Raw genomic sequence first — 54,404 nt, 5'->3', positions numbered from 1 at the left:
GCTAAAGGTGAGAGGCACACAGACCCCTCTGGAAGCCAGCATGAAGCCAGGCCGCTCCCAGTTTCCCCAGCAGCGCCAGCTAGCCCCTCAGGGGTTTGATCCCTGGGAAAGATTCCATGGCACCAAGTGCAACCTCTTTCTCACTCCACTGACCAGGAAGTGGGATTCTGGGAAGGGAGAGGACTTGCCTGACGTCACCCGCATGAGAAGCAGGTCAGGCTGAAGTCCAAAACCCAGAAATACTCTCTTCCTCTCTCTAGTTTCCTGGCATCAGATCTAAGGCCTTGAGAGGAACAGGGACTCAAAGGATGGTGGGCTCAACTGAAACCCAGGCTTCCTGGTGGCTGGCCACGGACTCTCCCCACTCCCCCAACACGCCACTGAAAGAGTTCTAAACAAAGAAACACTTCGTAAGGTCCTATATGAGGGTGTCTGTGGTAGATTAAAGATCTACAAAATCATGGCCAGCTCCCCTCACCCTGGACCTGTGCTGGGCTTCTGACTTTCTTGACAAATTGAATAATGTGGAAGTCCTGTCCACTCATGGCTGGTTCCCCTAGCATCACACCAGATCCAGGAGCGAAGCCACCTCGTGCCCTCCAGGTCAGCCCATCCGCCAGGCAAATCTCACTCGGGTGACTGCCAGTGATACCACATGGAGCAGAGTCACCTCGCTGAGTCCTGCCCGAATTCCTGGCCCACAAAACCATGACATAGAATAAAATGGCAGTGGTTTCAATCTACTGAGTTGGGTGGCACTTGTTACACAGTAATAGACACCTGTGCACTGATGTTCCATCTTCAATGCACCAGAAACTATTGCAGCTGGCTATCGAGTCCTTGCTAAAGTGAGTCCACACCCCTCTTTTTAAGATGGTCCTGCAGTGTTTCCATTTTGCCAGAGAGGAAGTGGAGGCAGGAGGTAACCACCTTGGCCCTGACCACACAACCAGCGAACGGCGGGGCTGGGATTCACAAACCCTGCTTTTTTCCAGAACCTACAAGTACTGCCTCCTTCATGGATCGAGCTTCCCTGGGACACTTTCCATGTAGGAGACAACATGCCTGGACAGGTGGCGTTGGTGGCACTGGGCGCTGGGAACGCGATGCTGAGTGAGGGTCCCGGTGGCCTGGAGAGCTGCCTCCAGGATGATGGATGAGCACAAACCCCGTGCCCAGCTTTCCCCATCTGCCCAAGCCCCCTCCTCAGGCCCCTGGCGCCACAGCTGTCACCGTCACCGCCTCCGATCCAATTACAGACCCCAGAGCCCCCCGGCTGCCCCCTCCTCCTGCCACTGCGCGCGATGGCAGAGACCCTTCCTGCCTGGGAACAGCGCTGAAGTCAGAAGACGAATCTGTCAAAGGCCGTGCCAGCTGCAGTCACCCCGGTGCCCCCGCCCTCTGAGCTCATTCCCAGAGGTCTTAGGAGGCCGTGCTCGAGAGGGACAGGAACGAGGGCCCTGCAGCGGGGCCGGGTGGATTCCTGCACTTGGCTTTGTTTAGACGTGTATGGCCGCACCAGGCCTGGGCTCCGCACCTGCTGCTAAAGGAAGTCACCTCCTCCCTCCCACCCCGCAGGCACACGTGTGCACGTGCACATGCACACACACAGAGGAGGTCACCTCCTCCCTCCCACCCAGCAGGCACACATGTGTACATGTACATGCACAGTAGAAGTCACCTCCTCCTTCCACCTAGCAGGCACACGTGTGCACACGCACATGCACACACACAGAGGAGGTCACCTCCTCTCTCCCAACCCAGCAGGCACACGTGTGCATGTGCACAAGTCACTTCTACCTCCCACACGCTTATGGCTCAGGAGACCCAGGCACGGATTAACTCTGGGCTTCACCAGTTACTAACCTGGTACCTTGGGGCCGTTCCCAACCTGAGCCTCAGCTTCCTCATCTGTGAAATGTTTCTTCACAGCACCCAGGGTTTTTATGTACAAGGCCCTTACCCAATGCTGGTTGTGTAACGCTGTCATCCACCGAATCCATCCACTCATTCCTGCTGGTGCAAGCCCTGACTCTCACTCTCCTCCACGCTTCCTTTCCTCCCCACCTCCCCAGCAGAGACATAGCAGGGCTTGCCCACAGCTACCTTCTGTTACTCCTCTGGTAACCCTGAGACCCTGTGAGCTACCTTCCTCAAGGTCATGCTTTTGAGGACTGGAGTGGGTATTCAGAGATGCTTCAGGTGTTTAGAAAATGCTTCTGATACTGGGAAAGAAGACAACAAACCTATTGGATGCTCTTGCAGAGCCACACTGGAGCACTGTCCGACAGGTCCCCCGGGGTCCTCTGACTCTCTAGGGGAAAGTCACCCACTCTTTTCTACTGATTAGGGCCCAGACTTCATCAAATTAGGTGTTAGCTTACAAAAAAAATCAAGGATTGGGAAACTGGAAATGATCCTGCGGGCTAGAAAGGCACCCCAAAGATTATGGTTTACTTGACCTATAGCAGTCCGGTTGTCCTGCTGTTTCCCTCATTAATGAGACAAATCAATCTCCAATACATCCTTCTATACTGTGCATGAGAATCTTGTTCCAACTTTTCAAAATGTATGCTTCCACGCAGATCTCATGTGTTAGGAATGACGCCAGAGGTGGGAGGGAGGACCCCTGAGGGTGGACACTGGGAAGGAGGGGAGAGTCCCTGTGGATGACGACAGTTCATAGGATGGAGAGGAAGGCTGAGCTAAAGGCAATGTGCACCGTGTCTTGAGTACGAGGAGTGATTTTGCTGAACAACAGTGGGGAGGCCAGGAGTTCAGTGGTTCCTCTTCCTAAGCCCGAGAGAAGCAGTAGGTGAGAAGATGTGGTCTTCATCAAAAAGAGTGTCAAGGATGAGAAATCTCAGAGGAAATCAGGGGGTAAAAGGAAGTTTCCAGTGTTTCAACTGAAGCCGAAGTTTCTGGAAGGCTTAGTGATAGAAGAGGTTTTTGGAAGAGGTGGGGCAAGCATGGAAGATGGGTGCAGGAGTGAGGGCAGCAGGAGATGGGAAGCCCTCTGGACAGGACATTGAGTTGGAATGAAGTCTGTGACAGACTGGACTACCTACCAGAACAGGGCCTGGTGTGGATTCAGAGTCAGGGAGGCTCAGGTCTGGATTCTGGCTGCCAGATATGAGCCATGGGGGTAGGGGGTGGGCAGGAGGCTTCTTGGTGGCCAGACTCACACTGGCTGGGCAAGAGACAACCACCAAGCTGGTCCTTGCCCGCTCATCCTAGGTCCTGGCTCTCAGCTTCCAACAAAGCTCCCTCAGAACTACTGGTGTAGGGGCGCCTGGGTGACTCAGTCAGCTAACCGTCTGCGTTCAGCTCAGGTCATGATCCTGGGTCCTGGGATCAAGCCCCAAGTCAGGTTCCCTGCTCAGTGGGGAGTCTGCTTCCCCCTCTGCCTCTGCTACTCCCCCTCCTTGTCCTTGCTCTCTCTCTCTTTCTCTCTCAAATAAATAATTTAAAAAAGAACAACCCACTGGTGAGCAAGGGAGGTATTAGGGTGGCGGGGAGCTGTAAGGTCCTCCAGCTACATGTACTCTAACACCAGGGCTGCCATTATCCCCCAAATCCCACCTCAAACTGCTAGCAGGCCTGGACTCTCAGCTGGGAGCTTCCAGGTCCCTTCTATTAAGGAGGCTTATGAGTCAAGCTGCTAAGTTTAAACCAAAATCTCCCCTCGAGATAGGAATTCGCTTAAGCCCCCAAGTGAAATGGGGCAGGTGGCACACACCACGGGGGGCCAGGGTGGAAGCGACTCTGGTTGATTGTCTCTGTTGCCTCGGCCCTCTAGCTTGGAGGCCTTTGTTAAGCCAGGTTCAGGGACCCCAAGTTCCCACAACCAGAGGCTGCATACTGTTTACCTTAGTACAGATGTGAGTTTCATTTCCCGTTTCAGATAAAAATAAAACAAACAAACAAAAATCTGGCACTTTCCTTTGCGTAGATGCCTCAGGCAGGACAGCTCCCAGATTCACAGACCACCCTTTGTCCCAGAGGTCAGAGCTCTCTAAGGGCCTGACCTTGAGGCCGATGAGTTCCCTGGTTAACAGGCATAGCCTGTGGCCCTCCTGGGCCTGGCCCCAGACCTGGGGTTCAGAATCTCCGGGGCAGTCGGGGGAAGGAGTAAAAGCTGGAGAAGCTGCCTCTGGCACCCCAGGGGAAACTGAGGTAACTTAGATTAGCTCAGATTAGATGAGAACTGTTCCAGTGTGCTAATGAGCTAGTATATGGGGTCCCACATACATGTCTAGACAAAGCTCTAGTGAAATTATTCTAGATTCTTCCCTAGCCATCAGGTTTATCTCTAGGATGGGGCGATGCAGACCCCACAGAGCACAGCTTCTCTGGAACACCCACTCCTTCTCCATGGGGAGAAGCTCATCAGAGAGAACCATGGTGAAGATAGAAATAGAGTCTGTGGGAGAAGTCACTGAGGGGCAGTGTGGGGGTGACAGGAAACGGCCCACTGGCAGGTGGAAGGCTTACTGACCATGACGCAGGGGACCTGAGAGGAGGACAGGCATGCTGGGGCCCGGCGGCCACCACTCAGAGCTGCATGGCCGTGGGTGGGAAATAGCCTCTTTGAGTGGCTTTCTTTGGAAAACAAGAACAACAGTCTCTCTGTCAAGGTTATAAGGCTCAGCTGCCATAATGAAGCTAAATCACTCAGCGCAGAGCCCGGCATATAGTCCGTGCTCAGCAAGTGCCAGCTGCGCTATCAATCATTCATTCGACAAATGCTCACTGGATAAAAATGACAAAAACAAACAATAAAACAAGAAACAGACGGATCTGGTCTCAAGCCTCATGGTGCTTGTAGGTAAAGGCTTTATTTATTCATGAGAGACACACAGAGAGAGGCAGAGACACAGGCAGAGGGAGAAGCAGGCTCCCTGCAGGGAGCCTGATGCAGGATTTGATCCCAGGACCCCGGGATCATGCCCTGAGCCAAAGGCAGACGCTCACCCACTGAGCCACCCAGGTGCTTGCAGGATAAAGGGTCTTAAAGAGATTTCATTTTAACAAAGGTGAATAAAATAAGATGAAGGTTTTTGCTTTTAAAGTGGCAGGGTGGGGATTATGGGGCAAGAATAACAGTTTGATTCAGGAAATCAGAGTTCTGTCCTTGCCCCTGCTTTACATTCAGTCTGTTGGAGTGAGAATAGACTGGAGAGGCCCCAAAAAGGGGATGTGACTTGTGGAGACCCCAGAGCCTTCAGCCTCAGAACAAATCACCACCCCCCCTCCCATCTGCCTCTGCACTACTGCATTTAATAGCTTGGTGACCTGGAACTATTCTTAGTTCTATCAACTTCCATATCCTTCTCTACCTCAAATGTCTCAACTCTCTGCTTATAAACCTTCTGACATCTGCAAACTACAAAGCGAGGAATAATTAAATGGATTTGAGGACCAAAAGAGAAAGGGAATGGTGTGGCAAGGGGAGGGGGGACCAGTATCACAGGCCTGCTCTTCTGACCTGGAAGATGAATGAGAGATGAACCCAGGCTCCCCTCCAGGAAAGCTGCCCTCCAAGCAGCATGGTCAGAGAAGAGGGGTGGGGTCACAGCAGGGCTCAACGTGCAGCCTTGTCCTTTTTAAAATTGGGGGCAGTGGATAGGGTTGGTGGAGGTGAGAAAAGCTGAAGGTTACCTCTAGAGAATTCCAGAATCAAAGCCCTCAACTGGCCCTCTCCTCTGCAAAGGTGTATGTGAGTTGTGCAGTGTGAGAAGAAGGGCCCCTGGTTTAGGATGGGCAGCCTCTTCTTGGGCACCATCTGGGAGAGCCCGCATAGCCCAGGATCTTGTTATGACGAAGCCTTTTGCTTCTGCAGCCTGGCATCTCTGGGGGGCAGAGTGGGACGAAGCGGGGAGGCTGCAGGAGAGAACAGAGCTCCACAAATACTCCCCAGGTTTGTCGACAGCTCTGAAAGCATCTGGTTCAGAGGTGCCTCTCACTCTATATCATGGCTGGCTGAGCTGCAAATATTGGCACCAACTTCATTCGGAGTTGTTTTTTTTTTTTTTTTCAGTAGGCTCCACGCCCAGCGTGGGGTTTGAATTCACGACACCCTGAGGTCAAGAGCCATATGCTCTACTGACTGAACCAGCTAGACAGCCCCCCCCCCCCATTTTGAGTTTTATAAAGGAAGCCAGAGAGGTCTGGTCGGCCCTGGAGAGACTAAGATTCTATTCTCAGCTCCACCACTTTCTAACGGGAATTTTTAGGCAAGTTACTTCACCCTCGTGGAAGCTCAATTTTATCTTCTGGAGGTTGGGGTTAAATCTACTCACCTCTGTCCTTAAGAGAGATGATAAAAGGGCCTGTCTGGGACTTAGTAGGTAATTAATGACTATTAAGTCACATACACCAGGTTAGCGTGTATAAATCAATACACAGCAAAGGCACAGTTCCTAAAGGCTAATCCTCATGCCTCTGCCCCAAGGGATGAAGATAACCACCTGAGATCAAACATCTCTTTCTACTACTCGGCTAAAGGCAGAGGTTAGACACCCCAGGGGCATGTCCACAGGAAAAAGAAAACACAGGAAAAAAAGGGGTCCTAGAAAAGACCTCTTTGGCAACCACTTCAGTAGTCTCACTTTCTAGGAGGTTCCTCAGAGCTTTAATCTCACAAGTGAGATGAAAGATAGAAGCTCTCCTCAGAATTGAAACACCATGTTGTGTATTTATCTACTTGTACCTTAAACTCCTGTCCATCATGAGACCATCCATGCTCCGTGCCAGCATTCACAGCAGTGTCATAAAGTTAGCATCATGAAGGATAAAACTTAGGCCAGCGTGCAACCACACCTGGGGAACAGAAGGCAGGGCTATATGCACACATGCTCCTACACACCTGCTCACCAACGGAGATGAACACGGTTCCTAAGTAGTATAGAAACTGGACCGGGATCCCTGGGTGGCTCAGCGGTTAAGTGCCTGCCTTCGGCCCAGGTGTGATCCTGGAGTCCCGGGATCGAGTCCCACATCCAGCTCCCTGCATGGAGCCTGCTTCCCCCTCTGCCTATATCTCTGCCTCTCTCTCTGTGGGTCTCTCATGAATGAATAAATAAAATCTTTTTAAAAAAGAAAAAAAAGAATCTGGACTTCTGGAACAATCCTAAAGATAGGATTTTCTCCAAGGCTACAGGGGTTCTAATATGCTTCCTAATAAGAAAACAAATCAGCAAGTATTCCCGTCATTCTGTGACCAAATTAACAGATCCTAATTCGGACTCAGTCTTGTGGGGAAGATGACCTAGAAATGGTCAAATGAAAAGCAACATAATAGGTGAAGTTGTTTCAGCTGGGTTAGGGTCAGAAATAGTATGTAAGAAATACTAAGGCAATCTCTCTGGGTGTACATGAGACTCAGAAGGCACAGGCAGAGAAAAGTACTGCTCTGAGAAACAAGTAGGACTTTGGAAAAAAGGGCTGCCATTTTGTTAACAAGGTCTCATTAAAGGGCTGCTGCACCGCTTTCTAAATAGCAATACACCTGCTGCAAGCACTAGGTAGCTTGGCTAAAACATCCACTTATGACTGAGCTGCAAGCAGTTATCACTTAGCTCATAAACTCCTGTAACAGAGAAATCTCAAGAATATCACACCTCGACCTTCTCATCGCTCCTGGAACTCAACTAATGAGGAATCAGAGAGGAAAGGAGTTTGTAAAAAGGACAGAGAGAGGCCAAGGAGGGATTGGCATGTGTCAAGGGCCCCCTCTAGCGGTCCTGGAATTAAATGCAGGAATTTAGGATTTAGAGAAAAATTAGCAATTCATAAAGTAGACCAAAGCCTCAATCTTACCAGCATTTGAGACATCATTCTGAGGTGGTATGATAGATTCCTGTTGGAAAAAAGCGCTCCTAGCCAAGGCTTCTGCCTTAGAAGCGGCACTGGTTTTTTACTATATGTTACGTATGGTCTCTGACCTTAGTTCCAAATGATTTGGTCTTAAGGTTTTTCAAATTCAATTTTCTTTCTTCTCTTTCACCTGTATGTGCATGTCTATGTTACCAGTTTTTAAAACCATCATTTTTGATGGCTGAATAATTTCAGACTTAAATTATGAGGCTCATGCTGGACTTGGTATATCACTCCACACTTGAAAGCTTGTGTGTTATGTAATCAACATACCACGCGCCGGTCTGAAACCACAGGGAATCCATAAAAGAGAACACTCAAATGCTAATGTTCTCTTTGCAATAGACTTCAACCAGCCAATGCGATGACTTAAGAGAGTAAATATATCCATGTTCTCTTTGCAAATCTAATCTCTGTGCTGCCTCATATCCCTGCGCAGCTACTGGCTGCCACAAGGGCTCTTACACCCAGGAGACTCTTCGTCTCTAGGAAGGGAGATGGAGTGCCACGCGGTGGCAGATTTATGGAGCAACACTGGCATCCTCCACACAGAAGACTGGCAGCCAGGAGTAATCCAGTCCCCCTAGGATATTGAGACAAGCAATCAGACTCCACCTAAATAGGTGAAGTCTAAAGAAAAAGGGAGGAAAGGATGAAGAAAACAAAAGAAGGTGGTAACTCACCCTTAAAATCTGTTACTCTGTGTAACAGCATCAATCAGGACAGTATAAATAGGATAGATCTTCATTTTCACGTTAAGTAACAGGAACAAAGTACTCAGGTATTGGAAAGTAGGCTCTACTTAGGAACGTCAGCTGTGTGTGCTCATTAACCTGGGCGTTAACCTGGGCTTCAAATTTCCTCATCTATAAAAAGTATTAGACTAAAAAAAAACTTGTATCTTTAGATCTAAATATATCCTATGTGCAAGGTCCTGGTATTTTTAGCTTAGAGAAAGTGTTGAACAAAAAAAGCTGTATTTAAGAGCAAATGCTTTACAAAATCTTGAGCTCCTGCCATATTTAATATTCCTCCTAGAGATGTAACTAAATCAATCTACTTTGTTGAAAATTAGTTACTGTGACCAAAACAAAGGCTATAACATACTTCTAGAAACTTCTGGAAATAGATTCCATCATTTTTCCCAGAAGAGAAGGAAGAGAGCTACTTGTTTCTCCCAAAAAAGTATGAAGCCTAGGGATCAAGGTTTTCACTATTGCTGAATCTTCACACAAAAGTAGAGGATAATTTCTACCTAATTCCATATAGAACAATCCTCAAGTAGGAAAAAACTATTTTCTAGGTATTTCTAGGATTAACACTGTGCTGTCACCAATTTTAACTGCATTAATATGTATGTTTTCTATTTACTCTTCCCGTTTAACATAGCAGACTCAGCATAAATATGCAAACTTGGGTTAGTTTTCCAGGATAAGGACTTATCCCTGAGTAAAAGGTAAAGAGGAAGAATGAATACTATTTCTAAAATTGTAAAGATCCTTAAGACAGAACATACTTTCTGCACCTCTGTGGCAAGCATCCCAGCAACGCAATGCTGCTCCTTATTTAAGGAGACCATCTGCTGGATGACGACAGAATCCTAATACGGTTCTCTTTTCTTCAACACTGGTATTCTCCCTTTGTGGGAAGCCAAATGAAAGGGATAGTCCTCTATCCAGAGCTAGGAGGGAAATTCTTTTTAAGAACTAAATGTTTTCTGTTTCAAGTTTTTACTTAAATTCCAGTTAACATGTAGTGTAATATTAGGATAATTAACCAAATGTTTTTTAAAAAGGGTTATCTCTTGTTTAAAAAAAAAAATCTTCCAAAATTTATCTTTCATCTTTTCTATACTTCTACTATAAAACACTATTCAGAGTAAACTCAGTTTCTAAAAATTGCATCATTTTTTCAAAATTGGTATTTCTCCACATTTTTCTATTCGTAGAATATTTTTAAAAAATTTTTTTTAATTTTTATTTATTTATGATAGTCACACACAGAGAGAGAGGCAGAGACATAGGCAGAGGGAGAAGCAGGCTCCATGCACCGGAAGCCCGATGTGGGATTCGATCCCGGGTCTCCAGGATTGCGCCCTGGGCCAAAGGCAGGCGCCAAACCGCTGCGCCACCCAGGGATCCCTCGTAGAATAATTTCTATTCATTAGAATTAATAACCTTATGTCATCACTAGGATATAGCAAAGAATATGGGTTTTATTGTCTTTTAAGTAGGCTCCATGCCCAGTATGGAGCTCAATGTGGGGCTTTGAATCACAACCCTGAAATCAAGAACTGAGCTGAAATGAAGAGTCAGGTGGTTTACCAATTGAGCCACCCGGATGCCCCAAGAATATGGGTTTTATTTTATTCTTTTAAAGATTTTATTTACTTATTCATAAGAGAGAGAGGCAGAGACACAGGCAGAGGGAGAGCCAGGGTCCTCGGGGAGTCTGATGCAGGACTCAATCCCAGGACTCCGAGATCATGCCGAGCCGAAGGCAGACGCTCAACCGCTGAGCCACCCAGGCGTCCCAGAATATGGGTTTTAAAAACATTTGCGGGCAGCACCGAATGGACTATACACAGTGACTCATAATATACATAGTGACTCATAATGACTATTTATAGGGAGACACCTAAGAATCATTTTAGGAATATTAGAAAGATACTCTGCTTATATAACCCTTTGAATGGGGACTACTTAGAATATATCTTACACTAAATTCTATCAGGGAAGATTAATCATACACACATACACACACACAAAGATATGAGAGACAGAATGCAGGGGTGAATCTGACTCTCCACTGAACGTGGAGCAAGATGCAGGACTCCATCTCATAGCCCTGAGATCATAACCTGAGCCAAAATCAAGTCAGACTCTTAACCAACTGAGCCACTCAGGTGCCCCTGGGGAAGATCAATCATATTCTAGCAAATTACAATATAAGCAATATACTAAACATTTACATTCTATCAATTCAGCAAGTCAAAATGGAAGTGAATGTACATTTTTTTAAAAAGATTTATTTATTTAGGGGATCCCTGGGTGGCGCAGCAGTTTGGCGCCTGCCTTTGGCCCAGGGCGCGATCCTGGAGACCCGGGATCGAATCCCACGTCAGGCTCCCGGTGCATGGAGCCTGCTTCTCCCTCTGCCTGTGTCTCTGCCTCTCTCTCTCTCTCTATCATAAATAAATAAAAATTAAAAAAAAGATTTATTTATTTATGATATATATATATAGAGAGAGAGAGGCAGAGAGACACAGGAGGAGGAGGGAGAAGCAGGCTCCATGCCAGGACCCGACGTGGGACTCGATCTCAGGACTCCAGGATCACAGCCTGGGCCAAAGGTAGGGGCTAAACCGCTGAGCCACCCAGGGATCCCCCTGAATGTACATTTTTAATTTACACAAAACTACTTCCTTTTAAAAATGCCTCAGTAGGGATTTCTGGCTTTCACTAATAGAGTAGCTAACACACCAACTCTCCTGTTACCTAAGCAACTATAAACTCTAGGGAGAGAAATCAGGGAAAAAAAAAAGATATTGAAAAGGAAGAAAAAAATACGGTCTCTATGAAGCACCTGGGTGGCTCAATTAAGCATCTGCCTTCAGCTCAGTTCGATACCAGGATCTTGGGACTGAGCCCCACATCCAGTCCCTTGCTCAGTGGGGAGTCTGCTTCTATCTCTACTTCCACCCCCATTGCCCCTGCCTGTGCACAATCTCTAAATAATTTTTTATTAAAATTAATATAAGTCTCTATTTATGGAGACTATGATTTGTCAATGTAGAAAACCTTAAAGAATCTACAAAACCTACTAGAATAAAGATTTCCAAGGTCATAGGAGTATCCCAATGTGGCCTGCACTTAATAACTTGCTTCCAAAGAATGGAGTTAAAAAAAAGTTAATTTTACAGGGAAGAAACTGGCAAATGACCTTAGGCAGGTGATTAAGGTAAGACATGTTAATAACCGGTTCCACTGATATGTGATGGGAACATTTCATCGCTGTGGTATTATTTAACACCAGTCTATGAAAAAAATCAGGGAAACCCAAAATGAGAGATACTCTACAAAACACATGAAAGTACTCCTCAAAACTGCAAGATAGGAAAAAAACAGACTGAGAAACTATCACAGACCAGAAGAGCTATGACAACCAAATATAATGTACTAGAAATCCCCTTGTGGGATCTGAGAAAAAAGTTTTCCACTATATTAGTGGAAAAACTGTGCAATCTGAATATAATCTGGAGTTTAGCTGATAAACTAAATGTACCCATGTTGAGTGACAAATGTACCATGGCAATTGTTATGGGCTGGATGGTCTCCTCCTACCCTCCCACAAATTCGTGTGTTCAAGTCTCAACTCCCAGTACTGCTCTATGACAGTACTTGGAGAACAGGCCTTTACAGAGGTAATTAATTGAATCTGATTAGTGTCCTTATTTGAAGAACTAGGACTGTATAAGTTTTTTTTGTTTTTTTTTTAAGATTTTATTTATTCATGAGAAACAGAGAGAGGCAGAGACAAAGGCAGAGGGAGAAGCAGGCTCCATGCAGGGAGCCCGATGTGGGACTCGATCTCGGGTCTCTAGGATCACACTCTGGGCTGAAGGCGGCACTAAATCCCTTGAGCCACCCAGGCTGCCCAGCTTATTATTATTTTTTAAATGTTACCTTTCAAAAGACACCATTTGGAAAGCAAAAAGATAATTCACAGGCTGGGAGAAAGTATTAGCAAGTTATACCTGACAAGGACTTGTATCCAGAATATTAAGAACTCTTAATAGAACTCTTTAGGGCAGTCCCGGTAGCTCAGCAGTTTAGCGTCGCTTTCACCTGGGGTGTGATCTTGGAGACCTGGGATCGGGCTCCCTGGATGGAGCCTGCTTCTCTCTCTGCCTCTCATGAATAAATAAAATAAAATCTTTAAAAATAAATAAAACTCTTTATGTTCTATAGTAATTCTAAAATGTGCAAAAAATATGAATAAGCATCTCACCAAAGATATACAGATGACCAATAAGTACATGAAAAGATGCTTAACATTAGTTAACAGGAAAATACAAACTAAGATCATGAGATACCAATCCAAATCACAATGGCTGGCTATCGGGCAGCCCCGGTGGTGCAGCGGTTTGGCACCGCCTGCGGCCTGGGGTATGATCCTGGAGACCCTGGATCAAGTCCCACATCGGGCTCCCTGCATGGAGTCTGCTTCTCCCTCTGCCTGTGTCTCTGCCTCTCTCTCTAAATAAATAAATAAAATCTTAAAAAAAAAAAAATGGCTGGCTATCATAACAAGTGTTGGTGACAATGTGGAAAACCCATAACCCTCATACATTACTGGTGGAGATGTAAAATGGTACAACTGCTATGGAAAAGTTTTAGCAGTTCCTGAGGTGCCTGCCTGACTCAGTTGCAAGTCTGAGAAATTCTTGTTCTTGTAGTCATGAATTTGAGAGCCCCATGTTGGGTGTAGAAATTAAGTGAACTTTTTAAAAAAATTTAAAGTCTGGCAGTTCCTGAAAATGTGAAAAAGTTCCTGAATGACCAATTCCAATTCAAGAAAATGAAAACACATATCCACACGAAAACTTGTTCATGAATGTTCATAGCAGTGTTATAAAATGAGAACAAGCCAAGTGTCTAATTAATGGATGGATAAACAATGGTATATATTCCTACAATGGGATATCGCTCAGAAATAATGAATTTTGGGTATGTGCTGCAATATGGATGAACCTTAAAAACATGCTGAGATAAGTTGGTCACAAAAGGCCCCGACCTCATCTGAGGGAGGGAAAAAAGTTTCAATAAAATTTTCCAAACTTTTACTTAATCAGAAAATGAAGGAAATTTTATGACTCCGTTTTTTGGCTTAGTGTTCTTAGCTACTCTTACCTATCTTCCCAAATTCTAATAAAAATTATTCTAAAAAACAACAGTGAGTTAAAGCAAGGGTTCTAATCCTCACCAAGGGTCATAATCCCCTGACAGAACTTTAGAACTAGTAGGAACCAGGACCTATTCTATAAAGACTGACTCACTCAGTCTAGGGAAATAGGCACAGCAGTGTTACTCCAGTAGTTTAAAGCTACCCCCATGGGGATTTAAGCATACAGCCAGGACTGGGAATTGATTATGTATTTCAACAGAATATAAACGTTAAAAAAAAAAATTCTTCTTTTAGGTGAAGGCAGATCTTTTCTTAGGCAAAACAAAAAGCAGGCAGATATTTAAGAAAAAATTGTTTCTAATCATACAACTATAAATAAAAAGCCACATAAAATAAGTTAGTCATAAAACATTTAATTGAAGCTATAAAAAACGAGGCCATTGATAAAATAATTAGGAAAGAATATTTAGCACATTTCAAAAAATTTAAAACAGGAGCTGGACACTTTACAAAAAGTTGTGTGAAATAAAACTCTTAAACTATAAGTAGAAATGTAACATTACAGAGTATCTTATAAAATACAATGACAGAAATATAAAAGGACTATGTATGCTCTAAGTCTGAAAACTTTTAGTAGTGACTGGATATTTAGGTTTAAATGTACAATTCCTGGGTATGAGAATCATATTACTATACACATCTTCCAAATCAGTGGACAATTTTTTCCAATTAACCATGAGTGGTATCATCTTCTACAAAGTCTTTAGCCATCTCTGCTGTGATCACGTCAATATGACTAACCTGAAGAAAAAATGTAAAAACAGTGTTAAATCTAAAAAAAAAAATCAAGTGTTCTCACTGTATAGAATAATATTTAAAACATATGGCCTATCACCTGTAAGTTTTGCCTATCAAGTCAAAGGAGTCTAAAACACTAAGACCTTTCTAATGGTGTTTGCTGAAAAGCCTGAGTTTAAAAAATATTCTTCATTTTAGAACTCTGAAGATCCAGGTAAGTACTAACGTCTAAATTTCAAATGTTTTTTTCAATTTTTATTATGTTGCTATTTCAAAGAATCTTAAGGCTGAAAACATTAGCAAGAGCTGTGTGACCCAGCCAAATATAAATGTAGCTGTTAAGGACTGTGCACTGAACAGGCAAGACAAGAAGATAATGTCTCTTAATACCAATGAAAATAAAATCAATGCAATGAATGCCACAAAAAAATTACTAAACATCACAGGCATTTGAAAGAAAGTTTTTTCTCTACAAACTCATCAACATAAGCAACAAATTTCTAGGTTTTCCTTAATGGTTTAAGTAACATAAAACAAGAATTTGACAAATACAAACTCAAATGTGAAAAAAAATTTACCTTGTTTCTAAACTTTACACCATAGAATTTGTCAGCTGACTCAAGCAGTTCAGGCCTAAAAGTAGTTGTAATAAATTGTGCATGTACAGCAAGTTCCATAATCATATCTATAAAAAGAAATAGTAATTTAATAAAACCTTTTTTAAGTAGATGTGAACATTTAAAAAGCATCTATCTTTACTCTTACCTAAAATTCAAAACAGCCTGTAATTTTATTTTTCATGCATACATCTCTAAAAATTACCTACTCTCTTACACATTAGGGATAGATTTTTTACCTAGTGTTTTAAAGTTACATAATATGAAGCAGTAGCTACTTATAACACAGGATTAAAATTGTCAAAGTTTTCTCACACATAAAAAACTAGAAACACCTTCCCATGCTACCCATGTCCCCAAAGATCTTTTGAATTTACTGAAGATCAAATATAGGTTCTTTAAATACAGAATCAACATTTTAGGTCCAAAGCTATCCAAATAAGGTGAGAAAAACAAGGTTTAAAATGACAGACCTGTGTAAAAGTTTAACTGAAGGATTTTTTTTTTAAAGATTTTATTTATTTATTCATGATGGGGGGGTGGTGTGCAGAGACACAGGCAGAGGGAGAAGCAGGCTCCATCGCTGGAGCCCAACGCAGGACTCGATCCCGGGACTCCAGGATCACACCCTGGGTCAAAGGCAGGTGCTAAACTGCTGCGCCACCCAGGGATCTCCGAAGTAGGATTTTCTTTTTTTTTTTTTTTTAAGATTTTATTTATTTATTCATGAAAGACACAGAGAGAAAGAGGCTGAGACACAGGCAGAGGGAGAAGCAGGCTCCAGGCAGGGAGCCCGATGCGGGACTCGATCCCAGGACTCCAGGATCATGCCCTGGGCCGAAAGCAGGCGCTAAACCGCTGAGCCACCCTGGAATTCCCCGAAGTAGGATTTTCAATTGACAAACACATCAATTGTACTCACAGAACTAAGATTTGTAGTCCAATAATTTTGAAAAACGTACTAGAAGAAATTTCACTTACAGAATACATACCCTCTCTAGCCCCCCCCCCCCCAATATCTTAGGCAATAAGAAATCTCTAGTAAAGAGGCAAGCTATCATTTTTTAAGCAAGTTCTCATTGTTAAGTACAAACCCAAACTACCTGACACAGCTTTTCTGTGCTGGGCATCCAGAGCCTGGTCAATCTCATCAAATAAGTAAAAAGGAGCTGGATCACATTTCTGAATAGCAAAAATCAGAGCAAGAGCTACCAAGGACTTCTGTCCACCAGAAAGCTGTTGCATTTCTCTCATTTCACCTTGTTTCCCTGTAAATGACACCTAAGAAAACATTTAAATGACTTAATACCCAAAAGGGGTAGAATCAACATCATCTCTTCAAATTAAATTACATGCAATGCAACAATTTAATTTGTAAAATATACCACAAATCTCATTATACGGTAATACTGGGAAAAATTGGATATTAAAATGTATTTTACCCTAATTCCAACTCCAGTGAACTGGTCAACTGAAGGGACACTGCTTTGTGACCCAGAACCCCTTTCACTTTCACCACTTCCTTCTCCTTCATCCTGAGACTGACTGCCCTCCACATCTCCTTTCTTCATCACCAAAGTAGCTTTGCCACCAGGTACCAACTTCTGGAATACTTCACTGAAGTTCTTGGATACCTTAAAATGAATGAATGAACAAATGAGTAAGTTAGGTGTCACTTCAAATAGAAATTTTAATTAGGTGGCACTGCACGTATTTTTTAAAGCAAAGAAATATTTAAAACAACCACAAATATTTTTTTTTTAAAGATTTTATTTATCCATTTGAGAGAAAGAGAGAGACAGAGGGCAAGGGCAGAGGGAGAGGGAAAAGCAGACTCCCCACTGAGCAGAAACCTGACACAGAGCTCAATCCCAGGACCATTACCTGAGCCGCAGGTGCTTAAGCAACTGAGCCCCCCAGGCACCCCAGTAATCACAGATAAATACTTTAACAAGAGTAACAGACTGAATCCTTTTAAGAGCTGTGTAGCATATTCTAATTACTATATGCTGGATTTTTTTTACTTGTATTAGATCAAACTATCAGTTGGGAAAAAGCTTTATAAACGCTTACCAACTGAGTAATAAACTGAATTATAGCCTAAGCTTTTGTCCAGTGTATTAACTACAAATAGATACATACCTGTTTGAAAGTTAACTGAATAGCTTCGTATTTTCGAAGTTCAAGTACATTCATTAGCTCCATGATTGATTTGTACCCCCTATCCAACTCTTCTTGTCTTTTTATTAACTTTTCTTTCTGCTCAGAGAAATTTACAAACTGATCTAAAGCTTTTTTGTTAACGTGGCTATACTTCTTCAATTCTGTGTTGCACTGTTCAAGTTTTCGAAACAACTACAAAGAGAAAAAAGATGTATAAATTCACATGCAGAGAAAATCTGCAACATCATTTCAAATTTAAAACTACAGGATATACCTGTTTGAGGCTCAGTGTCTGGTACTTTTCAAATGCTTCCTGGGGAAGTGATCCAAGTTCTCGAATTTTTTTCATACACTCTTCTTTTTTCTTTAGTAGCATGCCTTGTCGATTTGTCATCTTTTCTAGTTCTTTAGTATCATGATTTATAGCATCCATATGTTCTTTTTCCATATTTTTCCAGCGTTCCATACTTTTCTGAAGCTCCTTAATTCCAGCTTCTGTTTTATCAATGGAATTGTCCAAATCTAAAATGGGGGGGGGGGGGGGGGCGATCAAATTAAACCATTAATACCCATTTTAAAGCTAGAGTGCTATCTGACCAGATTTTAATGGCCAAATCTATAAAAATAAATAGGTTTTTGGTTTTGATAATGTTTGTTTAAACTTTACCGTGTAAACCCATGAAACACTTAATTCGGGACAAAATTAGGAGTGTACATTAGTCACTCAGGCATATATTTCTCATTAGTGAATGTTTATAAAAGATTAAAAGAATAATTTTCTTCTCACAGCAACTAGGTGATAAGAAACTTAATTCAGCAAAAAAACAAACAAACAACAACAACAAAAAAAACAAAAACCAAAACCAAAAACCAAAACAAAGAAACTTAATTCAGCGATTTCACACTTTTGGCAACAAAATTTGTAATTAAATTTGTCACAAATATTTCAACAAAGCAAGGGTTACTATTTATAATCAACCCACTAAACTCCATTCACTATAAATTATTTATGTAATAGAAACCACACAAAATCATTAGTGCATACTTTTGCTTATTTGGGAGTTTCATTTTGTAGTAAACAATTTTTTCAAACAAATAAGCTAACTTTTGAGAAAATAGCAAATTTTTTTTTTACTAAATCAAAATTCACCTTCTGATCGTGCCATAGTATCTTTTACTCTTTTATTGATTGCTTCAAGTTCTGAGGTTGTAGCAGTGAGAACAGTACCTCCTTCTGTCTCTCGCAGTTCATTAAGTTCCTGCAAGATAAAGATCACAAAATCTGAGTTTTGCTATCTTCAAAACATTAAGACTTCAATGGTTTCCAATAGCTATTACCTTTCTATGCATTAATATATAAAAATTTGTCTAATCATTGAATTGTCGATATACATTTGTGTTCTTAGTTTCTACTATAAATAATGCTATGAACATTGTTTTTTAATCAAAGCTTAATTTACACCCCAATAGCCAATTTTAAGTGCAGAGCTCAGTGAATTATGACAATGTACATACCCATGTAACTACCACAATGAAGATAGATTTTTTCATTAAACCAAGAAGTTCCCTTGTGACTCTCTGTAATCAGTTCCCTCTACTCATGCCCCCAGAAAACTATCATTCTGCTTCCTATTGCTATAGATTAGTTTCCCCAACAGCTGTTATTTTGATAAGCATTCAAAAGAGTAGAAAGTACACTTTGTATAATTACAAATATTTAAAGTATCCATTAAAGGGGGAAAAAAGTAACGATACAGTAACTAGAAAATTTCTCAGCGTGGACTACTACTGAGAAAACATTAATAATCAACTTAATAACTTACGGAGTACCTAGAATACGCCAGGATAATCATACGAAACAGGTATTACTGTTATGCTCCCTTTTCGTAAGAGGAAACTGAGGCTTGGGAATATTAAATTATTTGCACAGGATCGTACACTAGATGACAGTGCTAGAACTCCAACCCACGGTAGTAAGGTGCTTTCTGTCCCCAAAGCCCAGGCTCTCACTCAAAGCCACTCGTGTATAAGTTCTTTCAAAAGGTTATAAGGTCATCAACAAATCCACAAAAAAAGAACGTACCTGTTCTACTTGGTCCAAGCGTTTCCTCAAATTTTCATTTAGGTATGTCTCCACTCGAGTAATAATACCTTCTAATTTAATTCTTTCATTCAGCAACTGTCTGTTTTCCTAGAAAAAAAGAAAATTATTTGTCTACATAGGCATGCACATTCTACACACAGGAATGCTGTTAATCTATCCATCTTCTCTACTACTTGTGTTCAAATGAGCTGCAATGGGAACTTTATATCCTTCCAAAAAGCCCTATATTTTCTTCATTTTCTGTCTTAACTATTCAGAATGCTAAGTTTGTGCACTTGATTCTTTTTATAAGACACAATGCCAAATATATTTTTTAATCCACTTTTCATTTCTTGGACTTAGTGTCTGCATCTCTATATTCAAAAATCAAGTTATATGAAGGGGTGCCTGGGTGGCTCAGTCTGTTAAGCATCCTACTCTTGATTTCGGCTCGTGTCATGATCTCAGCGTCCTGGGATCAAGCCCGAGGTTGAGCTCTGTGCTCAGCACGGAGTCTGTCTGTCCCTCTCCCTCTGCTCCTTCCCACGCTCGTGCTCTAATAAGCAAATAAAGAAAATCTTTAACAAAAATGTTTAATCAAAATATCAATTATGTAAAGGTAGATCAATAGATCCAGCAAAGCTAACAAGCTCAATCTTACTAATGATAAATGTGCATTAAATAAGATGAAAAAATGAAGACTTCTTGTATAATCCTCACATACCCAGAATGGTTTAGAAAAATTTTACTCTTAATGGGTATTAGAATTCCGAGTCCCATTCTTCTATTTTCTCACAGTTCCCTTCTTTTGCATTCCCTTAGTAGCAAGAAAACTTTTCACAAAAGCTAATTACCAATAAAAATTTTGTCAATTGTACTTGCCTGCTGAAGTTGACGAATTTCATCATTTAGTGCATCTACTCTCTTCTGATCTTCCAGACTAAGTTGTGAAAGCAAATCAGTTCCCAGTTCTGCTTTCAATGATTCTCTGGTGGACTCCATAGCATGCAAACTTGCCTCCAAACTTTGTAAGCTACGTTGCTATGTGACAGATCATCCATTTATTAATAAAAGGTATTAGTATTATTTGTAATATTGAAAAATTGAGAATGATCTATATTTGATATTAAAGCGAACTAAATCATATCAACTCAAGTAACTATTAGGTATCTGTTTAATTTGATAATTACAACTAAATAAAAAAATAGAGAGAGAACTAAGTAGCAGTAAGAAAAATATTTACAATACAGTACTATCAGGGTATGTGGGACCGGTCATATTCCATGACCAAATGATATAAAAATCCTCTTGCATAATAAAAGAACACAAAGAAAAGACTGCTAGCATGTGTTAGGGTGGTACTGTTAGACAATTAAAATAAGAGTCTACAAAAAAAGGAACATATGAACTCCAAAGGGTAACATATAAAATATGGTCCATCCCAATTCTAAATAATTAAATCCATAACAAAAGGGACATACTTACGAACCTTTGGCATAAAAGTCTTTTCTGACTGCTGTCTCTTCTCTTTTAGCATCTTCATTTCTGATAATATGCTATCTCGAGAAGCTTTAAATTTCCTTTGCTGGGTCTCTATCTGTTGCATTTGGTTCATCAACTGATCGATTTCATTATTAATCCATATACAAGGCTAAGGAAAACGGTCTCTAGTTTTAAAAAGTGTGTATCTCCTTCCTTTTCTTTACCTCCAAATAAAAGTTATTTCATTAAATTTATGGACCATAATAATGCTAAATTAAATACTACTCCACATGTGTTCAATCATAAGCTAAGACATTTTACTCCTAACATTTCTTTCTCAAAATAACATATATTTTACTTAAAGCTATATAAAAACAAAATTCTTGGGAAACCCTAAGAGGATCTAAATGAAGTATGTGTGTGTGTATGTGTATTTTTAAAGATTTTATTTATTCATGAGAGACACAGAGAGAGAGAGAGAGAGAGAGAGAGACAGAGAGAGACAGAGAGAAAGAGACAGGCAGAGGGAGAAGCAGGCTCCATGCAGGGAGCCCAACGTGGGACTCGATCCCAGGTCTCCAGGATCATGCCCTGGGCTGAAGGCAGCGTTCAACTGCTAAGCCAAACCGCTAAGCCACCTAGGCTGCCCTGAAGTATATATTTTATGTATCTTTACACTCAAGCAATATTTACTATGTAATCTATTATGCTTAAAATACTATATAGGGTAAATAGGTAGGAAGAGAAGGCCTTGCCCAACAGAGAAAAATGCCACCTAGCTGGATTATCAAATACAAGAAGGTAGTTGATGTATGCCATCACCATTCTCCTCTCTTTTGGTGTCTCCCCACATTTTCTTTGCACCAACATCTTGCCAAATTTGGGCAGTTCTAAATATGCTCTATGGATTCCTCCAAATTCAAAACTAACATGCTTATTTATCTTTTGCTCTGTGCTGTTGCTTGCACTGATGGCACAGAAGCTAATTTTTGTCAGTTTCAATTAAGAATATCTCAATGATGCAGTAAAAATGATTGTTCTTGATGCCTGAGTACCTATATATGTATTTTTAAGTAATCTATGCACCCAGTGTGGGGCTTAAACTCATGACCCAGAGATCAAGAACTGGATACTCTACTGACTGATCAAGCCAGGTGCCCTTAAAGTACTTGTATTTTTTTTTTTTTTAGTACTTGTATTTTTTAAATTGTATGACATATCGTCAAGTACACTTAAAGCACTTTTGCCTTATACCAAAGTACTGTAGTTATTTTAAGAAAATGCATAGTACAACGTTTCTGCTGTGAGCTAAACTAGCCTCTCTTCATGGAACACCAGTTTTATTTGTAAGAATTGAGTGTACTATTAAGACTTGATTTGGACAGCAATTTCCTCCATTAATACAACATCTGTACCAAATGACCTTGAAATAAAAATCTAATGTACATTTTTCATTAGGAATGTACAGGAAAGGCAGGTGGTTTTAAGAGTATCTCAGAAAAAAAAAAAAGAGTATCTCAGGTGCAGAGACAGCTCAAGGAAAGGATATGTGCCCCCGTGATGGTGGAGCTGGAGGGGGAGACAGATCCCTTGCTCATCGCCATGAAAGAGCTCAAGGCTTGAAAGATCCCCATTATCATTCGCCACTACCTGCCAGATAGGAGCTATGAAGACTGGGGAGTAGATGAGCTCATCATCACCGACTGAGAAGGAATCATCTTCCTGACTCTGCCGCATCCTAGTTTCTATGTTCAATTCTTTATACATGTAAAATAATAAACTGTTCAACCTTTCAAAAAAAAAAAACCCCTATGTTTAATTTCTATGCAGTATGTGGCATCACAGAGGCCCTCAACCCTTCTTTGAAACACTAACCTCTTTTTCTTTCTACAATTCTGACCAATCCTCCTCAGTTCCCTCTCTAATATTAAATTTTAGTGCACCTCAGGTTCTTTGCTCTCTGAAATAGACTGACTCACTGCTATTAGCTATTTAACAGCTAAGGAAAGAATCAATACTACAAGAGTTTTTTTTCCCTGTCTTCAGAAGTTAAGCTTTGACATATATAAACTCCCATGCTTAAATTAAAGTCAAATGTCGATTTTCCCCCCAATGTATATATAAGAAAACATACCTTACATGCAAAAGATTACATATTTCTACCCAAACACAATTCTCCACAGTCGCACAAGACAAAAGGATATTTTCAATATTTCTGCGCAGGTTTTCATTGAGCTTTGCTTCAAGCTCACCTAGTTCTTCTTCTGCTTTTCTAACATCTTTTTGCAATTCAAGTCTAGACTTCCTTGTGTCATAATAACCTCCGGTTAGAGCACCGCGATGACTAACTTGGTCACCTATAAACAAAGCACAAGGAAGATAGAAATTCTGGGTAACAATTTCTTTATTCAATGATAAATGGACTTACAATCAAACAACTAATCTAAAGGCTTTACCTATCTAGCGAGAATTTAAAAGATTTAAGCTACTCTGAAAAAGTTTTGCTTTCCAACTGTTAAAACTTGCATTTAGGAAATATCCCTTCTAGGTGAGCCTGAACATCTGCCAGAGAAAGAGAAAGTGCTAAAGACCAATGGAGAAAGGTCAAGAAAACACAGGACTTGGGAATTTGGAATTCTACTAGCCATATTTGGGAAAATGTGAACATCAAAGATAATAATAATGGCAATGCTGTAACACAATTTAAAAAAAAGTGGAAAAAAAAGTGGTAACTCACAATGATACTTAAAAAAATGGAGGGGGCTCTTTTTACAGAGGAGTGACAGCTAATAAATACAGAATCTATGGGGCACCTGGGTGGCTCAGTTGATTAAGCATCTGACTCTTGATTTCAGCTCAGGGTTGATAAGACTGAGTCCTGTATCAGGCTCTGCACTGAGCATGAAGTCAGCTTCAGATTCTCTCCCCCCACCCCAGTGAATGCACCTGCCCTTTCTCTTTCTCTCTTGAGAGAGAGAGAGAGAGAGAGAGAGAGAGAGAGAGAGAAGAGAGAGAAGCCTTGTTAGAATTTAAGAAATACCATCTGGAAACCCCCAGTGTATTAACTGAGTCAAACCATTAGTAAAAAAGTTGTCGGGGAATCTGATACTTAAGTTTTCTTAACGGATAGTTCCATATCACTTATTAATTACAAAGAGAAAGGGCACTTTTACACTGTGCCATCATTAGCATCACTGACAGCGTGACACATTGTGTGATGCAGTTAAGTACACAGCACTCATGTCAAGAATGTTTAAACTAATCTAATATAATGGTGAGGAAGTAGTTAAGACAAATCCAGAAAATGAGACATTCTATGAAAAAGTAAACTTCCTAAGGGTGGGAAGGGACAGGAGCTGTCTTATATTGAAAGAATACAGAGAGGACACTGCATGTGCATCCTTGATTAGATCCTGAATAGAAAATATTTTGGGACAATGTAGATACTTTTTAGATGACATTATTCAGTTATGTTAAATTTCATAGGTGTTTACATTGATACCTATGGTTAAGGAGTGTCCTTACTCTTTTATGAGATATACATGCTCAACTTTTAGAAATAATGTATCACAATTTTTATAACTCATTGAAAGGTAGTTCAACAACAAAAAAATTATCTATAGAGATAAACCTAGGCTGGGTGTTAGCTTCTGTCATCAGCAAATAAAATATAAAGAAAATGAAAAAATGAAAAAAATGAGGGCAGATGAACTTATATTACCAAAGGTTCTTAACCTAGACTCCATGGATAAAATTCAGGAGATCCATGACTTAGGTAGGAAAAAAATTCACATCTTTATTTTTATATTAACTTCAAAATGAAACTTCGCAAAATTCCTTCTGTTATAACAAGTAAGAACCCAGTGGTATTGTCAGTACTTGTAACTGTTACCATGAAAAATAACAACTATTTTTTATCAGATTATACTTGCTCCAAATCTCAAAATATTGTTTACATGTATCAGTACTTCAAAATTATATTAGACCCACTGCTAAATCTTGTTTTTGAATATCTTAAAGAATTAGTCATATTTGAAAAATACTGTGATTACAATGTCAATATAATTGGTTTCTTTTGTGATCCAAAGTATTTTATCTTATGCACTTAAAAACATTTTGAGAAAGGGTTCATAGGCTTTACCAAAAAGCCAAAGGAGTCCACAGTGCAAAAAAGGCTAAGAACCCCTACTATATAGACCAGATGATTATACTTAAGAGACATCAACTAAATACAAAGTGTGGATGCCGTCTGTACTCAAACAAGCCAACTGCTTAAAAATGACAAATAACTGGACATGAATTTTGAAATACTCTTAAACCCAAAACAGAATTTGTTCAAAGCTAAGAATTACTATTACAAACCTTCCAGGGTAATGCAGTCCATAGTGAAAGCACGGGCTAGCTGGGTTGAAACTTCCATGCTACGACAAATAAGTGTTTTCCCAAACACATGTTTGAAAGCCTTGTCAAATCTGGGATTGTACCTCAATTTACTTATCATAGGAATTGCATCCTAAAAATGAATATTTTGTCAACAAAGAGATGACAACAGTTCATGAAAACATGTTAGAAGAATTATGAATTACATCTTTATGAAAATAAAGACAAATAAACACAAATGCCTTCATATTTCAAAACTACTATCTTTTTATTCTTAAGAAGCCAGAAAAATCACTCTACTGAATTATCCTGGAACTTGTGTTCATGTAATCATCTAGGTTTCCAAGAGCAGAGCAAAATGACAAAGAGTTTAGTGGCTCTGGAGTCAGACAGCTCAGGCTCAAATCCAAGTTTGAACATTCATCAGATGTATGCTCGGGGGGATGCCCAGCTGGCTCAGCAGTTGAGCGTCTGTCTGCCTTTCTTTGGCTCAGGGCGTGATTCTGGAGCCCTGGGATTGAGACCCGCATCAGGCTCTCTGCATGGAGCCTGCTTCTCCTCCTCCCTCTTCCTATGTCTCTGCCTCTCTGTGTGTGTGTCTCTCATGAATAAATAACTAAAATCTTTTATATATATATATAAACACACACACACACACACACACACGCATGCTCTGGACAAATTGCTTAACTTCTCCATTTAATAGTTACTTCTTCCACAAAACTATAACAGTACCTTCCTGAGAAAGCTGTTAAATCAAGATTAAATAAACCAATAATATGCGAAACACATAGGATAGCATCTGTCACACAGAAGGGCTACACAGGGGGACCTATATGGTTCAGTTGGTTAAGCATCTGACTATTGGTTTTGGCTCAGGTCAGGATCTCAAGGTTAGGAGATCAAGCTCTGTAAGACCGCATGCTGGGCATGGAGCCTACTTAAGGTTTGTAGATTGGTTCTTCCCACCCCTCCCACCCCTCCCACCCCTTGCTGGCTTTCACATGCATGCTTTTTCTCTTAAAAAAAAAAAAAAAGGCTAAATAAACAGTAACTAATAGTATTTCCTCAAATGTTTTCATTTTATTGTACGCATGTCTTAGATATTCAAGAAAATATTTTTCCTAGGGCAGCCCGGGTGGCTCAGCAGTTTAGCACCACCTTCAGCTCAGGGTGTGATCCTGGAGACCCAGGATGAAGTCCTGCGTCAGGCTCCTGACATGTAGCCTGCTTCTCCCTCTGCCTGTGTCTCTGCCTCTCTTCTGTCTGTCCCTGCCTCTCTCTCTGTGTTTCTCATGAATGAATAAAATCTTAAAAAAAAAAAAAAAATATTTTTCCTATAAAATTTTCCCTTTCTACATTCTTCTAAACTGTTAGGAATTTTTCTAATTTTCAAATTAGGAAATACAACCCACATACAAAACAATGCAACAAATATGTTAAGCTTAAATCAATTACAAAGAGAACACCAATGTAATTGCCATGCCATGGAGAATATGAAATAACACTGCTTACACTGAGAAGTCGTGTGTGTCCCTTTCCTAATCATATAGCAGTTAGCTGTTGGAGATGACCAATATTATAACTTTTGTGACAACCATTTCCTTGTACTTCTAATCTATCATCTTTTTAATACTTTATTATTTGACACAGAGAGAGAGAACCCAAGCAGGGAGAGCAGTGGACAGGAGAGGGAGAAGCAGGCTTCTCACAAGAGCAGGAAGCCCAATGCAGAGCTCAATCCTAGGACCCTGGGATCATGACCTGAGCTGAAGGCAGAGGCTTAACCGACTAAGCCACCCAGGGGACCCCTAATTCTATAATCTAAATTTAGTTTTGTTTATTTGTAAGATTTTATTTATTTTGAGAAAGAGGTTAAGAAGCAGAGGGAGAGAGAGAATCTCAAACAGACTCTCTGCTGAGCATGGAGCCTGACGTGGGGCTAAATCTGAGCTGAAATCAACAGTTGGACACTTAACTGACTGAGCCACCCAAGCACACACACCTGTTTGTGTTTTTGGGTTTTTTTCAAAGATTTTATTTATTTATGACACACACAGGCAGAGACACAGGCAGAGAGAGAAGCAGGCTCCATTCAGGGAGCCCCATGTGGGACTCAATCCCAGGACTCCAGGATCACACCCTGGGCAAAAGGCAGACCCTCAACCACTAAGCCACCCAGGCACCCCAACACCTGTTTGTGTTTAAAGGGAGTCATACTACGTGCATTCTTAAGTCTTGCTTTTTCACAGTATCACATTTGTAACTAAATTTTTCTTCCCCAAAACTTCAAACATAATTTATAGATTTTTTTTTAAAGATTTCATTTATTTTTTTTCGAGAGAGAGAGAAAGAAAGAGAGAGAGAGAGAGAGACATAGGCAGAGGGAGAAGCAGGCTCCATGCAGGGTGCCTGATGCGGGACTCGATCCTGGGACTCTGGGATCACGCCCTGAGCCGAAGGCAGATGCTCAACCATTGAGCAACCCAGGTGTCCCCAAAATTTATAGATTTAAAAGAAAAGGCTAGACTTGAAGTAACTTAAGATTCTCACTGTTCCAGGGGCACTTGGGTGGCTCAGTTGGTTAAGCATCTATCTTCCACTCAGGTCATGATCCTAGAGTCCTGTGATCAAGCCTACCTCCGGCTCCCTGCTCAAGCCATGAATTTGTTTCTCCTCTTCCCTCTATCCCTCCTCCCTCTCATATTCTCTTTAGTAAATAAATAAAATCTTAAAAAAAAAAAAAGATTCTCACTGTTCCACTTATCATTATAGATTTCCAGCTTTAACCATGGAGGATAGTAAAATAGTTACTATCAACATTCTGAAATCAAACACCTCAAAGAAATTAGTTTTCTCAAGAATAGTGTCTGAGGACTATTTTAATCTATTTAAATATATACCAGCAAATAACAAAAACTATGTTTTCAGGGTCTATCATCTTTGCTAGACATTTTAATTTATAAGCCATTTAAAAAGTATATTCAGAAAACTTAAAAATATTCACAAATGTTCAGGGATTTCTCGTCCTTAATTTTGAGACCCTGGAATAATCTCCCAAAGTATCCCATACTTTTGGATTTTAACACTTTACACATTTGCAATGATTTCATGTCTTGTCTGTGACCTGTCTTCTTTTCCATCCCTACCCAGTATCAACTATGCTGTAAAGGGAGAAAGCAAGTTTATCTCACAGACCAGTGAATCTTAATACACAGTGCCTGTGCACTAGCATGTGCTAACCACGAGAAAAATTAACTTGTTGAAAGACAGATATTCACACACACTGACTCACATTGGTTTCAGGATAGGCAGTATCCCTGACATCTAACTTGTTAAGAGGTAGAAAAGTGACCTCTCCAGGAAGATTCATTTTATTAAACTCCATCAAAATCTTTGTGCTGACTTCATCTGAATCAACAATATGATAAAATAACCTGCATGTAAACAAAACAAGACACATCTTTATTGCTTGACTTTAAAGTGCTATACGAAAAAAAAAAAGAAAGAAAAAAAAAAGTGCTATGAATATTTAGGCAAATAATTCACTTTTTTTTCTATGCAGCCCAATCTGTACTGGGATAGGGTAGGAGGGAAACTACTTAGAAAATTCCAATGGAGGGAGGAAAAGGAAGCCCCAAAAGGGATAGTTCTAGCTTCTACAATTAGAAATACTTGATATGACATGTGTATCTTTATAAAATTAAAAAGGCAAGTTGTATAAAAGAAGGTAATGAAAGATGTACTGTATTAAAACTCCAAAAAACTGCTTATTCCTTTCCTTTAAAAATTCAAAAAATAAAAAAATTCACCTGTTACCAGCAGTAACCTCCACGCACGTGTAGAAAGCAGGCTCACATTCGAAGTTATTCATCACGATGCCGTGATAGCCGTTTTGAACATGCTGGTTTATTCCTTTCCTACGGAAGTGGTCCAGTACTTTGTTTATGCTGTCTATTCCATTTAAAATAGCCTGTTAAATTGTGAGGGGTGAAAAATATTAAAATGGTATTTCCAAATGGCACTTTCTGCTGGCAAGAAACAAACCCATTACTCTATACATTAAAAAATTATTTCAGAGATTAAACACCTTCCCCAACAACAAACACATCACCCCCTTCAAAAATGCCAACTACATGAAACTCTATTTTTATTGGTTCTCTTCTGACAATAGCATTAAAAATTGACACCATCTAAAAATCAGAAGTGCTATCATTAATATGTCATTTCAAATTTATAGGACAGGTGATTTGCTCTGGTCACCTGGAACCAAGGACTTACAGCTTGGAAACAATCTCTTGTGTAATAATTGTCTCAATGTAAACTGAAGTAATAAAAAGAACCTGCCCACCTTTCCTGTTGCTGCTCTAAGAAGTTGCTGTTTCTTTTCAAGATCTTCTCTTTTAGCAGCAAGTGCTTGTTGTTCTGCATTCTCCTCTCTCCACAAGTAACTAATCAATAAAAATTAGACTGTCTTTAATTTAAAAGCATTAAGATGCACCAATAGTATATAATTTCGGATAAAATACTGAAAAAATTTAAACTTGAACAGTTCATTTACAATTTTAAGGATTGTTTTGAAGGATTTATTTGAGAGACCAAGTGAGGGAGCGAGAGCACGCACAAGCAGGGAGAGGGAGAAGTAGACTCCCTGCCGAGCAGGGAACCTGATTCAGGGCTCAATCCCAGGACCTGAACCAAAGGCTGACGCTTAACAGAGCCACGCGGGCACCTCAAGATTTTTAAGTAGTTACTCTCTATATTCAAAGTGGGTCTCAAATTCAAAGCCCCTAAGATTGAGTCACACATGCTCTACCAACTGAGCCAGTCAGGCACCCCTAGTTCATTTATAACTTTTTTAAAGATTTTATTTACTTATTTATGAGAGACACAGAGAGAGAGGCAGAGACATAGGCAGAGGGAGAAGCAGGCTCCATGCAGGGAGCCTGATGTGGGACTCGATCCTAGGACTCCAGGATCATGCCCTGAGCTGACAGGCAGACACTTACCTACTGAGCCACCCAGGAGTCCCTCATTTATAACTTAAAGACCATTTAACAGCCAGTAATCAGTGCTACTCAAAAAAATTATGGCATATTTTAGTCTATACTAACTTTCTTTCACTTTGTAATTCATCTTTCTTATTTTTTACTTCGTAGTATTTTCTGTCCAGTTCTTCTACTCGAGCTTTGACTTCATTAAGGTCTTGATCCAGTTTCTATGGAGATAAAAATAATTTAAACTTAAAATCCAATTTCATGCAAACTAATCCATAGTGACAGCAAAATTAGTAGTTGCTAGGGGACAGCAAGGGAAGGAGGAATTGGAAATGTTTTAGGGTGATGAATGGGTTTGTTATGTTAACTGTAGTGATGATTTCACAGAGGTATTCATATGTCAAAACTTATCAAATGATGCATTTTAAATACAGGCAATGTACTGTATGTCAATTGTATCTTAATGAAACTGTTAAAAAAATCCAATTCTAACTTTTAAAAAAATGCCTGTAGGCAAAGAGCACATCAAGAAAAACCAACCATAAAATCAATTACTCTACAAAATATTGCTAAAATAAAATTAATACACTCATTAATGATCTAAACCTTACTAGAATTCTAGGAGAAAAAATACATTCACAAATGCTCAAAATACTGTAGTCACACTTTTCACACTACACACATACAACAGAACATAAGAGATTGAGGATTACACTAAGCAAAAACCTACTCTACATAATGCAATCAGCACCATAAAATCATCTCTATCCAGAATAAAAGACTTCACCAGTGGAAGGTGTAGCTGAAATACTGCAAAATATAATGAAGTTCAAGCCTAAGAAAGAATGAATAAAAACTCTATTGAAAAATCTTGGTTCATCACTTGGCTGTTTCAAAAAGAGTTACTTGTTGAGGCTGTCTCCATGAACTCAAGACAAACACATTTTCTTTATTTCAGGAAAGGACATGCAGCCATCACAGCTGAAACTATATGAATCAATTTCCAAGTAACTAAACTATCTGGATCAACCTGTGTTTTCCATTCCCTCCATAAAACATCCTGACCAAAGCACACTGGACTCTTGAAGCTAGAAGACTATTGTCTATTACTCCTGGTCACTCTTCTACCAGTTATTTACGATTACAGAGCAAATTGTGTTTGCTCATCACTGTTTTTGTTTTTTGTTTATGATGTGATTGTGTTAAATATTAAACAGACTATGAAGACAAAGCAAAGAGCAGTTTCTCTAAAAACTTGATTTAGTTTTGCACACTCAAAGGTGACTCACTAAAAACAGAATTTAATAGGGAAATCAACTCTAAAAGACTCGAGAGAAATAACCTAATACATTAAAAACACGTATTAATATGTAATATGTACTTTATTAACAAAATACAGTAATTCAAAATGTCAAATCACAAAGTTAGACTAGGGAACTGATCCAGATTACAAAAGATAACAGAAATATGACAACTAAATGCAATATATGACCCTATATTGAATCTTGGAAGTTTCATTCAGCTCTAAGGAGAACTATACTTACATGCGTGGCTTGTAACAAAAAAGTCCCCTGGAAACTACTCATACTCAAAAGAAACATCTTGGGCTCTACATGAAAAGACTGGTATGAATTCTGGTGGGGGGTACTGATAACGGGGGAAGCTATGCATTTGTGGGGGTACAAGATATATAGGAAACTTCTGTATCTTCCTCCAAATTTTGCTGTGAACCCAAAACTGCTCTTAAAAAATGAAAAGCCCAGTCCATGAGCATACCTTTATCTTTGTAAGCAAAATAAGATATGTTATGTTTACATGTATATAAATAATATTTACTATTATACGTAAAAATTTAATATACATCCTACATATGTCAAGATTTTATGCATTTAGTGGCTTTTTGATAAACCAATAACCAACTGGTACAGATCTCATAAGTTAACAGGGTTCCTCTGTGTAGATACATATAGAACATCCTCACCCTACACTTGTCCTACACACTCCCTTTCTCATCATTTCTATAGGCCTTCAATCACCTATATACAGCCACACATAACACTTACCATTTTCCCTCTTTCTCATTTTAAATAATGTGAGATCATTCTTATTCTGGATGGGATTTTATCTTCTACTTCAATTTTTTAGAAAATGCTACCAAACATGCATAGTAGCTAATGTTTAATTCATTTAGAAAATCTTATAAAATCACCACTGCCTTAACAAAAAATATATTCTGCATAAGTTATTGACAGAGAACTGTGAAAGATTGTAAAAATGGAAAAAAATTTAAGTTACTCTGAAGTTATATTTTAGATTTATCATGTTAAAATTAAAGGTACTTCAGGAACATTCCACCAATTTATAAAAATATATTTTAAGATATACTCAATGTATACGAACTCTTATAGAGCTGGAAAAAAACTACCATATAGATATTAAATTGGGCTAATCTTTTCTAAGTGTAAGTACCTGTTTTCTGTATATTAAGAGTAACAATGTAACTGTTCAACAAAGTAAAACTTAATGAAATAGATAACATGTACATGTTTATGTCTTCTGAAAGGTTTTCACAAAGTAGCTATAAAAGCTCTTACATTATACTGCTCCAGGTTTTTCTCTTTATTTGCCTCAGTGTCCTCCAAATCCTTGTGGATAGCCGCAATCTGTCTTTTCTTGTCATTAATAGCCTGATCTAAAGACTTCAGTTCCTTTTTAATCCACTTATCTCTTTCTTCTTTTGATGTAAACTGGCTTCCTCGACCCTGCTTTGCATAAAGATCTGTTCTTTCCTGGGTAGCTTGGGCCAATCTATACAAGACAGAAGAAAAGAATGATTAAAAAAGAGACGAGAAAATAAGTTTAAACTGTAATTGATATGTCAAGAGCACACAGAAACAATAGTCATTTTTAAAATTCCATTAAAAAAATAAAAAATAAATTCCATTAAAAAAAACAAAAGCAACTGGTATCTAATAGAGCTCCTTGGACTAGTACTATATAATATAAATTTCATTTTATTTTTAAAAAATATTTTATTTATTCACAAGAGACAGAGAGAGAGGCAGAGACACAGGCAGAGGGAGAAGCAGGCTCCATGCAGGGAGCCCAATGCAGGACTCGATCCCGGGACTCTGGGATCATGCCCTGAGCCAAAGGCTCAACCGCTGAGCCACCCAGGCGTCCCTATAAATTTTATTTTGAAAAGTCACATTTAAAGTCATGTAAAATAGCCCATATCCTAAGGATTTCAGGCACATAATGTCTTCATTTCTACTCCAGGTCTGGGTTAGTCAGTAAAGCTAGAGACAGTTCTAATATCCTACTCTCAGGAATTTTCAAAATGCATTTAACTATATAGACATTTCTAACTCCTTACAATAAATGATACTACCAAGGTTAAAAGGCAAGAGAAAGGGCAGCCCAGGTGGCATAGCGGTTCAGCGCTGCCTTTGACCCAGGGCGTGATCCTGGAGACCCAGGACTGAGTCCTGCATTGGGCTTCTCCCTCTCTCTGTGTCTCTGCCTCTCTCTCTCGGTCTCTCTCATGAATAAATAAAGTCTTTAAAAAAAAAAAAAGGCAAGAGAAAGACAAAAACATTTACAATATATAGAATACTAGAATAAATATAGATTACAAACAACCCTATCAAACAATAGGAAAAGTATCAGAAAAAAAATGGGCAAAGGAAATAATTAACTAAAACATATACTGGTAGCATAAAAACATAATGCACTAAACCATGAAATCAGCAAAGTTGTCATGTTCAATTTACAGACACTAAAATGTCCAGATGTTAAAACAACAATGAAAAAAGGAAAAAGGATGAAACAGATCAAGATGTTATGTTGGTTTAAAAAAAAAAGAACAGGTTTCTTTTTAAAAACAAATCCATGTTTTTAAAAGCCCAACATCTAGGCAAGTTATTTAACGTACCAGAGCCTTGAGTTTGTTGAACTTACACTGAGAATGTGAATCTCTTAAGGGCTTCTGAGTGAAAAAAATATATATGATGTATATACAGTAATGCTTGGCCCACAGTAGCTGTTTAACATAGACTATTACTTTGAAACTGGATTTAACTTTTGCCCTGTGTCTTTTTTTTTTTTAATTTATTTTTTTTTTGCCCTGTGTCTTCTTAATTCATAACTATTTAGCTTTCACAGAGAAACTACGTAGAAAGTTAAAAATGGTGAAAGAAATCCCAGACCTAGCAATTCCTCGCTCTTCTTTTTCTTTCACACTGTTGAATTTAGGTTCTGTTTCTGCCAGTTCTTTCTGCTTCTCTTCTATTTTTTCAAGTAGCTTCTGCCTCTCTTTTAATAAGCGTTTCTGTAAATAAAGCAGGGTAAGTAAAAATGCAATCTTAAAAATTTCTGCTTAAGTCTAGCATAAAATATTTTCTCATGAAAAAAAATTGATGAGAAAACTGATCCTGCAACACAAAACTAACTTTTAAATGAAAGAAACAAGGACACAGTACTGAGCTGCTACATGAGTAGAAATTATTTTAATGTGCCAGATCTTTTTCAAAAATTTAAAATCATGTACCCCCATGACAGAAAGCATGGTCTTTTGCAATTCCTATTCAGCTTGAACATTTATAAGTCTTTCATTTTTAGCATTTTAACTTACCCTTTGTTCACTATTGCCTGCCAGTTCATCTTGTAAATCTTTGGCTTTAAGCTCCAACTTAGTCCTCTGCTTAATTTGTTCTTGCCTTTCAGCGCTGAGCTGCTCCTTTTCTTCTTTCATAGCTGAAATTTTTGTTTTCAATTCTCTAACTTGGCGCTCAATATCCTAGTCAAGTATCAAACAGAAATGAATCAATTAGAAGTGGAACAGCAGAGTTTCTATTAGTTCTGTCCTTTTTTCCCTTCATTTACAAGTTCAGTACTATTCTGTCTTTCTAATACTCAATCCCAGTAACACCTGTTTGAAGTTTCCACTCCCTAATTCTGGTACAAAAGGATTTACCGTGGTCAAAAAATGTAAGTCAACATAAGCCTCGTTTATAATCTTACCTCCATCTTATCTCTTGCATCCTGCTGGGCATCTCTTAATTGTCTGGATTTTTCTCCACTAGTCTCTCGCTTAGCAGAAAGCTGAGGGGAACAAAAAGCTGTAAGTTCTAACTCACTTTGTATTTAATATGTCATAACGTAGTAAAATTTTAAAATATCTAAAATAAAATCATTCACTTGAAGATGCTTTTATTTTTTTTTAAGTAGTTTTAAATGGAAAGCTCCTTTAGTTTTAAATATTACCTAAAACAAATTAACAAATTTTTGGACAAAAGGTCGGCAATACAAAAAAAAAAAATCAGCAATACTAATTACAAAATATATATATATATTTTTTTTAATTTTTATTTATTTATGATAGTCACAGAGAGAGAGAGAGAGAGGCAGAGACACAGGCAGAGGGAGAAGCAGGCTCCATGCACCGGGAGCCCGACGTGGGATTCGATCCCGGGTCTCCAGGATCGCGCCCTGGGCCAAAGGCAGGCGCCAAACCGCTGCGCCACCCAGGGATCCCCAAAATATATTTTTTTAAAGATTTTATTCACGAGAGACACAGAGAGGCAGAGGGAGAAACAACAAAAATACATATTAAAAAGCCAAAAAAAAAAAATTCATGAAGCTTTTTTTTTTTTTTTTTTTTAATAAAGCAAACTCCACCCACAACATGGGGCTTAAACTCATGACCCTAGTATCAAGAGTCCCATATTCCACTGACTGAGCCAGCCAGGCACCCCTTCATGAAGCTTTTTTTTTTTTTTCTTTTTTCATGAAGCTTTCAAAGGTGGCTTCCCTCATCTTGGTTTGCACTGCACCACCACCTGATTATATTTCAGACACAACTATAGCAAGGACCATAATATAATATAATGTAAGGATTTTCATTGGAATAAACTGAATGAACAATTTTACCGACCAATGATTTCACTAAGAGGTTTAAAATTCTTTGAAGTTTCTATTTAAAAATCATTGAAAAATAGAAATATAAAATGAGCTTAACATATAAAACAAACTAAAATCACTCTGAATTTAAGTGACAAAGTTCTTTTACCTCATCAAGTTTAGCACGAGTCTCGTTAAGTTCCTGGTTGTAAATGGTATATTCCAAGGCTCGTCTCATTTTGTCCCACTTCTGATACTGAGCTAGTTCTTCCTTTTCTTCCTCTAAGGTATGTAATCTCTCTTCAATGTATTTTAACAACTCATTGATTTTTTCCCGTTTACCCTCTTAAAAAGAAATGAGAGAGGGGCGAAGAAGCTGAATAAAACTTTTATGTAAATAATAACTTTCTTCAAATATGCTAGGAGTTAAAATTAATCTTAAGAACTATAGCTTATATGATAGTGACAACCAAATCTAAGATACTAAAATGACAAGATCCACCACCCTGACAACCACCAGTTTGTTCTATTTATTTTTTCTTTTTTTTTTTTTTTAAAGATTGTATTTATTTATTCATAGAGAGAGAGAGAGGCAGAGACACAGGCAGAGGGAGGAGCAGGCACCATACAGAGAGCCTGACATGGGACTCGATCCAGGGTCTCCAGGATCATGCCCTGGGCTGCAGGCGGCGCTGAACTGCTGCACCACAGGGGCTGCCCTGTTCTCTGTATTTATGAGTCCTTTTCTGTTTTGTTTGTTTGCTTGGTTTTTTAAGATTCCAAATGTAAGTGGAATCCTGTATTTGCCATTCTCTGATTTATTTTACTCAGCACAATACCCCTCTAGATTCATCCAGGTTGTCACAAATGGCAGTATCTCATTTTTTAAAAAGTGAGTAATATTCCACTGTATACATACACCATATCTTCTTTATCCATTCATCTGTTGATGGAAACTTAAATTGCTTCTACCTCTTGGCTACTGTTAAGTAAAACATATGGTCCATATGTATCTTTTCGAATCAGTACTTACTAGCTCTTATAATGCTACATTTGCTTAAGGGCCTCAGTTTAAACTTCCTTTAAAGGCAACTGTGCCTTCCCACATCATTAAAAAAAAAAAAAACCTCCAAAAACCCTACTAATATCATTAATGTCATCGATTTTCAACTTTTATAGTAACAGCATTATCTGTAACTGCCATATACTGAACACCCCCTATATTCCAATCATGAAGCTACTTTGCTCCTCTACTCACCACCATGAACTATGAAAAAGAATTTTACATATGGAGAGGTTTTAGATCAGAAAGATCAAGTCTAAGGTCACAATATCAGTTAATTATTATTAGTCAGATTTTTGAACTCAGGACTGACTCTAAAATGTGACAGAACACAGCACTTGAACAACAAAGTAGGGTTTTTATAATACATGTACTAAAGGAAAATTCTAAGTTCAAAGTGTTCCATTTACTTGCTCCTAAACAACTTAAAACCTAATGCCAACTGATACTCCCAGCAATTTTTCTTGAGGATTGCATCCAAATCTGTTACCTTACTAACAATGAGGATGGTAAAGGCACAAAATAGTTGACCTACAAAGGCATTACTATCTAACAGCAATTCTTTATTTAAAGAGAGAAATTACTGGAAATCTCAAACCTTAAAGTGTAACAAACTAATTATCTCTCCATTCAGTGCAAAGGCAAATTATCAAACTGTATACTCCTGAGAATAGAACTCCTTTCAATATAATAACACAACAAAGTAATTTATAATAAAGGGCAGAATCACATTTCTTTACCTGTTTCTTTCATTAGAGATATGCTTTCTTCCTTTCGTTCATCATATACTCTAGTACCAGCTACTTCTCTTAATAGTTTTAGTCTCTGAGAATCCGGTGCTGTGGCCATCTGGTTGATCTAAAAATTTTAGAAAAATAATTATGATGTAGCTACACACTGTTCTTTAAGAATGCTACCTTTATTTAATTATTTTCTTTAGAACACTACCTTTAAAGAGTATCCACATGCTGAGTTTTAAATACCACTTCAAGAATTTAATTTGTACAGTGCATATACTCACATACCTATATCCTTTATTAAACGAAATTTATCAAATGAAAATCCAAATAGAATTAATCCATTCATAAGTCGAATTTATGAATAAAACTCTAAATTAAATTAAAAATAAACATTCCATTACCATATTTTTTCTCAGTCAACATGATAAGGTATAAAAGATGAACTCCACTCTAAAAGAACAAAGTATTTTTACAAGCAGGAAGCTATTATGCTACATTAAAAAACTATAATGGTATTATCAAAAATTTAACAGGGACATCTCGGTAGCTCAGTTGGTTGAGCATCCAACCCTTGGTTTTAGCTCAGGTCATGATCTCAGGGTTGTGAAATCAAACCCTGCATCTGTCTCCCCACTCAGTGTCGAGTTGGCTCAAGATTCTCTTTCTCGGGGCAGCCCCGGTGGCTTAGCGGTTTAGCGCCGCCTTCAGCCCAGGGCCTGATCCTGGAGACCCAGGATTGAGTCCCACATCAGGCTCCCTGCATGGAGCCTGCTTCTCCCTCTGCCTGTGTCTCTGCCTTTCTCGGTCTCTCATGAATAAATAAAATCTTTAAAAAAAAAAGATTCTCTCCTTCCCCCTCTGCCCCTGCCCCCACTTGTGTGCACTCACTCTTTATAAATAAAATAAAATCTTTTAAAATATATATTATCAAAAATGGTATGATTGTTATTTTTTAAGTCAAGTCTACATCTGACAGGGGTCTTAAACTCAAAACCCTAAGAGTCATATGCTCTAGTAACTGAACTAGCCAGGCACCTAAAAATGGTATGTTTTAGACAAATAATTGTGACGGGGGTAGTGACTCTTAAGTAAAATAAGCAAAAGCATCTTTAAAATCGTATTTAAAAATATATGGCAGGGCATTTGGGTGGCTCAGTCAGTTGAGTGTCCAACTCTTGGTTTTGGCTCTAGTATTGGTCTCAAGATCGTGAGACTGAACCTCACATTGGGCCTCCACACTTGGCATAGTCTGTTTGAGATTCTCTCTCTGCTCCTTCCGCTGCTCACCCACACCAGCAGTGTCTCTAAAACAAATAAATACAATCTTAAGATATATAAGTTAAAACAAACAAACCCAGAAAGTGGTACAAAATAAGTGTCATGCCACTTTAAACAAGCAGGAGTTTACCATATTCATAAAAATACAGCTAACCACTAAAGGCAAAAAATGCTCACTGCATTAAAAAAGGGAAGTGGAAAAAAAAAAGTTATTCTAACACTTTTATATAAAAAGAGAATCAGCTGAGCCAAGAAAATATGATCAAAAGTATATACAAAGAATCCCCCTTCAGATCTTTTTTTTTTAAAGATTCATTCATTTGAGAGAGAGCAAGTGAGTGCACTCAAGCAGGGGGAGGGGCCAGGGAAGAGGGAGAGAATCCCCAGACTCCCCAGCAGAACAGAGCCAAGATCTGAAGATCATGACCCAATCTGAAAATCAAGAGTCAGCCACTCAACTGACTGAGCTATCCATGCATCCCCCTCTTCAGATCCTTATCACTGATTACCCCAATTATGCTTGTTCAAATTATTCACTTAAAAAATATTTAGTGGGATCCCTGGGTGGCGCAGCGGTTTGGCGCCTGCCTTTGGCCCGGGGCGCGATCCTGGAGACCCGGGATCGAATCCCACGTCGGGCTCCCGGTGCATGGAGCTTGCTTCTCCCTCTGCCTGTGTCTCTGCCTCTCTCTCTCTCTCTCTCTGTATGACTACATAAATAAATAATAAAAAATAATTTAAAAAATAAATAAATAAATAAAAAATAAAAAATATTTAGTAAATGCTTACAACACATATGCGACTCTGCTGGACATTGGGAAAAGAGCAATGAACAAAACAGAAAAGGTCTTTCCTTCATGAAACTTACATTCTATCTAGTGGAAGAAGACAGGAAATAAGTATACCAACACAGTATAACTGTTATGAAGAAAACCAAAACAGAATAAAGCAAGTATGTAGGGCTGGGGCAAAGGCAATGCTTTTTTGGATGAGGAAAACTCATAGACGGCTTATATGAAATGACATATAAGAAGAAACTGAAATAAAGTATAGGGGCCTATGTTGTTTGTGAGTAAAGAAGACACAGATTGGGGATCCCTGGGTGGCTCAGCAATTTAGCACCTGCCTTTGGCCCAGGGTCTGATCCTGGAGTCACGGGATCGAGTCCCACATCAGGTTCCCTGCATGGAGCCTGCTTCTCCCTCTGCCCATGTCTCTGCCTCTCTCTCTCTCTCTGTGTCTCTCATGAATAAATAAATAAAATCTTAAAAAAGAGAAGACTCAGATAAATGATCTTTCACAATCAGCCTTTTGTAGAAATTTCTTGCTTATAAAGATGGTCTTTTCAAAAACTTGTTCTGCATTTCCCAAATGTGAAACACCACACTCTTCCTAATCACTTCTCCTGAATGCTACCTTTCCAACACATATCTAAAAATCCTTCAATATGAAATAAGTGGACATTTAAAAAGAACTTTCCTGGGACACCTGGGTGGCTCTGGTTCAGCAGTTGAGTATCTGCCTTTGGCTGAGGGTGTGATCCCGGGTCAGGGGATCGAGTCCCACATCGGGCTCCTTCTGAGGAGCCTGCTTCTCCCTCTGCCTGTGTCTCTGCCTCTCTCTCTCATGAATAAATAAAATCTTAAAAAATAAAATAAAAATAAAAAGAACTTTCCTTTAGTCCAAAAAACTACTAGAACAAACTACGAGAACACTGCAGGGTATGTTTTTAAAAAATAAATCAGCTACAGTTTAAAGTATGTGAGGAGACAGTAGAAAGTATATTACTAAAAACTATAAAAAATATAACTCTACAAGAAAAAATAATATGTGGCATTATGGTAGATTTCTGGAAATGTAAGCTTTTTACCATTTCAGTTCTGTGATATGTTAAGTAACAGAGTTATTAATTTTAGGAAGTAATTTTTTTAATGTTATTTTTAAAGAATTTCTTTAGTATATATTTTTTAAAGCAGGCTCCATGCCCAGCATGCAGAGCTTGTATTCACAATCCTGAGATCAAGACCTGACCTAACATCAAGAGTCAGATGCTTAGCCAACTGATCTACCCAGGTGCTCCTCTATAATATTCTTAAAAATGATCATTTTGACTTTCACAAATCAAAAATGCCTTCCAGTACAGTACAACTTATTAAGAGATATAGGCAAAGAAAACAAGATCCAACTGCTGAAATGATTCTATCCTACTACACAATAGATGTACTTTGCAGTCACATAAAAGGTAATATATCAATATAAAATAAATCAATGAAAACAAGACAGTAAGGTCCATTTTTCATTCAACTTAATCCCTAAAAATAAGCCAAGTTCATCATTCAAGTGAATACACTCAAGAGAACAAATTCTATAAAACAAGGACATACAATTTTTTTACCTTTCCCTGTTTTACAATATAATAAGGATTGCTTCGAGAAAAACCAGCACTTTCCAGGAGATTCATCACATCATTTTTCCTATCAATAAACATTGAAAAAAAATTCAGATAAATAACCCAACAATAAGCAAAAACGTAAGGGCAGACTCTTGAGTTAAGGGGCATGAGGGAGTATAGTCATTAAATAAACCATCTATTCTATCAAGCCTCAGATAATCCTGATTCTTAAGTTAATGCTCTAAATACTGGTTTGTTGAACATGAGGCATATAACCCATATAACACGGCAAATAAAATACTTTTACTCCTGTGAAAGACATTAAAACGGAAAAAAAAAGAATGCTTACGTGACCATTTTCTTGTCTAGGAAATACTGATCCTTTTTGGCACCAATAACTCTTCTAAGTGAAACTTCTTCTTTATCGATCTAAGAAAAAATGTAAAAGCCTAAAGTTAATCTCACAGTAAAAATGGAAAACTTTTTATTTAATAAGGTCATTCTAGAGTCCCTAGTAATTATTTTGAAACTTATTTCTCAATAAAGATATGCTATGAGTATCAATTCTATGACAGACATTTTCTCATAATAGCTTACACACTCCCATCAGTTTACTAGAATGTTCATTATAATTTTAAGACAAAATTAGTATGTAAACTGTATAGCTATTTTAGCATAAACTATAACAGTTTAAGTACAGTTATAAATGTTTCAAAGCTTGTAAGAAAATTACTTGCATCAATAAAATTCTCAACATTATTACTGGGGGAAAAAGCCATTACTCACAGGCAACCGGTTGTCCGAATTATCAAAAATAATCTCCACAAAAGCAGAAATGACACGAGGACCAGTACCCTCCTAAAACATGCAAAAATTTTTTTGTCATTTATGTGATATTTTCACAACCTCTATCTTTTTCTTCTCTAAATACTTTTTAAAGTTTAGCGCATGATAACAAGCCTAATTCAATAGAGAAAAATTTCTAACAGACGGGTATTTATCCTTCTTGTCAAAAGAGCAAAGATATTGGATTAGGATAACACCACTTTTCAACCAAATGGTTAGATTCTAACTAAAAACATGAGAACTCTGCAAGAGATATCAAAGTCAGATATATTTAGGTCTTGTTTTTTTTTTTTTTTTTTTTTAGGTCTTGTTCTGAAGACCACTTTATTAGAACATACATGCCCATGTAATTCTACTTATTTGCTAGTATCTACAACACTTTGAGGTTTTTCTCTTACAGACTCAATGCTGGAAAGGAACCCTAATAAAGTATATAATTACTAGAACTCGGCTTTCTTAAACACTTAATTTGCAATACACTACATAATTTTAAATCTGCCATGAAGAGACACACATTTAACATGTGTCACATATAGATCAATTTATGACCCAGGCACTTTGATACCAAGTCCAGATAATTTCCAGATTTTATTAAAATTTTTTTAAAGATTTTTTTTAAAGATTTTATTTACTTATTCAGAGAGACACAGAGAGAGAGAGAGGCAGAGACACAAGCAGAGGGAGAAGCAGGCTCCATGCAAAGAGCCTGATGTGGGACTTGATCCAGGGTCTCTAGGATCACGCCCTGGGCTGCAGGCGGTGCTAAATCGCTGCGCCACCGGGGCTGCCCCCTTTTTAAAGATTTTATTCATTTATTCATGGGAGACACAGAGAGAGAGAGGCAGAGACATAAGCAGAGGGAGAAGCAGGCTCCATGCAGGGAGCCTGATGCAGGACTTAATCTTGGGACTCCAGGATCATGCCCTAAGCCACCCAGGCGTCCCAATTTCCAGATTTTAGAAACTGTTACTATGCAGTGACTAAACACACTAAAGAATGATACTTAAAGAGGTTACTCTTTCAATGTCAATCTTAGAAACCTAAATATATATCTATCATATATATCTATCTACAAGGTAACCAACTCTGGTTACTAGGCTAAAAATTCAAATTTAAGAGGGAAAATAAAAGATAATGGTTAAAAAACAAACACCTTCCTGTGAGAGACTCTGTTGAGGTATATTAAGGAATTTCACTTTCTGCTCTTATAACTAATTATAAGCCATATTAAAACCAAAAAGAAATTTTATCATTAGTATAGCCTTTTGTAATTTTTTAATCCTGAAATTTTAGTTCTTATTCATAATTACCCAATGAAAAATTCTAACAATTTTCTTTACTATAATTATGCTTATCTTCCATATTGGAAAATCCTCTTACCATTTAACTTAAAAATATGGCCCAAAATAAAACAAGTATGTTGCTTAGTTTGCAATGGTCGTTTCTCTAATGTTCCCAATTCTGGTTCTAAGTCTCAAAGTTCTTAATTCCCAATCTCAAACTCTTTGTTCTCCTCAGCAAACCTGCTTCTGAGCATTACCAGACCATACTCCCTAATAAAGTATAGGGAAGACATACCCATCTATAGAAAATTTCCTTACTACTACAAAAAAATTAGACCTTTATCATGCACTAATATAGCAAACTCCACAAAATACATACCATTGAGACACTGTATCATATTTACAAAGGATCTGAACGCTTGAACAAATGATTTTATTTACCAGAATTGATAATATAGTTTAAAAAATACATACTATCAATAACATCTCAAAGCAATTTCACTCACATGCAACAAAGCCAATCGCTGTTCTGGACGAAGATGACTGAACTCATCACTAAGAACAAACTGAATTGCTACAAATACAAAAACATAACTATTAGTACAGTCTAAAAGAAAGATTTATGCCTTATTTATAACTCCCCATAACTTCTATCATGTAATGAACAGGGCAGATAAAGCAGATCATCTCTTCTATATATGCAGAAAATTTGCCTGTACTTCAGATTAATTAGCTTGGAAATGATAAAATACTAAGGAGTTACCACTGAAACACTTAAAGAAAGAAAAAGGGAACACTGAGATAACAAAAAGAGAGAAGCAAACCAGAGTCTAAGTATACACTGAGTGGTTTTAAAACTTTATTTTTAACCCACCAGATATAAATAATATACGTCAAAATATTTTTTCTTTCTTTTTTGTCAAAATATTTATTAACAAAACAGGATATATTCCTACAATATCCTTAACCGTATACTTTTTTTGTCAAAAGAAATAGAACTAAGTGGGAAATACAGGGAAATATTTCAGATTCCCAACTTATACTGCACTGCTTGCACTGCCCTTATCTTCTGTATGAAGAAGCCATTCCTGCCTCTATACAGAGTACCTAACTGGACCACCCTGCCCTAGAAATGAAACTCTACTCAGCTGTCCTATTTCCAGTCCACCCAGGTGACCTTTGACATTCTAAGAGTTGAGTGTGCATTTATGAATGTGTATACTGAGGGTGGAGGTGGACTGGTTATCTTTTATAACCACCTCGGGAGGATACATTCAAATTGCCTTCACTCCCCTAGAGATTACAAAATACTTCTACTCCAATCCCACTCTCTTACCATCACTAAATTACAACTGAAGGGCTATTGATTTGTGAGCACATAAAGGATAGAACCTTTGTTCTTAAGCTCCCCACTTTTCCTCAAGGACTACTCAACTAAGAGGTTCAAATTTTTCAACTTACTTCTTCTATAGTTCAAAACTGTTAAAATGTTTTTTTTTCTCTCTCTGAAAGATTTGCTAACAGAGGCACTATGATACTTAAATTCAGTTTTTAAAAGATTTATTTGAGAGAGAGAGAGAGAGAAACAGAGAGAGCACAGGTGGGGAAGGGCAGACAGAGTCCCAAGTGGACTCCCCACTGAGTGTAGAGGCTGACACAGGGTTTGATCCCATGACCTGAGCTGAAACCAAGAGTTGGATGATTAACCAACTGAGCCACCCAGGTGCCCCACTTAAATGTATTTTATCTTGAGAATTTTCAAAGCTATTTAACTATCATCAAATTAACAATCCTTGTTGAGTCTGTAATCTTTTATACCCCATCATTCGTAAGAATGATTTAGAGAACATTTTCTTAGAAGATGAAACTTGACTGGCTCAGTCAATAGAGCATGTGACTCTTCATCCTGGAATATGAGTTCAAGCCCTATAATGGGCATAAAGCTTCCTTACTTAGTAAATAAATAAATGTAACAGAAAAATGAAACATTTTCAAATCAATATTAACTATTCTACTGTATTTATTTATTTATATGTGCTTTGCAACATTTAAAAAGTGAACTCAAGTTTTCAAGTTTTTTTTTTTAATTTTTTTTTTATTTATGATAGTCCGAGAGAGAGAGAGAGAGAGAGAGAGAGAGAGAGAGGCAGAGACATAGGCAGAGGGAGAAGCAGGCTCCATGCACCGGGAGCCCAACATGGGATTCGATCCCAGGTCTCCAGGATCATGCCCTGGGCCAAAGGCAGGCGCCAAACCACTGCACCACCCAGGGATCCCTGAACTCAAGTTTAAAAAGTACTTCCATTGGTATTATTTCAGGACTCTCACAACCCATCAAAGTAGGCAGGTCTAACACCTGTTTGATTTTTTTTTAATAATTTATTTATTTATTCATGAGAAACAGATAGAGAGAAGCAGAGACACAGGCAGAGGGAGAAGCAGGCTCCATGTAGGGAACCTGACGTGAGACTCGATCTCGGGTCTCCAGGATCACACCCCAGGCTGCAGGTGGCGCTAAACCGCTGTCCCACGGGGGCTGCCCTAACACCTGTTTTTAAACTGCAAAGAGTACCTTAGATTGTTTTGCCCAGTCTCTCAGCTAATTAATCAGTGGTTATAGAGTAGAACTCAGATCATTATATTCACCCTATACACTAAGCTACTACTCTATATGAAGCACTTTTTGAGTTTCATGCAGACATAACCTCAGAAAATCAATTTTTCTAAGTACCACACTCAGCATGGAGCCCAATGAGGAGCTTGAACTGATGACCCTGAGATCAAGACCTGAGCTAAGATCAAGAACTGGATGCTTAACTAACTGGGCCACCCAGATGACCCTCAGAAAACCAATTTTTAAAATAAACTACCTGAAGATGCCCAGGTCTTAACATATTTAGAATTTAAAAAACAATACCTACCATAAAAAAAGTTACTCTTTCCAGATCCATTTCTGCCCACTATAAAATGTCAAAAAATACATGTTACATTGCATATAAACCAGTAAAATTAAAATTGTACTAAAGTTTTAAAGTATTAAGAAATTTGTATTCCATTTTCTAACTTAACATCTTAATATATGAAATTAAAAACAAAAGAGTGAACAAAAGAAATCAATAAATAAAACAGCTTTAATCAACAAATTAGTACAAGTTTTGTATAGACATCAGATGTTTTTTTCCCTTAAATTTATTTCATTGACTCTTTTGCTCTTTCTAATAGTTTAAAATTAAAAGGAATAACCAAATACATTACCAGGTTTTCACAACTTACATAGACATGTAATTCTATTTTAATTACATATAATGGAGGGTTTTTTTTTAATATTGTATTTATTTATTCATGAGAAAGAAAGAGAGAGAGAGAGACAGAGAGAGAGAGGCAGAGACACAGGCAGAGGGAGAAGCAGGCTCCATGCAGGGAGCCTGACGTGAGACTCAATCCTGGGTCTCCAGGATCAGGCCCTGGGCTGAAGGCGGCGCTAAACTGCTGAGCCACCCGGGGTGCCCTATAATGGAGTATTTTTAACATTCTAAAGATTCACATGTTGCTGAAATTTTTTAATACTTAAATAATTTCAAATTCTCAAACTATATGCATATTTAAGTACTTATGACCAGCCCTGTATATCATGTATAATCTCAGAATCATAAAACTACAAAAAAAGTATAAGGCATTTTTTAAACTACCTGAATTCAGAATTAAACAATTCTATACCTAAAAAGATACCAAATGTTTCAGATTTAATGAATTCATTTGAATTTTGCTGTTCAGTAAAATTCTCATTGAGTCAAACTATCCCAATCTCTCTCATCTTGACCAAAATACCCTAAACAAATTAGCCCTTACAGTTACCACCTTTAACGCAAAAGTCTTAAAAAATCATTTCTGTTATGCAAGAAAGTAATGAACTGCTTTTAAAAAAAGACATGACAGAGAGGCCAGCTGAAAAAAGATTTCCACTGGCTTAATCTAGGACCATTTCAGGATCAAAATAATTAGATGAATTATAATAAATTTGTACTGGAGGGAAATCATCCATGATTCGATGCTGATAATAAAATGACAAATAGCCAAGAAGGAGAACTGCTCAGAGAACACACAGTAAATGTGAAAGGAGTGCTAGAAATGGAAAATCATTTTGTAACCATCAGAATAAAGGCAATTATTATCAATGAATGCTAAATCTAGGGAGAAATTTTGATAAGGAGCACAATATTTGCAAGTGTTTCTCATTCTTATACTATTTATTAGTTGCAAGGGAAAAACATCATATAGTAGAAAAACTAGTTAACTACCCTAGACTGGGTGATCAAAAGTAACGCAACTTAAAAAGAAGCAGAATGTCTTCACCTACAGATGTAAAATCCTCAGAACACATCATTTATGTAGTTTTTTTTAAAAAAAGGTTTTATTTTTATTTATTCATGAGAGACACAGAGAGGCAGAGACATAGAGGCAGCCAGATGCGAGACTTGATCCCAGGATCACAATCTGAACCAAAGGCAGATGCTCAATCACTGAGCCACCCAGGTGCCCTTATGTAGTAGTTTTTAAAAACAATGTTATAAAAAACAGAGAAAGGCTGTGGATATGATCCAGATTAAAGAAGACTGAAGAGATATGACAACTGAATGCCATACCTGACCCTAAAGTAGATCTTGTACTGGAGGAGGAAAAAATATAAAGAACGTTTTTGGGTCAATCAGTATTACTGGAAAATGAAGAGATTATTTTATTAATGACAAATTTACTGAAGTTGATAACTGTACTGTGTTTATGTAAGAAAATATCCCTATTCTTAGAAAGTATACATTGAAGTCAAAGGTAAAGGACCTACATAACTTACTCTAAGAAAAAAAGAGTGTGAGAGGGAGTGCAAATGATAAAGTAAGGAAAATGTTAACAGGCAGATTTAGGGTAAAGGAGGCACGAATATTATCTGTACTGTTCCTATTTATACAACTTTTCTGTAAACGTGAAATTCTCTAAATAGAAGTTTAAAAAGATAATTTATCATTAAAAGAATTACATACAGTTCAAACCATAACCTATTCACAAATAACTTAAAATTTTTAAACTTCCCTTTAAGAATTACTCCTACCCAGAGTGGAAGACTAGGATGTTTAATATTCAGGACTCATTCTTAAAAGATATTCAAGACTTAAATAGAAAAAAATAGATTACTGAATATTACACTACAGGCTCATTTTTATTTAAAAAGATTTATGAAGATGTACACAAAGACTGAAGGGCTACTGAGATAGATCTAGTTTATATATGCCCCAGATTCACCTGCCCCAGTCCAAGTCTTGGCTGCCTGTCAATGGAGAGGCTCAGTATTCCACTACCTTAGGTTGTTTCAGCCTGCCTTAGGTACGTACTTAGATCAGATTTGCGAAAACCCAAAGGAGGCTATAGTTCCCTGACTACTTCAGGGGCATTAGTTCCCAGAGTAACACAACCCAAAAGCATGGGGGTTAAATGCCCTGTGTGGTAAACTTTGACGAATCAGAGACAAGAACTAGAAGACAAAACCCTCTCCATTATTTTCCCATATGATCTTTCCCACACATAGTAGGTTCACAAAGTCTATCTGGAAGTTACCTAATTTGACCACAAACCAGCTGTGCCTTCTTTATAAAGCCGTAACCAGCTTTGGCCCTCTCTCGTGCCCTAAGACTGCATTCCTATTAAAGCCTTATTAATAGCTGAGTGGGCCTTGGACTGAGGACTACAGTTTATAGCTTTTTCCCATTTAGCTTTTAAGCTCTTCTGTAATATTCTATAATTAATATGTATTTCTTTTGTTAAAAAGCTACAGAAAAGGTAACTTTAAAAAGGTACATGCTTGATACATTCAAACACTTATTCAAGGGATTCAAACATCAAACATCAACATAAGAGGTATCTGCCTTCCAATCTTTCTTAAGGTCAAAATCATTAAATAATCAAAGTAGTAATGCTTTCACAGCATATTTTTCATGTTAATCTCAGTCTATACTACTTCAGGTCTTTCTTATATTATCAAGGTACTGGTTGTTTTAAGTTTGTTTTTTATTTATTTGTTTGTTTATTTACGACAAAGAAAGAGGCAAGACACAGGCCTGAGCTGAAGGCAGACGCTCAACCACTGAGCCACCCAGGTGTACCAAGATCCTTTTTTTTTTTTAAGTTTTGTTTTGTTTTTTAAAGATTTTATTTATTCATGAGAGACACAGAGAGAGAGGCAGAAACACAGGCAGAGGGAGCCTGATGTGGAACTCCATCCCAGGACTCCAGGAACATGCCCTGGGCTAAAGGCAGGCACTAAACCGCAGACCCACCCAGGCATCCCTCAAGGTACTGTGTTTTTGGGTTTTTTTTAAGATTTTATTTATTTATTTTTTAAGATTTTATTTATTTATTCATAGAGAGGCAGAGACACAGGCAGAGGGAGAAGCAGACATCATACAGAGAGCCTGAGGTGGGACTCGATCCAGGGTCTCCAGGATCACACGCTGGGCTGCAGGCGGCGATAAACCGCTGCGCCACCAGGGCTGCCCTAGATTTTATTTATTTATTCATGAGAGACAAAGAGAGAGAAGCAGAGACACAGGCAGAGGGAAAAGCAGGCTCCATACAGGGAGCCTGACCTGGGACTTGATCCAGGGACTCCAGGATCACGCCCTGGGCCGAAGGCAGCGCTAAATCGCTGAGCCACCAGGGCTGCCCAAGGTATCGGTTTTTAAACATGTTTAAGGGGGATCCCTTGGTGGCTCAGCTGTTTAGCACCTGCCTTTGGCCCAGGTGTGATCCTGGAGTCCCGGGACCGAGTCCCACGTGAGGCTCCCTGCATGGAGCCTGCTTCTTCCTCTGCCTGGGTCTCTGCTTCTATGTCTCATAAAATGAAAAATTAAAAATAATTTTAAATTAAAAAACACAAAAAGAAAAACACGTTTAAGCAGTAAAAGACTTGTTAAAATCAAAGAAATAAACTTGGACAATTTCCTCTGTAACTATTAGCAATCTAATAGCTAAAATAAAAATACTTGATAGATCCTACAGATATAATCATAGGTAATAATGGTGATTTTATAGGAGTATATTAATAATAAAATTATAACATTTTTTAAAAATAAATTTTTATTTATGATAGTCACACACACACACAGAGAGAGAGAGAGAGAGAGAGAGAGAGGGGCAGAGACACAGGCAGAGGGAGAAGCAGGCTCCATGCACCGGGAGCCCGACGTGGGATTCGATCCCGGGTCTTCAGGATCGCGCCCTGGGCCAAAGGCAGGCACCAAACCGCTGCGCCACCCAGGGATCCCAAAATTATACCATTGATATAATTAAGATATTCATCTACTTTTAACCTGTAAGTTAAAGAAAAAACATTGACTTTTCCGTTTCTAAAGATTTTCTGATAAAATCAGAAGGCATTTGTAATCAAAATATAGTAAAACATTGGATCGAGCTATCCTTATGGCACACCAATTAAATTATCTATTCAATAGGTACAAGGGGGGGGAATGTTTTCTTTATTCCCAACTATAAGCTACAAGTCATGTGCTGATGGTAGGTTTTTTCTTGCCCTCAATTTTTTTTAACTGATGTATAGTTAACATTCTTGCCCTCAATTTTTAAGATTATTTATTTCTAAATGATATTCTCCCTTTACTGATCTGTATATGAACCTCACTTATGTTATAGACTGAATTGTGTCACCTCCCTCTCCCCCCACTCCCATTCATATGCTGGAATCCTAATTCCAAATGTGATGGTATTTAGAAAGGAGCCTTTGGGAGATAATGAGGTGTGAGGGTGGGGCCTTCATGATGGAATTAGTGTTGTAAAAAGGAAGAGGTAAAGAGAACCAAAGAGGTCATGTGAGCACGGATGATGAAGATGCTGACTCCCAGAATGTGACTATGCTGGCACCCTGATCTTGGGACTTGAGTTTCCAAAACAGAAAATAAAATACTGTTACTTAAGTCACCCAGTCTATATAAAATGGTAGGCCTAGCACTCTGATATACATACCTATATATATCCCACAAGCACAACATATACAAGTCTGTTTATTCATCTAGCCTTTAAAAATTCAGAACGTCAGAAAACACTTTTGCTGGCTGTATCAGCAAAAAAAGGACACTACCATCCTTAGAGTCTTTTTTTTTTTTTTTTAAGATTTTATTCATTTATTCATGAGAGACAGAGGGGCAGAGATGCAGGCAGAGGGAGAAGCAGGCTCCATGCACGGAGCCCAAAATGGGAGTGGATCACAGGTCTCCAAGATCATGCCTCAGGCTGAAGGCGGTGCCAAACTGCTGAGCCACTCAGGCTGCCCTCATCCTTAGAGTCTTTAGACTAAATACTGTATTGTAGAACAATAATCATTTTAGCCCTTTACCCTCTTACATATACTTCATTTAATTTTCCCAATAGCCCTATAAGATGGGTATCATTAGCTCCACTTTACAAATGAGAAAACTAAAGTCCCTCAGGGAGTCAGGAACGAAAAAGACTGTGAAAAAGACTGCGCCAGAACTGGGATTTGAAACCTATTCTGTTATGCTCCAAAGTTTATCCTCTTCCCACCAAGCTGGATTGTGGGACCTTAACAATATGACAAAAAAAAATATCTGAGATCTGATTTGTGAATAAATAATGGGTATCTTTGAAATAAGGCAACAGTGGCCTAAATTTTAACTAGGAAATGACATATCAAAAACAGAAAACCTCAAAAGCTAAATTTAGTGTCATTTGCTATAAACAAAGCTCTAACACATTTTCACACAACCTACAAGGCTACCCAAAATAGAATAACTAGTGATTATCTTATGCAAATATTTTAATGTATAAAATAAGCAATTCATCAGTGCCGATAGACATGCTATATCATATACAAAAAACATGTATTTACTCATGTCACACTCCAAGCCAATTCCTCTTTTCTTAAACCTAAAAGGACAGAATTTTTTTTTTTTAAGGACAGAATTTAAATGGTTCTACACCTATAAATCTGATGTTTTAAGCCATGGATACTTACCAATGACATTATGTTTTGAGCTGAAGGGATCTACAATTGTTTGATCTCTGTAACTCCGAAAACCCTGGATGATAACCTGATAAATAAAAAAGGCACTTTTCAGGGAACATACACTAAAAGAAGTAACTCCTAAACTAACATTTCTCCTCAGCACTTCTCCTTCTGGCTTCTCCTCTAATGCAAGATAGAAAACTTTCAATTTCATGTAAGAGAAACTCATTCTGGAAAGTGGGGATTAAAAATCTTACCAAAAAAAAAAAAAAAAAAAAAAACCCAACACCTGCCGGTTTACTAGTAACCACTGGCATTGTTGGTGTTTTAGTCGTTATAATTAAACCCTCAAAATCAAGTGCGTTGTATAAGGTTCGCTGGAATGCTGAAGATCACGTTGCTGTAACAAAACTGTGTCAAGCAGGAGCGCTGGGCTGGCCCCAGTTTTCTTATCCAAAGCGTTTCCCTCGGACCCACTAGCCAAGAAAAAAAAAAAAGAAAAAAGGCAGACGTTCCAAGAAAGGGATGCTTAAGAGTCCAACACATCCCACAGCGAAACTTCTCCAAGAGCGTGAACGGGCTCGCCTCCGCGGTGGACTGCAGCGCGGGAAGACCACATTTTGACAGAAGTAAACAAGTGGACGAGGTGGCGCTACACGTTCCGCGAGGGGGGGCGTCCCTTTCGCGTCTCCCGCAATTCGAGGACAAAGACCCGCGCGGCTAGGCTGACACCCCAACCTGAGCCGCCCCCCACCCCCACCCCCACCCCACCCCCCGGCCGAGCAGCGCCGGGCCGAGGAGACCACCGCTTCACGCACCCCACGCGAACGGCCCGCGCCCGCCCCCGCGCCCGCCCCCGCCGCGGCCCCCAGCCAGCTCGGCGCCCTCGCAGCCCGCCCCCGGCCCGCCCGGGAAGGCCCGCTCGCCCTCCAGTCCTCTGGGAGCGCCTGCCTCCTCAGGGGAGCGCCCCGCGAGGCGGCCCGCGCTGCACACCGGCGCCCCAGTTCTCAGGGCCCCGCGTCGCGGGGCGGGGCCTCTCCCCTCCCCCGCAGCCCGCGTTCAGCTCGGGGTCCGCCCTGCCGGGAGGCGGGAGGCCCGGGTCGCCCCGCGACACCCCCGCCTCACGGAGCGGCCCCCAGAGGCCCGTGACGGGGCGGGCGGGGCGCACGGACCTCACCTGCTTTATGTACATGATTCCGCGCCCCTCGCCGGGGAGGACTCCTCCGGAGAAGCGACAGCGCGGTCGTGGGGTCCAGTGAGACGCCTACGAGACCCCTCCCCCAAGGCGCCGCTCGCCCCGCTCCAGCCAAACAAAATGGCGGCGCCCGTGGAGGCGGAGTCCGCGCCTTGGGCGGAACCATTCCTCGGCCCCTACAGAGCGTAGGGGGCATCGGGGTCTGGTCTTCTCTTTCCTTTTGTCCAAAGGAGCCTTCCACGGCGTCCCTAAGTGGATTTCATTTGATTGTTGAGTCTGTAGCTGAACTTCTCCTGAGAATTAGTCGGAAGCTTCGTTCGGAAAAGCCTTGTGCGTGAGGTTGGCCCGTGTTCCCTCCGAGCGCGGAGCCAATGGT

General features: G+C 39.1%; 1 protein-coding gene across 1 annotated transcript; it reads right to left on the bottom strand.

Moving 5' to 3' along the window:
* Positions 1–14,178: 14,178 nt before the first annotated feature.
* Positions 14,179–54,168, bottom strand: SMC3 (structural maintenance of chromosomes 3). The gene is made up of 29 exons (XM_025993489.2): positions 54,011–54,168; positions 52,843–52,918; positions 46,730–46,768; positions 44,315–44,382; positions 42,466–42,537; positions 42,029–42,108; positions 41,683–41,761; positions 38,010–38,127; positions 36,376–36,551; positions 35,328–35,408; positions 34,939–35,103; positions 34,514–34,635; positions 32,900–33,113; positions 30,423–30,526; positions 29,660–29,759; positions 29,121–29,281; positions 28,604–28,745; positions 25,291–25,441; positions 23,133–23,285; positions 20,936–21,087; positions 20,329–20,487; positions 19,447–19,554; positions 18,514–18,622; positions 17,638–17,885; positions 17,343–17,555; positions 16,643–16,834; positions 16,304–16,481; positions 15,162–15,268; positions 14,179–14,586 (listed from the first exon to the last, which is right to left on the bottom strand). The coding sequence occupies exons 1-29, from the start codon at positions 54,023–54,025 to the stop codon at positions 14,515–14,517; spliced, it is 3,654 nt and encodes a 1,217-aa protein (XP_025849274.1). The 5' UTR covers positions 54,026–54,168; the 3' UTR covers positions 14,179–14,514.
* Between the last annotated feature and the right edge of the window lie 236 nt (positions 54,169–54,404).

The sequence above is a fragment of the Vulpes vulpes genome, chromosome 15 (assembly GCF_048418805.1).
Source record: "Vulpes vulpes isolate BD-2025 chromosome 15, VulVul3, whole genome shotgun sequence".
Classification (NCBI taxonomy): domain Eukaryota; kingdom Metazoa; phylum Chordata; class Mammalia; order Carnivora; family Canidae; genus Vulpes; species Vulpes vulpes.
Note: the sequence above shows the minus strand (reverse complement) of the source record. Positions and strands in the feature narration are given on the sequence as shown.

Excerpts from the sequence above, each read along its gene's own strand:
- SMC3 (XM_025993489.2), bottom strand. Across the intron at positions 29,282-29,659 it reads TTAGAGCAGCAACAGGAAAG|GCTATTTTAAATGGAATAGA; the intron begins GTGGGCAGGTTC and ends ACAATTTAACAG. Across the intron at positions 15,269-16,303 it reads GCACAGAAAAGCTGTGTCAG|ATATGATTATGGAACTTGCT; the intron begins GTAGTTTGGGTT and ends TTCTTTTTATAG.